General features: G+C 45.4%; 2 protein-coding genes across 19 annotated transcripts in view; one reads left to right on the forward strand and one right to left on the reverse strand.

Annotated features, from left to right (window-relative positions):
• Window positions 1–6,751, forward strand: part of Fbxo34 (F-box protein 34) — a 131,343-nt gene extending 124,592 nt beyond the window's left edge. For 12 of the 18 annotated variants that reach the window (XM_076544867.1, XM_076544858.1, XM_076544857.1 and 9 more), the window contains one exon: window positions 3,968–6,751. In XM_076544867.1, the coding sequence (XP_076400982.1) occupies window positions 3,978–6,128 (2,151 nt within the window). In that variant the 5' untranslated portion in view covers window positions 3,968–3,977 and the 3' untranslated portion in view covers window positions 6,129–6,751. Of the gene's footprint in view, window positions 1–336; window positions 477–3,967 lie in introns of all 18 variants that reach the window. The other 6 variants (XM_076544855.1, XM_076544860.1, XM_076544859.1 and 3 more) reach the window with 2 other exon arrangements.
• An 8,128-nt stretch (window positions 6,752–14,879) lies between these two features.
• On the reverse strand, window positions 14,880–51,449 carry Atg14 (autophagy related 14). The gene is made up of 10 exons (XM_006987500.4): window positions 51,202–51,449; window positions 37,394–37,456; window positions 35,700–35,742; window positions 30,883–30,964; window positions 26,392–26,629; window positions 23,894–24,123; window positions 22,001–22,118; window positions 20,372–20,462; window positions 20,209–20,294; window positions 14,880–17,238 (listed from the first exon to the last, which is right to left on the reverse strand). Exons 1-10 carry the CDS (start codon window positions 51,420–51,422, stop codon window positions 16,932–16,934), a joined length of 1,479 nt encoding a protein of 492 aa, XP_006987562.3. The 5' UTR covers window positions 51,423–51,449; the 3' UTR covers window positions 14,880–16,931.
• Between the last annotated feature and the right edge of the window lie 20,440 nt (window positions 51,450–71,889).

Consider the following 71,889-nt stretch of genomic DNA (forward strand, 5'->3'; position numbering starts at 1 on the left):
CCCTCACAGCCGAGCTTCCAAAAGGTCCTCTGATAGAATTCTCTGCTTCCCATCACAGCTCCTCACAGCGGGTTAATTACCGACCACTTACTTACTTTTCAACATGTGCACCGTGTGTTGTTCCAGACTCTGGTAGTGACTAGTCTCGTTTTTGTTGGTTTGGGTTTTTTGAGATAGTCTGGGGGGTGAGAGCATGCACTCGTGCATCCAGTTCTTCACCCTCTAGTTCAAATAGAGATTGAACAACTAGTTTCAATCTCTAATTGAAATCCCTCAGTGGCAGCCGGCTTCCTCCTTTCCTCTAGTCTACCTGACTTCTTATCTACTGTTTTACAGGCTCTCGAGCCGCACAGTTCTGAGAAACCCAACTTCCCTCTGCCTTCCCTTCTGCAGACCTGGCCCGCCATCTGCTGCCATCCAGAGAGGAGCCATTCTTCATGGAGAGTTAGTTGCCAAAGCCATAGGACGGACCCTTGGTACTTCTCCTCTGTCCTCTAATCGTAATGAAATTCGAATCTTGCTGGTTTACATCCCATCTCCCTACTGTTGGTGCCTTAGCTCAGACTCTGCTTACCTGCATTTCCCCAAAACGTCTTCTTTTGAGCCTCTTAGGACTCTGTATGTTTTCTCTCAAGGCTTTAGCTTAAAAAGTCAGGGCCTCGCACCTTTCCTGGAGCTCGCTCTGTAGACCAGGCTGGCCTTGAACTCACAAAGACCCTCCTGCCTCTGCCTCCCGAGTGCTGGGATTAAAGGCGGCGCAAAGCTACACAGAGAAACCCTGTCTCGAAAAACCAAAAAAAAAAAATAAAGAAAGAAAGAAAGAAAGAAAGAAAAGTCAGGGCCTCTAAACCCATTTCCCCTCAAGCTCTGCTGGTGGCCTCACCTCCAGAATGCCCACTCCTCCTCTCTTCTTCTTCCCTCCTGGACTCTCACAGTACCCATACCACCCCACAGAGTGGTATGTACCTCACAGTACCTCACATGCCGTTGCAATTGTTTAGTTTTCTGTCTCTCTGCAGCAGTGACCGTGTCTTACAGTTGTGCAAGTATCCAGTCCTGAGTGGCTGGTAGTGCTAAGTAGGGTAGCTATTCACGTGAGTGAGTTCTGCAGCTGTTGTTGTATGGATCTTGTTGCTTTAAAATTGGTTGGTGATGTGATCAGCATTCATCTTTCTGGTCCCATCCTAACAGTTCTATAAAGAAGCAGGACAAACAGGAGGGCAAGCTGCTAGATGGCCTGGCATGGACTCTAGTGCTCTGTCTCGTAACCACCGGCAGTGCAACAGAGATGAAATGGTTGATAACCTGGCAGTTGTGCTAGGGATGCTGAGGACTTCTTTTAGTGACCTGGTGTAGGGACCAGGGAGGAGGAACCTAAGTGACTCCGTTTCTGGCTTGCTAGTGTGGGTACCTGAGGTTGTCTGTCATCAACTTAGTAGTGTTGGGTTTTGCGGTTCTTACTCACATCCAGGTGAGCAGGTCTACCTGACAACAAACAGTAGGCCACAGGAAATGGCAAGATGGAGAGTCATCCATGTGTGGGAACTAATTAGAGTTAGGAATGGTCATCTAGACATCACCTAAAAGGAATCATGGTCTGTAAACAGAATGAACCTTGAGGAGTTCTGATGTCAAGAGTCAGGAAAGAAAGCAGACCTGGAAGGTACTGTTGAAAACCTGAGCAGCTGAGGCTAAAGGCCTGGGCAGTAACAAGGCCCTCACTTACTGTTTCCGGGAGAGAGAAAGAAGTCCATCTTTATTTACCCAGCTTAGGGTAGATGCATGCGCACACACTTTCCTCTGCTTCCTGTCACACAGTTCTCCTCACTCCTGTAGCTCCCCTGCCGAAGTCAAAGCCCCACCAACAGCTTTTGTTAGAAGATGTGGCAGTCACCAAAGTCCCTTCCAACTTTAGTGTAAGATTTAACACAGAACTTGGGCCCAGTCCTGGGGAACTGATGGATGGGCCCTTCTGATGTGTAGGTGCTATATAGTTTTGCATTTCATTACAAGAGAGGAGGGCTTGATTATAGCAGACTTTGTTTAAAACAGAGGCATGTAGCCCACGCTGGTCTCAGAATCACTGTGTAGCTGAGGGTGCCCACAATGGACACTGTCCTCACACCATCTCAGTCCTCAACCTCCTGTCTCTGTCTCTACATACGGTGGCTGCTGGGGTTGTAGGCACGTGCCAGCATGCCTAGCTAAGTAGAGCAAACTTTGAAAATAGAATTTTGTAGCTCAGTGATGGAGTACTTACCTAGCACAGATAATGCCTGGCATGGACAAGGTTCTAATTAAGTAATGAAGAAACTGGCAGCCATAGAAACCTAGCTGGAACTTTCCACTGTGCTTGTCTCTAGAGTGGGATGGCGGTGGGCAAAGTGCTACCATCTGTTTTTATTTTTTGTAACAGATGCTCTGGTACCCTGCATTATATCCTTAATTCACCACCAGTTTCAACCAAAACTCAGATGTTTGTGGTCAGAGTCTTACCAGAACCTAGTTTTTGTCTCAGAACTGTTAGGTCCACCAAGGGAAGGGGGAAAGTTGACACTCTTCCTGAGTCTTTGACCGAAGCGATCATCTCCACTCGAATCATCTCCTTGCGCAGGTCTGCGAGTGTGGCCTCACTCCTTGTCACAGACCTGTGACCTCAGAGCTTTATGTTGGTTGGTAGGATTTTTTTTTCAGGAGACCAGACATCTCTAGAAAACACACTTTCTTCAATCCTAGGGAGTTTTTGTGGCAAGGGCTAGGGTAGGTGTCATTGGGCTATTTAGTATTTCAATCCTTCAGCTAGCATATCTACACAGACCCAGAGAGGAAACACCTTGCCCGGATTGTATTCCCCGTCTAGCTACTCATGATAGCAGAGACCAGGACACAGGACAGTGTCCAGTAATCATCTTTGTCTCATTTCCGAAATGCCTTCATCCTTACCCCCTGGCCAGGAAAGAAAGAAAGGCACCATGGCTTTTGTTTTGTTTGTCTGGACTAGTTGGATGTTTTCAGAATTAGTGACGAATATGGGCTCCATGTTTTATTTAAGATAGCTACAGCTGTGACACTTAGATCTGACACTTGTCTTAGTCAAAAGGACAGTAAGGATGGACAGTTCAGATAATTCACATCTGTAGATTCTATAGATGAAGCCCACTGCAAACAAGTGAAAAGTCATAGACAGCAGAATAGCTAACACTCTGGGAAGGGTTGAGGAAATAATTATTTTTACATGCAGCCAATAAACTGCAAGTTGTGATGACCTAGAAAGATAACAATTAAAAATATACTAGGGGCTAAAAGTTGCTGCCACACCTTTAATCCCAGCACTTTGGAAGGCAGACAGATCTTTTGGGAGTTTCAGAACAGCCAGGATTACAAACTGAGACACTCTCAGAACAAACAAAAAAAAAACACCACCACACAAACAATCTACTAGGATTGGGTGTGGTATGCATACCTGTTGTCCCAGCATTGAGGGGAGCTGAGTCAGGAGGATCACAAGTTTGAAACCAGCATGAGCTATGTGATGAGAGACTAGTTATGGGGAAGCAGAGGTGGTGGTGCTGGGGTGCTGGGATTGTAACTCAGCTGGTAGGGTACTTGCTTAGTATCTACAAAGTCCTGGGTTCAATCCCCAACACTGCATGTAATCTTGCGATTATGAGGCAGGAGAATTAGAAAGTCCTGGTCCAGCCTGGTCTCCATGAAACCCTGTCTCCTAAAAACAAGATGAAATGAATAATCTTGGGGTCAGGGGAGTTCTTTAGTCCTCCTACCTCTGTGCCTAGATGCGATAAGGAAGCAGTCTCAGTACATCAACTCACTTAAAGGATTCATTTATGGTAACTATTAGCCCTAACAAGCTGAACTGTGACTTTTGGTAAAGACTTTAAAAGTTGGGAAAACAAATTTCTCTTGCTAGAAGCTGCACCTAAGTCAGTTCTGTTCTCTCCTGTTCCAGGGCATCTGTTATGCACCTTAAGCCATACTGGAAACTCCAAAAGAGAGAGCACCCTCTCGAAGTCAGCAAGGACACCCTGCTGCGAACGCCTGTGAGCCACCCAAACTCTGTCAGTGATGAAAAGGGCAAAGCTAACTACATGAAACCAACTGTCTTTCCTTCAGCCTCCCTTGGCAAAGCAACATCTAGAAAACCTTTTGGGATCCTTTCTCCAAATGTTCTGTGCAGTATGAGTGGGAAGAGGCCTGTGGAGAACAGCTTGAATGTGAAAGCCAAAAAGAATGTGCCGTCTGCAACAGTCCACCAGAGTGAAGAAGAAGGGCTGCCTGGGAGCTGGGCTATCGTCAAGCCTGGGAACACGAAGGAGAAGATTGCATTCTTTGCAGCCCACCAGTGCAGCAGTAGGATGATAGGGCCTATGAAGATCAAGAGCTCCTGGGATATCGATGGGAGAGCCACTAAAAGAAGGAAAAAGTCAGGGGATCTTAAGAGAGCCAAGGTGCACCTAGAAAGGATGAGAGAAATCAACGGCCAGTGCTACCAGCCGGAGCCCTTCGCATGTGGCATCGAGCACTGTTCTGTGCATTATGTCAGTGACAGTGGGGATGGTGTCTATACGGGGCGGCCTCTGTCGGTGATACAGATGGTTGCCTTCCTTGAGCAGAGGGCCACTGCTCTGCTAGCTAGCTGTGCAAAAACCTGCACAAATTCGCCTGCTATTGTGAAGATCACTGGCCAGTCCCGAGGTGTGCCACCTGCACCTGAGCCCTGCTCTGCTCCAGGAACCTGTGAAGAACCCACGGGAAGAGGGAATCCCGAGGCTGGCAGGCCACAGAGCGAGCCAGTCCGTGTCCTTGACATGGTGGCCAGGCTGGAGTCCGAGTGTCTAAAGCACCAGGGCCAGCGGGAACCTGGGACCCTGTCACGGAGTAACAGCTTCCGTCGGCACGTCGGCAGGGTGCTGCTCACCAGTGGTGCTCAGGCCAGTGACGCAAAGGAAAAAGGCACCGAGGACGCCGGCGACGATGACGCCCCCGACATCGAGGGACACCCCATGCAGTCACTGTCTGTGGGTGAAGGACCCTCCACTGCTGACTGTTGTTCTGGGAGTGACCAGGCCTGGGATGGTACGTCTCCGGGCTGTCCCTCACTGCCAGCAGGTGTGAGCTTTCATGTGGACAGTGCAGAATTAGAGCCAGGTCAGCACACAGCTGTGAAAAACTGCAGCAGGCACGACATAGAAATGACAGGTGAATTTGAAGAATTGCCCTTTTCTTCTCACACCTGTCTCCAAGCCCCCGAATTGCCCACACCTGCTGTCAACTGTATGAGTAGAGCCCTTGTTCCACTCGGGAGCCACAGTCCTGACCAGAGAAAGGAGCCTGTGTGCATCAGCATCACTGTGTGCACAGTAGAGAAAGCCCAGCCTTCTGCTCTAGACCCCCTTGAAGAGCCTCTTCCAGGGATGCTGTTTTTCCTGTCACCGGGACAGGACCAGCAAGAGTGCTCCCAGTTGGACGAACACACAACACAGGAGGCTTCGGAGGCCAGTAAGCCTCAAGATGCTGGTGAGGGCCACCGTGTCTGTGAGGAGAAAGAGGTTTCTGTGGAGCCGCCTGTCCCGGCAGCCTCTCTGGTGGACAGTACGCTACCAGTGCTTGAGGCATCCAGTTGGAAGAAGCAGGTGTCTCAGGACTTCCTGGAGACCAGGTTTAAAATCCAGCAACTTCTGGAGCCTCAGCAATACATGGTATGCCTGCCTCACCACATCATGGTTAAAATCTTCAGGTTACTCCCCACCAGGAGTTTAGCAGTTCTTAAATGTACCTGCCGCTATTTCAAGTTCATCATCGAATACTACAACATCAGGCCAGCAGATTCTCGGTGGGTTCGAGACCCACGCTATCGAGAAGACCCCTGCAAGCAGTGCAAGAAAAAGTATGTGAAAGGGGATGTGTCCCTGTGCCGGTGGCACCCCAAGCCCTACTGCCAGGCCTTGCCTTACGGGCCTGGGTACTGGATGTGCTGCCACCGGTCTCAGAAGGCCTTTCCCGGCTGTAAGCTGGGCCTCCATGACAATCACTGGTTACCTGCCTGCCACAGCTTCAATCGGGCACTCCATAAGAAGTCCCGAGGGGGCGAGCCGGAAGAGGAGTACTGAAGTCCAGGCGAGAGGCCATAGGCCTGTGAAACACCCAGTCAACCCTGAGACCCCGACTCCTCCCCGTCAGGAGTCTGCTCAGATGAGACTGCCGTCGCTGGGCAGTTTTTCAACTCTGACTTTACCAACTGTACATGAGATGCGTTCCATGGTTCGTGTCGTGGTGCCTCACATCTAACCCTGTCAGCCGGGAAGAACTCTGCCTGTTTGCCTCCATCAAGGACATTCAGAGGTCACCAGGTAGTCTCCACAAAGGGATCTGAAGTGTTCCAGTACTGGCTCTGTACTTGAGTGGAAAAGAAAGCAAAACCTCTGAGAATTATGCCTAAAACAGAAAATTGGGCACCTTACCTTACACCTTGTATGCTTGATCCTGTGAGAATGTTTGCAGATGGATTTTATGCCCTGTGGTGTTTACAGTGTATATAATGGTTGTGTTTTCATGGGGCTGTGAAAGTGCACATTAAACCTGAGCGCCTTTACCTGGAGATGAGTGCATTGGCCCCTCTGTAAATAATGTGATGAAAATCCAATATTGTATATTATGGCAGTTGACTAAACATAATCAACACAGAATAAGACAGTATCATATAATAGTCAGATTAAAACATTGTCCATCCTTTTGTCTGGTTAAAAAAAAATTTTTTTTTAAAAAAATACTTCAATAAAGAATGCGCATTTTAAATGGGGCCTGAGTTTACAAAGATTTGGAGGGTGGGGGTGGGATATAATCTTTAAAGATTTTATGCGTAAATGTGGGCGGTACTGGGAATCTGAAAGTGTGCTGGAAACCAAATCTGGGTCCTCTGCAAGAGCAACTAGTTTTCTTAACTGCTGAGCCATTGTAACCCAAAGATGTATTTTGTGTGTGCATGGGTTGCCTTTTGAGGGCCGGCACCGGAGGAGGCCTGAGGCAGCCGAGCTGCACCATGGAGCTTGAGGTCCATGCAGTGTGAGCCAACAGACTGAACCCGAGTATTCCACCCCAGGCATCTCTCCAGCTCCTGAATGGGAGGGGTTTTAAGGTCCTTATGAATTGAGCTGTAATAACAAACAACAGAAACCCCACAACCAAAGTTTGATGTGTGCTCACCAGATGCCTAAAGAGGCCGAGAGAGGGCATCAGATCCCCTGGAACTGGAGTTAGAGTGGGTTGTGAGCCCACGTGTAGGTGCTGGGAATCAAACCCAGGTCCTCTGGTAGAACATCCAGTGCTCTTACCTGTGGTGGCATTCTCCAGACCCCTGGTTAAGGTCCTTCTAAAGTTTTGTTTGGAAGCTGTTTGTGGTGGTTCACGCCTGTAATCCCAGAACTCTGGGGACAAGGCCAGAACACTGCTGAGCTTGAGGCATCCATGGGCTAAAAGAGATTTCAAGCACACCCTAAAAATGTTATCTGAAAGAAGGGAGGGTAGCTTTTAACTTGTCTGTCCAGTACGTGTCATATTCCCTGTATAGCAAGCAGTGTTCAGGGGATTCTCACAACCTGTCCATCGTTGTCACTTAGAAGCCACTGAGAATCTCTTCAGGCTTGTGGCCAGCTGTCTGATGCTTAGTAAAGCTGAGGAGTCCTGAGCTCCCAAAAGTTGGGGTTTGGAAAAAAAATCCAAAGACTAGGTTGGTCTGAAATAAACCGCACGCACGCAGGCACGCACCAAAAACTTGTTATTAATGGAAGTTGCAGGCAGGGAGGACAGACGACAGCTGCGGGTGAGTGATGGGAAAGAAAGGGCAGTGGAGACCTTTAAGAAGATACAGATTTGACCAGGACTCGCAGGGCACTGAGGGCAGGATGACATCGACCTGTGTTGAGCAGGGGGGCATGAGGGTAGAGCGGCTCCCAAACGAGAATTAGCTTTGATTTTAAGATTTAAAATTGTGTGTGTGTGTGTGTACATACATACAAGTGCATTTGTCTTTGTAAGCCAGAAGATGTCTGATCCCCTGCATCTGGAATTACAAGCAGTTACTATGTGAGTGTTGGGAGCCAAACTTGGGTCAGTGGCTCCTAACTGCTGAGCCATCTCTCTTGTTTGGGTTTTTTTTATCCTTAGCCATAACTGCTAAGGGTGGGCTGAAACTGCAAAGTGACTCCATGCCAGGGAGGCCACCCCTGACAAATGGGCCATGCTATGCTGGCCTGCAGACTCAGGCTGAGAACAGCTTGTCTCCAAGACATCTGCTCTTGGTTTGTGCCAAACTGGCAATCAGGGTCCAGTAAGCTTGTGTTATTTAATTCCTCACAATGTGAGATTAAAGGAGATAACACCCAGGATGACAAGGGTGTAACATACCCCATGCACTCACTGTGTGTTCAACCAGTGCTGCTGGCCATGGCTCTCCCTCATGGGTACACGGGGTAAATAGCTGGGTTTTCATGAGTCAGCATTTCTGACCTGGTTATCACATGCTACACAGCTGTGTGTGGGGTGGGGCTGGGCTGACCGAGAGCAGGGGCACAGGGTGGCCCCATGCTACTTGGCATTACCTCAGAAATAGATGGCCCGATTTGACCTGTGGCAGGACAGAGTTCCCAGTGCTGAAAAGAGGCTTTTGCTGGTGCTATCAGAAGGCACCCATGCTGGTCTCTACTCCAGAATGTAACGCTGCTTTTTGAGAAAGACTATGTTGCCCCCTAGTGTTGAATGTAGAAATAACCCACTCTTTGACTTTGCTTTTAAGATTCTCTGGATAGATGTTTTGCCTGCATGTATGTTTGTGTACTGCCTGCACGCAGTTCTGTGGAGGCCAAAAGAGGGCAATATGTCCCCTAAAGTGGGGGTTACAGACAGTTGAGAGCTCTCCTGTAGGTGCTGGGAACTGAACTCCAGTCCTCTGGAAAAGCAGCCAATATTAAGCCCCCAGGAAAGTACTCATGTCAGCTCGGGTGTCCCTTCCTGCATCACTAAAGAAAGGATCACGACATAGACATTGCAGGGCCTCCCCGTCCTACCCAGCCGAGGAAACTGCACTGGCAGCCCCTCCAGGAGGCACTGCCACCCTCCTAGGGCTTCTCCCACTTCAGCGTTTGACACGCTCTTGCTACCAGTTGGGGAAGGGACAAAGAGAATGCATTCGTGTTTGGTAGCAGACAATTTGTAATCCCAGCACTTGGGATCACCTATTTGAGGCCATCCTGGGCTACGTAGTGAGACTCTTAACAAAATCCCAAACATAATATGCTTGTTGCTGTCTGTCCTGGGCTCTGCTGGCTCCACCCCAGCATCTGCCGGCACTCGGTCCTGTCTCCTGTCGGGTGCCCCAACATGGCCCTCTGTATCCCTTTGTGTAGTTCCCTGGCCTTGGGGTAGCTGGTTTCAGCTTCTACCTTCAGTGCCTCTTGTGGTACACACTTACTTCATGTTTGCAACCAGCGTTTGGTCAGCACGCTCTCTATGGGTGAGCCAAATTCCCAACCCTTTCCACATTTTTTTTTTTTTGAGACATGGTCTCACATAGCCCAGGACATCCTTACATTTATGATCCTCCTGCCCCAGCCTTCTGAGTGGCTGGGGTAACAGGCATGTACCATCAGACCTGGCTTCCTAGTGCCAACTCAATGTGACAGGTGCTGGCAAGTATGGACAACACTGGCTCATTCCATAAATTTCTATGGAAACCCGAAGAGAATTGAAAGATCTCTGCCTCTGGACATAGCTGATCCCAGGAAACTGCTTGTATAGAGAAATTCCTACAGGAGCTATGGCTGTCTTGTTCTGGACCCCACTGTACAGATGCTGCCAGCAGCTCCCAAACAGCAGGCTGTGGGCAGGTACTCCTGGCCTGACCGTGGGGTTCCCTTAGGCTTTGTCTAATGTGTACTTTTGGTGTCTGATTTGTTGCATTTAATTTTGAGATGGATTCCAAGTTGCTCAGGTTGACCATAACTTGTTCTGACTCAGCCTCTTCAGTGCTGGAGGAGCACCATGCCTGCTCCCTCTTCTCCCCACCCCCTTTTTTTCCACAGGACAGGGTTTCTCTGTGTAGTCCTGGCTGTCTGGAACTCGGTCTGTAGAGCAGGCTGGCTTCGAACTCAGAGATCCTCCCCCTCTGGAGTGCTGAGACTGAAACTGTGCACCACCACTGCCCTGTCCGCCTGACTTTATAAAGACAGGGTCTCCTAATGGAACTTGGAATACTCCTCTCTCCTTCCAAGTGCTGACATTACAGGGTTGTACCATCATACCGAGCTCAAACTATTTTAGGTTGGGTTTGTGAAAATCAAGAAGGCCCTTGAATGTTCTCACTTTGAAATGATAAGCACATGCGAAGTAGGTTCTCAAGTGAGCACTGAGGGGAAGTAGCATGTGCCCAAATGAAAATTTGGTGCCTCCCCCTTGGCTGAAGGCAGCTAGTAACAGTGCATAGCATGTAACATCAGCCAGGCAAGGCTAGCTGCTGCAGCTGGTGGTGAGCGGTATGCAGACAGCAGGACTCAGAGCAGCAGCAGTGGGTATACAATCTGCTGTGCCCTTCACATGACCTCCCTCCTTTCTCTTCTGCACACACTGAACCACAAAATCAGAGTCTCTGACCTGACAATGGTCTCTTATGGAGTACGTTGATGTTCTTTTAAAAAGAAAATCAGTGGCTGGATCCAATGAGAAATTGGGAAGTTGTATTTAATCCAATTTGTCCCTGCTACATTGTCTGCATAGCTGGGCCTAGTTTGGTAGGAATGGAGCCAAGCCTGGCCCACCCAGCCTGCCTCATCCTGGGCTGCTGACCTTCAGTCTGCCCTCCCTCTCCAGCCCTCTCTGAGCAGCCTGAGTGGCTGCAGGGAGGGTAGTTATTGGCTCTGCGTTGGCCTTATTTTCCCTCCCAAGCAGAGACAGGAGGCTGGCTACCCCAGGGTTCAAACTGGGACCTGTGGCATGAATGACCTTTTCCATGACCAGCAGTAGTATTGGCCCTGGCCTTCTTGAACCTGCTAAGCAGATTCTGAAAAAACAAAAACAAAAAAACAACACACAAAAAACCTGCACTTGGAAAATGAGCAAGTTCATGTGTAATTTATAAGGTGTGGATATAGGGGTGTGCCATCCCCAGTATTTGCCAAACCCAGGGCAAAGACAGAAAACTTACCTTCAGCCATCCACTACCACCTCTGCCCCCTTTCTGTCCTCTGCACAGATGTACACCTTCAGACTTCAGGGTTTGTTTTGTTGAGACTCACTAGTAGCCCTGGCTGTCCTGGAACTCACTATGTACTGACTACCAGGTGTCTTAGTTAGGGTTTCTATTTTGGTGAAGAGACACCATGAACACAGGAACTCTTATAAAGGAAAAACATTTAATTAGGGTGGCTTACATTTTCAGAGGTTCAGCCTATTATCCTCATGGAGTGACATGGTGACAAGCAGGCAGACATGGTGCTGGAGAAGTAGCCGAGTGTCCTACTTCTTGGCTTGCAGGCAACAGGAGGTGGTCTGTCTCATTGGGAGTACCTTGAACATATGCGACCTCAAACCCCGCCTCCACAGTAACACACTTCCTCCAACCAGGCCACACCTAACCATGCCACTCCCTTTGTGGACCACTTTCTTTCAAACCATTACATCAGGCTAACCTCAACTCAGATACAGCTGCCTCTGCCTTTGCTTCCCAGTGCTAGGAATAAAGGTCAAACACCTAGCCAAAGACTTAATGGCCTTATCTGTGGAGGACAAAGCTCAAGGCTCGTCCTTAAACTGTAGAATCAACTTCCTGGGAGTCCCCAGGAGTCCAAGGTGGCAGCGCTGCTTCACAAGGTGTGCGTGACAGAACCAAGGGCTGTGTGTCGTGATGGGTCTGAGGGCCCACAGGCCTGGGAAGGACTGGAAGAAACATGGGATGAAGCAGGAAGACATCAAAAGGTGATACAGCCAATCAGCCTCCTGGCCACTGAGCAGGAAGGATTGAGCCTGGAAGGGCAAGGGGAGATAACCCAAGAAAGCCCTTGGCAGGATACGGGAAGCAGGTGCAGTCACTGTATCAGTCAGACTTTCCCCAACGTAAAGCCCCTTAAAGGCTACTTCAGAATCTCCTCCTCTGTGCCTGGGAAGAAGGAACCTATTGCCTAAATCCTGATGCTCTTCCAGAGGCTCTTAGTGCTTAAATATTCCAATTTCAGAGCAGAATAACTTTAGTGAGACCATGAGCAAACCACTGCATTAAGTTCTATTTCCTCTTGACCATGCAACTCTACTCCAATGCTCTTTTCTGTTTGTTTGTTTTCGAGACAGGGTTTCTCTGTGTACTTTGAAGCCTGTCCTGGATCTCGCTCTGTAGACCAGGCTGGCCTTGAACTCACAGAGATCCACCTGGCTCTGCCTCCCGAGTGCTGGGTTTAAAGGAGTGCACCACCACCACTGCCCAGCCTACATCAGTGATGTGTAGGAAGGAAGGCTGTGATTTAGTGGGCCCAAGGGAGTGCCCCAGATGCAGAATTTCTAGCAAGTTCCCAGGTGATACTGATTTTGCAACTACAGGCTCACACCAGTAGAAAGGGAGAATGTTAGAGTAAGCATCTTGGGCATGCCCAGTGCAGCGGATGATCTCTGCTGTTAGAGTCTTTCTCTAAGGTCATCAAGGAGTCAGAACTCTCTTATGCCAGCAGCAGCAGCAGCACCCACCAGAAAGCGTATTTCCCTGTCACCACTAGATCACCTCCTCCTCAACTGCAGATCAGATGCCATGCCTGTCACTGTTGACACCTCCTGACTACTGCTGCCAAACCAGTGAGCAATTATCCAAACAGAGAGCTAGGATGCACATACTTGTTTATACCTGCAGAAATGTCTTCAGAACTTAGGAAATGCACTACTAAACAAGTGCAGGGGGAGAGGAGAGAGGTGGCTCAGTTGCATGGTCAAGAGGACCTGGGTTCAATTCCCAGGCCATCGGGCGTCTGATCGTGCCAGAATTAAAAAAAAAAAAAAAAAAAAAAAAAAAAAAAAAAAACAAGTACAGGAAAGTACTTTCCTCAACATCTGGCTGTCCTCGGAAGTCATAATAAATGCTACAACCCCATCTCCAAGGCGAGGTGGGTATGGAATGTTGAGGTGGTTCTGGGAGCATCAACACTTCAGACAAGAGTCTTGACTGAAGAGTTTTCTCTCAACCCGCCCCAGCCCACTGTCATCACCGACCTTGAACCTCCAGTCAATTTCTTGGCTTTTGAAAAAAAGATTTATAGCTTGGGCATAGTAGCTGATGCCTTTAATCCCAGCACTCAGGAGGCAGGGGTGGGTGGATCTCTGTGAGTTTGAGGTTAGCCTGGTCTACATAGCAAGTTTCAGGCCAGCCAGAGCTTTGTAGTGAGAGACTGCTTCAAAAACAAAACAGCGATTTATAAGACTTATTTGTATGTGTATTAATGCTTTGCCTGCATATATGTATTTGTAGCACACGAATCTCCGGTGCCCACAGAAGCCAGAAGGCAGCAGTGGATCCCCTGGAACTAGAGTTAGGATGGTTGTGAGCCACCAGAGGGGTGCTGGGAACTGAATTAAGGTCCTCTGCAAGGGCAGCCAGCACTCTTAACCTCTAAGCCATCTTTTCAGGTTAACTTCTTGCATTTTAAGTCCATTAAAGTTTCCATCAGACCCTCTCTCACATCCCAGCCTCTTGTACTCCTTTCTACAAACACACAGTGACAACATGTTATTGTGGGTCTTGCTGAATCACCATTTGAACTCTTCAAGAAGTTTGTCCCAGGTTGCCGAGGTGGACCAGGGGGTGAAAGCACTGGGTACCACATCTGCAGACCTGAGTTCCATCACTGGGACACAGCAGAGTGAGAAAAGACTCACATGAGTTGTTTGACATCATACGTGTGCACACAAAGTGATTTTCATAATGAAGTGTGCCACCCAGGTGGCTTTTGGTGTTTATAGAAAATTTTGTTTCATCCATTTAACTCTATGGGTGAAAACCCCTTTCCAGGCTCTTTTCTCACCAGATGCTTGATTGGGGGGGGGGCAGCACAACTGAGGTGCTCAGAGGTCACGCCCAAGCCCAGGTTCAGACTTCTGTCACACTTTATTGAAGCGTTCCCCACCTACTGGGAAGTCTCCGTTTCTTCCCGTCTGCCTCACTTCCTGCCCCAGACAAATGTGACCGTGGATGAAACACCTTCCTTCCTTCCTTTACATTACAGAGAAACCTGCTTCTGGCTTCTAACTAGGAAAACGGAAAGGCAGGAACTCGGAAGCCCAACCCCTCTTCGAAGAGCCTTCCTTCCATCCCAGGGAAAGCAATGAATGGGCATGACTAACCATTCAGCATCCTTCCTAAGGGCCCAACCTGTCCCACCTCAGTCACTTACCCCTCCACTTCTAGGTGGCTCTTCCACACTCCCCCGGAAGCTACTGGTGCCCATCTGAGAGATTAAATACAAAACGATTTCCAAAGCTAGCAGACTCATTTTGGCTTGGGAAGTCCCTCTAACATCTGAGTGAGCAGGTTCCATGCGGGCATCTCAGAGGCCCACTCCTTTCCCAGGCCAAGCCTCAAGGTTATGGCCATCAAGAAAAAACAGGTCTTCAGAGAATGAAATGCGTGACACCTACTTTCTTGTCTGCCAAAGATGGGCCATCATGACTAAAGGCACCATAATCAGTAATTTTAAAAACAAATTTCTTACCAAGCAAAACATTCTTTAAGCGTTCCTCTTTAATTTCCAAGAAGCACTCCAGGGTTAGTCTGCACTCTTGTTAACGTCAATGTAGCAGAAACAAACGGTAACTGGGAAAAGGCACACAGAGCCGAGTACTGTTAAAGGATTTATTGCAGGAATACAATAAAAGTTGAGAGGAATCTGTGTGACTTCCCTGATGTGGAAGTCTCAGCTGCAGCGAGGGTTCGGATGCTCAATTCTTTCCAGAGCACCCCGCCTCCTCGCCCAGCGCTGTCCGGACCACGGTGACTTACTGCCTCTCCGGTAAGTCACACAGGTGGCAAGCTTTCCTTGGTTCTATTCAATTACATAAAAATGTCCTTTATAAGACCATTTAAGCAGCCTACGCGGTACTCTGAGTTTCTATTAGTATTACCTTTTGTCAATAAATCATTTTAAAATGGAAAACATGACCAACTTCTATGGCTTTTGGTTTAAAAAAATACCAGCTCCATTTCTTCAGAAAGCTGTTTACATATGGTTCTTGCACCTACAGGGAAGGTTTTAATAAGCAGCAAAGAGTATGGGGAAACAGTGGTTGAAATGTGTATTTAAGAATATTTACAACAGGTGGATCCAGTGCAAAATAATGAAACTCAAAGGATTTCAGCAGCCTGGGGCAATCATTTCCTGTGACGTAAAGTGACCGAAGTGCCTCTATCTGATACTAAAAACAAAATACCATCAACCCTACACTTCCTGCCTGCTTTGTTAACCGCTGTAGACAGGAGTCCGTGATGTCTGCACTTTCTGAAGCTTCCTCTCAAGCTCATGGTTTCTTTTTCACCTGGTATCTGTTCATTCTACCAGACTCAGTCTGCAAATTCTAGAAGTCGATGGCAAAATGCAAGCCCAACAATTATGAAGCTGAGCAGGACAGACTTCAGTCAAATGAAGGCCTGCAAGAGGGGAGCCGTCTCCTCCCCAGGTGGAGATCTAGAGCTGGAGACCATGGGGCTCCTGGTAGGGATCCAATCCTTTTTACAAGTCTACCAACAGCAAGAGCTCTGTAGCACCTAAGTCTGCAAAGTATCAACCATACCGGTGAGCAGAAGCTAGGGGGCAGCGAACCGCTGAAGGACTTGCCTGAGGTACACACCATCGCCCCAGGCACTGTACGGCACTGCCGCCCCCACCTCGGAGGGCGCTTTTCACAGGACTTCTGTGGTCTGTTACATAGGCCTTCTTTCTTTTTCGAAGTTATTAAAAATAAGAAAGAACTACTTACAAATTTGAACATAATGCCTCTCGTTATAGTTTTCTGTAAGATTGTCATGAAAATGGTCTCTTGGAGGAAATTCCTTGAGCACTTCCTGGGACTGCTGCATGTTGTTCCACACTCTGCACAAGGTGCTGCCTCCAGAGCCAAGGAGACACCAGGAACAAGCAGGAGGCGTTTCCCCGGAACACCTCCCCACCAAGAAACTGGACAGCAAGAGGATGAGCACTTCATCAAGTGTTCAAACTGTGCCCAGGCAGCATTTAGCTCACACAGGGAATGATAAAGGGGAAAAGTACCACTTTAAAGTGAGTATAGTACAGAGAACTCCAATGACTTACACAAGAATGAACTCATTTCCCCTCCGAATACAAGGAAACTGTCTGGACATCTCCAAACATCACAGCTAGGACTCCCCCATCCGTCATGTGGGTCTGTAGACTAAAGACCGCAGTTTCTTTGGTGTGTGGTAGAAAATCAGGAATGTGATGCATGATGACGACGACGATAGCAAAAAGCTTTCACCACCTCCCCTCCCGAGACGACTGTCTCCCCCGTAAGACCAAAGCTGTGGCTGGCAAGTCTCTCAAAAAGATGACAGACAAAACAAACTCAGCTTTTGTCTTCCATTCCTTACCACCAAGAAACACTTCCTTGTGATCTCACAAAGTCTAGAACTTAGTGTCGGGAAGACTCGGCATCCCAGGAACCAGCACACTGTGGGGTCGAGGGGGCTCAGACCAGGGGCCAGGAGGCCACAGGCTCAGGGCTGGCAGAGGTCCTGAGCACGTCAATCACCATCACAGGCCCCCTGACAGGCAGGCACACGTGCTTGTCCTAATGCTAGGTTAGCCCCTCTGATAACTACATAGACAAGGTTGTTCGAGTGCAGTGGGAAAGATTTCACACGTCCTGGTCTACACTCACTAGCGGTGTCCAGTATATGCTTTGAACCAGGAGGTCACCGAGGCCGCGGCGGACGAGATCATCCCACCAGCACTGCTGCTGGCTATGGGTGGAGATGCCTGGGTGCTCTGGCTCTGGGAAACTTCCACTGGCTGGGAAGGGATGTCACAGAATCGGGGGCTCGGCAGGTTCTCCCAGTCTGTGCCCAGGTCAGTCTCCTCATCGCTTACACGCTCGTCTCCACTCATATCTGATTCTCCAGCAACTCCAGGGTCCACAAATTCCATGGACTCCTCAAGGTCTGCTCGCACTTCAAAGGGTCCTGACCTGTGTGGACATAGACGGGCTGTATAAGCACAATCTCCCATCCCAAGATCATCTGAGTTGGGCATTACGGGGCATGGGAGAGGAAAGCGACTCACCCTGCTGCATTTCTTTATTCTGTGTGTGTGAGAGACAGAAGTGAGCATTCATGTGGAAGCCGCAATACAACTTTCAGGAGTGATTCTCTCCTCCTACCTTTCTTTTAGAACTTGTGTATACTAGGAAAGCTGGTCCACAGCTTCTAGGCGATTCTTCTGTCAGCCTCCCATCTCAGACTACAGATGTGTGCTACTTCACCCAGCTGCCTTTCTCCGTGGGTTTCAGGGACTGAACTTGGGTCTCATTGCTTGTACAGCAAACACTGGAACCCACTGGACTGAGCCACCCCCCAGCCCATGTCTTTACTCTTGATGGAGGATTTTTTTTTTTTGTTTTTTTTGTTTTTTGTTTTTTTCGAGACAGGGTTTCTTGTGTAGCTTTGCGCCTTTCCTGGAACTCACTTGGTAGCCCAGGCTGGCCTTGAACTCACAGAGATCCGCCTGCCTCTGCCTCCCGAGTGCTGGAATTAAAGGCGTGCGCCACCACCGCCCGGCTAGGATTTTTTTTTTTTAACATAACACATTTCTTCCAGGCAAGCAATTTGAATCCTTTATCTTTCTACTAGGTTGCTTTTCCCTTACTGACTGAAAGACAGACAGACCTACTCTAGATTTGGATTTGCTCTCTATTATAGATGTTGCAAATGTTTATTGTTTGTCTCTTTGTTTAAGACATAGGCCTTACTAGAGTCAGTTAGCTCCCACATAGTAATGTGTGGGGCTCCCTTCACTTATTGAGTTTTAAGGTATGGCTTGGTTAAAATTTCACTCACTACCCTATGAGTATAGACTAGTCTTTTCTCTTAGGTCTCTTATACATCATTTAAAAACAGGACCTTTTATTTCTGGAACTTGTTTTTATATATAGAATATGATAGAAAACCAACTTTTTCCTCATTTAATGCCAACTAGCCCAACACTGCTGACTATGATCATCTAATTCAGCAGGCTGCTGAAACACAGTCCTGCAGGTCTATGATCTGCCTCATGACTCATTCTCTTTTCTAATTCCCATGCATACTATTTATATGCTAACAGCAGCTTTCTTAATTGGGGGGGGTAGTATCTGAGACAAGATCTTACTATGTAGCCCCAAGCTGGCCTCAAAGTCACAGGCCTTCTGCCTCAGTTTCCCAAATACTGAAATTAAACAAACTTTTTTGTTTTGTTTTTGTTTTTGTTTTTGAGACAGGGTTTCTCTGTATAGCTTTGTGTCTTTCCTGGATCTCACTCTGTAGTCCAGGCTGGCCTTGAACTCAGAGATCTGCCTACCTCTGCCTCCTGAGTGCTGGGATTAAAGGTTAAATAAACTTTTTTTTATTTTTTGTTTATATTACTGGGGGTGGGCATGCCATAGCAAGCATGTGGAAGTCACAGCACAATTTGTGGGAGTCATTTCTTTCCTTCCACCATGTGGGGCAGGGAAATCCAAATCAGGTTAAGTCCTTTATCCCTTTACCTACTGAGCTATCTCACTGCCCGCCCCTGCCCCTCCCAAAAAAGCCACATTTTTAAAAATTAACTTCATGTGCCCTGTTTGGAAAGGGCCCTTGTTATTCTTACTCTGCCCTGGCTGCCAATGCTCCAGCAGGGTGAACTTTGGAGTCAGTTTGTCAAAACTCTGAAATGCCTGCTGGAATTCTCCACCAGGCCTCCTTTGGGGAAGAAATGGCACATCCTTAGCTGAGAAAGGGATGAAGGAGTTCACTGCCTCAGACCTGCTTCCTACAGACTACTCCTTAGCCAAGAGGCCACTCAAGAAATGTGTGTCGGGCTGGAGAGATGGCTCAGCCGTTAAAGGCTAGGCTCACAACCAAAAATATAAGAGTTTGATTCCCAGCACCCACAGCTGTCTCTCCAGGCACCAAAAAAAAAAAAAAAGAAATGTGTGTCAAATAAAACCTGACTGTTTTCTTTCCACAGATGCTCCCCAACTTGAAAGCTGAAAATATTTAATAAGTCAAAAATGCAAATAACTTTTAACTATGCACATGCTAGGCTCATGCATACACTTGCCCCTTTTGAGTTGCTCAGGCTTGCCTCAATTTGTGGTCCTCTTGCCTCAGCTCCTGAGTAGCTGTATCCAGGCATTTGCCACCTCAGTCAGCTCAAACACTCTGATACACCATAGCAACAAACACCAACATTTAGTGTGGTCCAACTTTAACACACTCAGAGTGCTTACATTAGCCTACAGTTGAGCAAAATCACCTAGCAAAAGCCCCTTTTCCAAGGTATAGACACATCAGCTCTATCCCAGCTCTACAAAAACATGCACATTCTCATGAGAGTAAAGACAATGGGTAAGAGCCTAGAGCAGGTTACAGAAGATGAGCCTCGAGAAGTTCATGCTCTTTTGGGCTGGGTGCCTGAAAGTTATCTAGAGACCATGGGGGAGAGGGGTGTTCACTGTTACTGATTTCTGTCTTTAAGCAGATGAACTTCAAGGCAGCTCACTCTACGGACTTCCAATACTTGTAACAAACAGTGATCACACTGACCGGGTGAGGACACAGCATCCGCAAGCACAAAGGAAAACACACAAGAGACCACACAGCTGCCAGAGGCGAGTTAGAAAAGAAACACACGAGCTTCAAGAGAAGCACAAGGTGGTGGCCAGGGCATCTGAGCCCCTCTACTACATGTCACATGCTAAATGTACTCTACCGCAAGTTTCTCCAGGAGATGGTTGCAAAAGGAGAGCACAAGGACTCGTGATCAGCTGTTTCTTCTGCACAATACTGTACAACTCTGTCCTTGCCGGAGAATTCAGGACTCGGGGAACACCAGATACTAGGCCAGTGTGCATCCTGGTTCTACTTAAAAGCAGCCACTGAGGAACAATGCTCAGAGAAAAGTCGCACATACAACTTACCTGCCTAGGTGCTCGGAATGTGGGCTGACCAGATGCATTAAGTTCCTGAGGGTATGCAGTGGTTGTAACTGATCCAAATTCACATGCTAGAAAAAGCAAAGGCTTGATTAGTACTTTCAACACACAGCGACTTCAAAATGAGTTCAAAGCCCAGGGCTTGTACCTGAGAGGAACAAAGGTAGAGGATGTTTGCATTCAGTCTCTTCACTGCACGAGTCAGTTTCTGTTTGCTGAGGTTTTCTCCACAGAACTCACTGTAAATAAGACAAGGATACGACTTCTAAGATTGGTCTCCAAGACAGTCTATTTTAAAACGTTCCTTCCGAAGGGTATGTGTCAAGTGCAGTTCAGCACCAGCACAGCACATTCCTCCTTAGTAAACTGCCTGGAACGGACACCCCCTAAGCACTGAACTCCCTAAGCACTGGGCTACGGCCCTTATGGGGAGCAGCACCCGTCATCTCGTCACCTGCAGCTGCAGGTCCCTGGGTGACTGAGCAACTCCGCCTCAGGAGCTCACGACACACAAGCAGGAATGTTACGGAAGGGACACACGGGGCACGTGAAGCACCAACAGGGCTGTGGAGGAGGAAAATCCACCACCACCCACTCCGTGCACAGCAACACTGGAGACTTCCTAGGGCCCCATGTGCGCCCCTCCTAATCCCCACTGCCTTCTCTGCCTGCAGCTTTGTTCCTTAGCATCCCACCCACCAGCCACGGCTGGTTCCTTTCCTACTATGGCCCGAGTTAGGGATATAGCTCAGAGGAAGAGCACTGGACCATCTGGGTCCAATTCCCTATGACAGAAAAAAACAAAAACCGAGGGGAAAGATAACCCATGCCCCTCCTGCCGTCACTGATCTCCATCAGCACTAATCACCATGGTCAAGTCCAGCTGTTAATTATTTGAGCACATGTCCAAAGCCCAGCAACCAGATACTGAGGCAAGAGGAGCCTCAGGCCATACCAGCCTGGGCTACACGAGACCTTGCTTAAAAACAAACAAACAAACAAACCCCTTAAGCATAGCCTGCTTCTGTCCAGTGGTAAATGCATGGTAACTGGAGGGTGGGAGCTCTAAACGGGAAGTGGACAGACTGTGTCTTTACAAATTTAAACATGAAGCTGGGCAGTGGTGGCACGCGCCTTGAATCCCAGACAGAGGCAGGTGGATCTCTGTGATTTCAAGGCCAGCCTGGTCTACAAATTGAGTTCTAAGACACCCAGAGCTGTTACACAGAGAAACACAGTCTCAAAAAACAAAAAAGAAAAAAGAATTTAAACATGAGGCCGGGCAGTGGGTGGCACACCCCTTGGACCTCAGCACTTGGGAGGCAGAAGCAGATGGATCTCTGTTTGAGGACAGCCTGGAAAGAGAGTTCCAGGATGGCGAGGACTAAGTCACAGAGAAGCCCTGTCTGGAAAAAATACAAAAAAAAAAAAAAAAAAAAAAAAAAAAAAAAAAACCCACAACACAATAGTAGTAATAATGTAAGCATGAGGTTTTCATAAGAATGGAACAACCCCCACCCCACCACAATTCACTCAGCTCCTGTGCACGGGATCTGCAGCATCCTCCCTGCATCCCCTGGTCCTTTGGTTATTTCCCCAAGAACCAGATGGAGTCTCCGTCGTCGCCTCAGATTCATGCATGACTGTAACACAATGAACCGGCAACATCTTCTGAAAACAATGTTAATATTTCTGCCAAGCCTTCTCTTAGCTAGTGTAAAGGCACACCAGGAACTCAAGAAATGGCTGACGAAGTATTGCCACCTTGATCACTTGCCTGTTGCACAGTTTTTTGGGCAGATTGACATCCAATATGTGAGAGACGATGTTGACCAGCTGAGTAGCATAGCCCAGTGCAGCACTGATGGTGTAGGCAGGGTTGTTATGCTCCATGTCTGGGGATGGACACAGAAGTCACACACAGCACCTCCACATCAGTAAAAACAGCAGAACTGAGACTTTTCACTTAGGGTTTTATAGGGACATTACTGATACCAGGTTTCACTCTCACGGCATGGCCAGACACAAACAGTTCTAAAGAAGCCAAGCATAAATGGATTAAAGTCCAGACTGACTGGGCCTGGCAATGTATCACCTAACAATTAATGACCAAATTAGCTCACTGTGGTGACTCCTATCTGTTAATGCCAACACTGGGAGGCTGAGGCAGGAGAATCAGAAGTCTGAGGCCAGCCTGAGCTACATGAGATCCTTCCCCAAAAACCAAGAGCTAGCGGGGGATCAGGAGGCTGGAGAGATGGCTCAGAGGCTCAGAGCGCTTGTTGCTCTTCCAGAGGCCCCGAGTTCAGCTCCCAGCACCAGTACTGAGTGGCTCTGTACAACTGTATGGAATTCCAGCTTCAGGGTGATCAGAAACCCTCTTCTGGCCCCCACACTCCGTACATACATTCACACAGACACATAGGTACACATAGTTAAAAACTAAAATAAATCTTTAAAACACACAAGGGTGAGGCTATAGCCTAACATGCAAATGCCCTGGGCTTGATCTCCAGTAACGTCCAACTCAAACGTCACCTCCTCAGAAAAGCCTTTCCTTTTGTTGTTGTTTTGTTTTTCAAACAGGGTTTCTCTGTGTAGCTCTGGCTGTCCTGGAGCTCCCTCTGTAGACTAGGCTAGCCTCAAACCCAGAGGTGCATCTGCCTTTGCCTCCTGTGTGCTGGGATTAAAGGTGTGCTAAAGTACAACGTAGAAAGGCCTTTCTTGACTAAAGGTAGTCAAAGGTTGTCCCTTCCTTTGTACCTCTGCCCTACCCCAAATCTCCTGGCTGTTCTCTTAGCACCCACTCAGGGTATGGCCCCTTCACCACTTCCTTATAGCCTGCCATGTTAGTTTTAATAAGCAACTTAACACACCTAGAGTCTCCAGTAATGTCCAACTCAAAATATGTGCTGAATGAGTAATGGACCATTCTTCTCCACCCAAGACAAACTGTAGGGCATTTCAGCTTCCATTTAGTACTCCAATAGTTCAAAGCTAGACACTAAAGCCAAAACGCAAAAGGCAGCAAGATGCACTTGTATAAACAGGAGTTTCCCTTCTTCTTCCCTCCCTTCCTTCCTATCTAAGGAGATAGATAGGGTTTTGCTATACGGCCCAAGCTGGCCTTGACAATCCTCATGACTCACCCCTCCAAATACTAGGATAACAGGCATGAAATACCAGAGTTGGTCTAATTATGTCTTTTTATATGAATTAAGTAATATTAACCTCAAAGATGAAATGTCATCAATCTATCAAGTGATGAATATATAAAATGAAGACAGCCAAACAATGGAAAACTATTCAGCCATAAAAAGCAATGGAGTACTAATATATGCTATGACATGAACTTGTAAAAGGCCAAGTGAAAGAAAGCAAGCGTAAGCGTGCGCGCGCGCGCACACACACACACACACACACTTTTTCACTCCTAAGCTGTCTAGGCTAGCCCATCCACTGGTAGAAAGCACACTGGCTGCGCTGCCTAGAGCTGGGGACGAGGGGAAGGGAACGACCGTAGACACCTGCAGAGCACGCAGCTTTCATCTGGGATGGAAACACGCTTGCAGACAGCTGTGCATGCACTACCCCCAGCTGTGCACTGTGCCGCACGCAGCACTGTCCACGCTGTCACGTCACCCATTTCAAAGACTATCTGGCCCCTCACCAGGCCCCTGGGTCGTCCTCTTCTCTTCTACCCAGTTGTAGTAGGCGGAGTAGTCCCCGTTGTTCGGGAGGCTGATCCAAGGGCCTGTAATGCTAATGCTGGTGTCACCGTTGTGGTCATCACACACCCATCTTCCGGAGAGGTAAGTTGTCCTCCGGGCCTCAGCAAGCTTGCTCACCATGCTGGAGGTCATGGTACTGTCACTCTCCGAAGACACGTCTGCAGGGTCTCTGCAGACCAACAAGCAAGATTAGAGAGGAAATGCCGAAGCCACCTGAGTTTTAAAGAAGCAACAGTGTACACCTAACACACATCAAGAAAAGGTACCAGCAGGCACAAGCACAGAAGGCAGGTTTCCCTCATGTCTTGTCCAGCCATACACATGTGTACACTGTCACGAGAAACACACGGTCACAGGTGTGGAACTGTGTGAACAGCAGAGTGCACTCATACAAATGAAGACCACATCGCGACATGGCACAGTATCATGGGACTACGTGGTCTTGCTGACCGAAAGTCATTATGTGCCACATGAATACATGTGTACATGTTTTCTTTTTAAAAAATTTCAACCTTATGGAAAAGTTACAAGAGTTTTAAAGTTTTATCCAGATTACCAATTCTGGAAAATGTAATGATCAAAATTAGGAAGCCTAGATTCAATCCTCATACTGAAAAACAAACAAAATACAACAAGGAAGGAATTAGTCTGTTATCTTTTTCTGTTTGGTTTTTGAGTCAGGGTCTCATGTCTCTCAGGCTGGCCTTGAATTTGCTGTGCTACAGAGGCTGGTCTTGAACTCCTAAAGTTATAGGTGTATGCTGTCACACACGTCCAGCTACTGTGGTACAGAAATCAGGTCATTTACAGTACCCCTAACTCATCTCCAGAGCCGATTCAATTCTGTGGTTGTAGTCCAGGATGCAAATCCAGAATAACGTGTTGTGCTCAGGTAACTGCTGATCGATCAGGATGTAATGCTGGCACGAAGCTTCTGTTCCACCAACTTCCAAGGCCTGACCAGTTGTCTTTATGCAAATGTTTAGTAACTGAATTTTTCTCCACTGATCCAAAATACTTACCAACCTTGTATCTGGACTTTCTATCAGCGCTGAGGGATTGAACCGAGGGCCTCTTACTTGCTGCCTAAGGGCTCTACCACTGCGTTACATCCCTGAAACAGGGTCTCCTTAAGTTAACAAGGTAGCCTTAATGTGCAGTCTACCTATAAACCTCTCAAGTATCTGGGGTCACACAGGTCTATGCCAGCAGGCATAGCTTTACCACCTCCTACTAGACACAAATTACTTGGCAAGATCAGGGAGGAAATGGGTTTTCAACCTTGAAGCAAAACTCAGACCTTGAAGTTTTTAGGAAGCCAAATCTGGCAACACACCAAAGTCCAGACTGAGGGAGAAGCAAGAAAGAATGGTTACTAGTCACCAACTGTCAGTCCAGGCAGAGCCCGAGAGCCAGGAGATAAGAGGGCCTCACTCAGGTCAAGTGGCCCGGGGGTAAGAGAGCACAGGAGCTTCTTGTGGTGGTTTCTACACCCATCAGTCAGTACCTGCATCTACAGACTACCGAGAGATGGAGGAGGAGGCTGGAGTGTGTACTCTATCTACAGACTACTGAGAGATGGAGTAGACCAGAGTGTGCACTCTGTCTACAGACTACTGAGAGATGGAGGAGGAGGCTAGAGTGTGCACTCTGGTCTCTAGCTCCCCCACCTTCCCTTTTTGGTAGTGCTAGAGATTGAATCTACTAGGGGCTCATGCTGGGCAAGAGCCGAGCTACAGCCCAGCCCTCTTTTTTAGATTGAAATGGGATCTCAGTTAAGTTACCCAGGCTGCCCTTCAACTTGCGATCCTCCTGGCTACATCCCGGTGATTAGGATTACAGTTTCAGCCACTGGGCCCTGGTGAAAAGGGCCTTTTCAAAAGCACCTCAGACGGCTGTGATAAATGGTGAGGTGAGGATCCACCATCCCCTCTACCCATTCCCTGAGAGTCCCTACGTACTAAAATCACAGTGCTGACTCGGCAGAGCAACAAACGCCCACTGCCAGGAAAGGCTAGGTCAGCACGTAAGTCTAAGTGCTGGGTGTGTTCTTACATCCAAGTTCACACTCTAAACAGACAATTTTCAACCTTCAGTGAACAGACAAGGCAATCAGGTTTGTGGGCTCACGAGTGTGTCTCACACACACGCAACTAGTAAATGGCCTGGCTGGCACTGTGATGACATGACCAAACAGATGGTCTTCCAGCATGAGTGTGAGTCAGCCCGTAACCTGGAAGCTTTGTGACAGAACGCAGGCTGCCCTACCCCTTGTCCTGGCTGCCTCCCTGGCTTTACTGTTTGCTGAGGAAGATAAGAATCCAATGTCAATACCAGGAAAACTAGGACCCTAGCACGGGGCCCAGTAAATTAAGTGCTGACATACTGGAAAAAACAGTCCTCAGAACCTGGTCCCCATGCCAAAGCCTTCCCGTACCTCACAGAAGTCTTCACTTCGTCCATTGGGAAGATGATGGAGGTGAGCTCTAGGATGTGGGATCTTCGCAGACGCGCCAGCCGGTCGTAATGACCCTTCAAGTCAATGGTTTTCTTCTCCACCAGGTCCCCAAGCTTGCGGTTGTGCCGCTGAATCTTCTCCTTCTTCTCTTGGTGCCGCTGTGCTCGGCTGTAAAGCTTCTGGTTCTTTTCCTTGTTTTTGAGAAGGCCTTCAGAATCTAGCAATGAATCACATGCCTCGGTGAGCCCGGCAGGCCGCCACACAGCACTGCTTCCCTTCTCACTGTATACTCAGGGTAAAGCCCGAGGGATACTTCACTACGGGCCATCCTGGAGAGAGCCTGGGGGCTATGGAGTCTGAGGCTTGCCAGGCTCGTCGTACTGAAGTCAAACTTCATTTGAGTCACAAAAACAAACTGCACTCTAAGATAGACATCTAGGAACCACATTTTCAAGTTCAAAACCAAGCTCAGGACCTTCCGGGAACACCATCTCTGGACACATGTGAAGCCAAGTTCTCTCCTTCACTAATACCTATCACCTGTGTGATGCCTCAGCAACCACCCTACAGTGACCCCATTAGCTAGTCTACAATCTACTTACCCTTTCTTTCCACTCTCACTCGTTTCTAATTAACTCTCACTTAAATGCTGCCCATCTCCTGAGTGGCACAACTTCAACCTATCTGCCCCCTCTCTCCTTCTCTCACCCTTCCTGGGGTGGTGTTTGTGTGTGTGTGTGTGTGTGTGTGTGTGTGTGTTCGTTCCTCTTGTCTCAGCCTGCTGAATGCTGAGATTACAGATATGTGTCACCACGCATGGCCCTTGCACAATCTTTATAAACTACAGCCAGTGCCTGACATTCTCAAACACAAACCAAACGTTTTAACCTCCAAACTGGCAACGCCCCTGTTCCCTTTTACCCTACTACGTTCAGTGCCTCCATCCTTCAGACCCTCTTAGATGGACCCACTTATCGTTAGTGACTGGACAAATGAACACTGAATGAATCCTGCAAACGCCCATCCCCCACGGCCGTTCAAAATGCTATCTATCTGGGACTGTGCCTTAGTTGCTCCTACTTTTCCCATTTTCCAGTATTTCGTTATTATTGTTTTTATTACTTTTCCATTATTTCCATTATTGTTCTCACTGGCAAGGTTCTGCCCATAAATGCTTCCCAGACCTGTTTCTCACAACCTGGACTCCGTGTTTGACTTCTAAAGCATACAGTTCTTAGTTCTTCACACCAGGCCCAGTGAAGCCTCGCTGCCTCCTAACCAGGCTGTAACAGACACCCGATGAGCAGAGCACCTGTGGACACGAGCTGCTCCTCTCTCGGGACCTAAGCACGGGCTTAGCACAGGCAGGAGCTTCCACAGTTTCCCATCCCCTCTCGGAAACGCCTCTTTCTCAAGCCAGCTCCACCTAGATGTCTTGGTAAACCACTCTGGGGCTTAGTTTTACTTACTTTCACTCCTCCATGTCCATGATTTCTACTGACCCTTGAAGTACTTACAAGAACCTGTCTAGCTGTGGTCCTGAGTCAGACTTCTTTTTTGGACAGTTTAAACTCATTACCTTCCCCCAGCACAGAGGACAGGATGTTCAGGCATCCCATCAGCAGCCAGTGCTGCAGGAACTCGGGGCTCCCTCATCTCCCTGTGGTGTCTTCCCTAAAACATCAAAGCACTCGATGCTATTTCTAATCAACTCTGCAGCCAGATCAAGCCCAGCTTCAAGTGCACATAACCAGCTCTCCTGGCCATGCGGTTCAATGTATCTGCACATTCTGCATGGTGAACCCTTAACTCCAAGGCTTTGGAGAAGCAAGCTGCCAGGTGCTACAGCTTCTAGTCTGTGCCCTTTCCTGGGCACACGGGGTGTATTTCAACAACACAGCAGAAAGAAAGAAAAAGGTTACTGGGCAGCAACCTCTTCGTCTGTGAGCTTGGGTTCATGAATCACGTCTAGAGTTTGTGAACTCCTTTAAAATAGCTTGCAAGGCAGTGCACAGGCTTCAGAGGGCTGGCACCAAGACTGCAGCCACCGTCCATCAAGCAGCAGTTTTCAATTCTGGCGGGCATCAGAGCCACGCCCCCAGAGCAGCCCAAAGTGGGGTCCATGGATTAGAGCTGACAGCAGTGTGGAAATCTACAGTAAGTGTAGACAAACTTTTCTCAACAAAGCAATATGATGTAGCTGTAAGCCTAGGGTGGATCCTAGACTTCTCTGGCCCCCAATTTCCAAATGATCATGAGGTCACTTTCATAATGTGTTACAGTCCACTGCTTTATGACATGTTTTTGTTTTAAAGTTTAGAAACCTGTTAGAATGAGCTGATTAAAATTTTATGCATGTACATGTTCAGCATACTGTACAGCATCAGAAGGTTGGGACACCTGCCTGAGCATCATGGGAGGCTGCTGGGCAAATGTCGAGTCAATGTTAAGTAACTATTTCTGGTGCTGCTGCTGAACCCAAGACCTGGAGAATGCAAGCAAAAGTCGGGGCTTCCTTCTCCCTGAAGATCCATACCTATATATCATGCTACCTGCTGCTCTAGCTGTCCAGCCCATCCAATACCACACAAGCACTTCATGAGAGTAAGGACCTTCTAAGGAAGCTCTGATACTATCACATACCACTATAAAGTAACTAGTCTAAATGAGAAGGGATTCATAGACATGATGGGGACTCTAAACTTTATAGACTAGTTATGGTAGTTTGAACGAGAATGGCCCCATAGGCTCATTATGTTTGAATATTTGGTTTCCAGTTGGTAGAAATATTTAGGAAGGATTAGGAGGTGTGGCTCAGGGGCTGGCTTTGAGGCTTAAAAAGCTTCCTGCCATTCCCACTGAACTTTCTGCTTCCTGCTTGCATGCCTTTGTTCCGCCATCATGGACATTAACCCTCTGGAACCATAAGCCTAATTAAATGTGTTCTTTTATAAGCTGTCTTGGTATTGTGTTTATCACAGCAACAAAAAAGTAACTAAGACACTAATCTTGAGAAATAAATGTTTCTAAGGATATGATTTCTTAGAGGGCATAAAATTTAACATTCACCTATGATAACATATACAGCATTTTTCTATAATGTGAAACCAGTAGATTTTATATACATTAATTCACTACAGGGCAAAAGCTATGGTTTCATGTTCCTGCAAGAGTTACTGAATATTACAAGGGAGTCCCAAGTCAGACTCTGCCCTTCCTGTCCACTCCTGCAAAACAGTAAATGTGCCCCAAGGCTTACTTTTCATGGTGTTGGGGATTAAGTCAAGAGCTGAAGGCTGCAAAGCACTAAAGTGAACCACATTCCCAGCCCTTCCTTTTCAGACCGAGACAGTAAGTTACTGAAGACTTCTGCAAAAACCCCTTCCTCTACATCATACTGAGAAAAGCAAGCAAGCGGAGGCCTTGCTTCCCTGTACAGACAACCTAATGAGGAGAGAGGGGGCTAGTGAATCTCAGGCCAACCTGGGCTACACAGAGCAACGCCCTTTCTCAATAAAGAAATAAATCTGAAGAATTAAATGCTCTAAAACCACAACTATTTTGTTTTTGTTTTTTCAGACAGGGTCTCACTCTGAAGCCCTGGCTGTCCTATAACTTGATGTGTAAACCAGGCTGGACTCAAGAGATCTGCCTCTGCCAGAGTGCTGGGATTAAAGGTGTATATCACCACACGCAGCCTTAAAATCCAGAACATTTTGAGTGCTGATATGATGCTACAATTTTAATTCTACACTTGACTTGTCATCAAAGTCAAAATGCAGGCACACTAAAAATACTGTATGAAATTACCTCCAAGACACATGTATAAGGTACATGTGAAAAATGAATTTCATGTTTAGAGGGTCTCAACATTACAATATCTCATTTTACACACACACACACACACACACACACACTTCAAAATGGAAAGAAATCTGAAATCCAAAAAGGCATTTCAAATTAGGGATTTGATATTTTCAACCCACTGTAAACTCTTCAAAGTCACTGATAGCCTGTGATGGTCAATACAGCCAATTTGACAGGATCAAGTATCACAGAGGACAAACCTCTGGTTATGTTTGTCAGAGAGTTTCCAGACTAGGTTAACTGAAGTGGGGACCACCTTGAGTGTGGGCAGCACGATTTCTTGGGTTGAAGAACTGAACAGAGAGAGAGCATGCTAAGGATCGGCACTCGTGTCTTTTCTCCCCGACTGGATGCCATGTGCCCCAAGCCTCAGGCGCCTGCGGCCATGACTTCCCTGCCTGGGCAGACTGTAGCCTCCAACCGTGAGCCACATAAACCCTTCCTTCTTTAAAGGAGGTGCTTCTGTTTGGTGTTCAGTCAGAGCAATGAGAAAATTAACCAACTCCCGTCCCATCCCTACCTCTTCCATTACCCCTCCAGCTCATTGACTCTATGAAACTCACTCAGACCTCTCCCTGGGGCTGAGGGAGGGGAAGTACTTACTTTTCTTCATTTCTTCATTTCCTTTACAGATTGTTTGTCTCAGCTGTTCAATCCTCATCTTGCATGACATTATTTTCCATCTCTTAAAAAATATGCAGCAAATGTCACAAACGTTAGTCGCATGGGATTATCTACTGGGAATTCCTGCTTAGTTTCAGTCTATCTTAGGAGACAGTGAAGAAAACACTATCCTAACTACATTTGTTGTAACTGTTTGTACCTATGGTGGATTACAAAGGGAAGTATTTTTCTGGTAAAATACAGTAGCTGCTGGGAAATTAACAAGAAAGAAATCGATTCAGTTCTTTCCCATGTGTTAGAGCACAGAGGAAAATGCCTCTAACCTTTCCCTACAAGTACATAGTTACCCACCAGCCTGGCTAAGCTGGTGAGATGGTATACAAGTAGGATCTTAGCACTCGGGAGGGTAGATTCAAGGTTCAGGATTTCAAGGCCACCCTGGTCTACATAAGGCCCTGTTTCAAACCCACGAAAATACAATTATAATACATGACATAAAGATTCATTTCCCCATACTATCCACATACCATGGCTAGTGGAGACTGCACAGACAGTAGACTCAGACAGAGTGTCTGTGTTATCACAAAAAGACCAACTGAGTTCCACTCTCTGTGCTGGCTCCTGAGGTATATTGCAAATCAAATTTCCTGAGATGATTAGGCAAATTCCACGAACCGTGAAGCTGTCTCTTTACATTAGCAGGAACAGTACAGTCAGGTACAGTTTTTCCCTAGTGAATAAAGCATCAAAGCTTATAGGACCTCTGCCTGGTTTGAATGAGAAATTGCTGTGGATATCTGTATGCTGTGAATGTGTTGCTCTGATTGGTTAATAAATAAAACACCGATTGGCCAGTAGCCAGGCAGGAAGTATAGGCGGGACAAAGAGAGAAGAGAATTCTGGGAACAGGAGGGCTGAGTCAGGAGACGCTGCCAGCCACTGCCGTGAGAAGCAACATGTAAAGATACCAGTGAGCCACGAGCCACGTGGCAAGGTACAGATTAATAGAAATGGGTTAATTTAAGATATAAGAACTATATAGCAAGAAGCCTGAACCATTAGGCCAAACAGTTTAAATAATATAAGCGTCTGTGTGTTTATCTGGGTCTGAGTGGCTGCGGGCCCAGGTGGGACTGGAGATAATTCCAGCTACAAGAAATGGCCCCCATAGGTTCAGTGTTTGAACATCTGGTCCCCAGTTGGTGGAACTATTTGGAAAGATTAGATGTGGCCTTGTTGGGGGAGGTGTGTCATTGAAGGCAGGATTAGAGGTTTCAAATGCTTCCCAGAACCAACACCCCCACACACACCCTGCCTCATGGTTGTGGATCAAGATGTGAACTCTCAGCTGTTCCTTCTATCCCCACAATGGACTCTTGATGCTCTGAAACATTAAACCAAATTAAGTGCTTTCTTTCATAAGTTGCCTTGGTCATGGTGTTTTGTCACAGCAATCGCAATTATTTTCTATTGTCTTCCTATGTGTGAGTAATTAAAAGTCTAAAATAAAGTATTTACAGTGTTAACATTTATATAAGTAGTCCAATGACACAAGATACAGATCAGTGGCAGGGTTTTGTTTTAATTTTCATTTATTTTTAAATATTGGTGGCACGTGGGGCTGGGGGGAAGCAATGGACCACAGAAATCAGAGGACAACTCATGTAGCACAGATCCTCTCCTCACTTTTATGTGGATTCTGATGTGGAACTCATGAGGGTCATGACTTGTGCAGCAAGTCCTTTACCTGCTGGGCTATCTTGCCCACTCCACTGGTCTTAACATGCCCTCGCCCCCAATCCTCAAGCAGCTGGCCTGATAGAAAGCTGGAATGGCCTTTTGAAGGCACAGTTACAGGGCCAATGATGTGGCAGCAGCTTGGAGGGCTGGGGCAGGTTCTCCAGAAAGTGGTATGTGCTTTGAATCAGCTTCCAATATACAGCACAGTTTTTCCCACAGCCAGGATCCAGGGTCCAGGAATCAAGCAGTGGAAAGGGAATGGTTCCTCTCTCACTCCTAATGACCAAAGTTTTGCTTCCTGTTCCCATGAACTTAGGTTCTGCTGGCCTAGAAATTTTGGTTCCAGAATGGGGAGTGCCCCTGCCAGGAGACACAACAAACATTCCACTGAACTGGAAGCTCGGAATTCTCCCTGGCCACCTTGGGCTTCTGATGCCCTTAATCCAACAGGCTAAGAGAAAGGAATAACAGTGTTAGGAGGGGTGATTGATCCAGATTCCAAAGGGGAAACTGGATTGCTTCTCCACAGTGGAGGTGCAAGAGATCCTTTAGGTTCTATCTTGGTGCTACCATGTCCTATGATTGAAGTCAATGAGAAACTACAACAATTCAATCCAAGTAAGTCACAGACCCTAAGGAATGAAGGTGTGGGTAACTCTCCAGGAAAAGAGCCAAGACCTGCTGAGGTGCTTGCTGAGGGTGGAGGAAATACAGAATGGGTAGTAGAGGAAGGTAGTCATAAATACTGGTTAAGGCCACTTGACTAGTTGCAATAATGTGGGTTATAACTGAAATGTGTGTTTCTGTTGTATTTTGTTAAGAACATGCTTGTACAGATATTTTCTTTCCTTGGTTTCTGTATCATGTAATGTAACATCAATTGAGATGTATCAGTGCTTATCATATTTAAGTTATGAGATACTAAAAGAATGTCCCTCAAGTGACACTGCCATCTATTCTAAAATATATAACATGTTTGCAGTTGTGTGGGGGCTATTTATATCATGTTAGGATAATTATGACCTGGCTATTGTTTTCAATCAGAAATTAAGTAGGACAAAAGCAGATACGATGGTGTGTCAAGATGACAAGGGGTGGTGGACTTATGATGGCTATTCTTGGCTATCAACTTGACTCCATCTGGAATTAACTCAAAAACCAAGCAGCTGGGCATATATGTGAGGGATATTTAGTTAATAGTTAACTAGATTATCTGAGGTTAGAAGACCTATCCTAAATCTGGGCCCGACCTCATGGCAGCCTATAAGAAGGATATGGAAAAATGCTTTTGCTTTTTGCCTGCTTGCCCTCATTCTCACTGGCAAGTTCATCTACCCTGATGCTGAGACATTCTTTCACTGACTTTAGCGCCTACTTCTTTGGGATTCTAACATATACTGAAGACCAGCTGACACATCCAGCTTCCTGGACTGAGCAACTACTAGATTCTTGGACCTTCTGTGGGCAAACAGCCGCTGTTGGACTAGTTGTACCACAGCCTGTAAGCCACTAATAAGTTTCCCTTCTACATACATGCATATGTATATGTATATTTGTTCTATCATTTCTGTTCCTTTAGAGAACCTTAACACACCTGCTCCTATTTTTATCTTGAGAGAACTATCCTATTATATAATCCAGCCTGGCCTTGAACTCATGATCCTCCTGCCTTAGCCTCTCTGATGTACATCTCTAAGTTAGGCTGTGGATTCTATAGAAAAGTGTGTATGTTATAAGGATTTTTAAAGATTCTTCATTGAACATCTTAATTATAATATTCACAGCATGAGACACTTCCATCATAAATATTCTTTAAGTGTCATAAAAATTATACATGATACTTTATCCTTTGAAAAACTTAGGACAGAGCAGATAAAAGGAAATGTGACTGTTACATGGAGTCTGTCCTCCTCGTCAGGGACAAGCTCTTCCTTTATAAGGCTGAGTCAGCCCAGAGCCTTGTGAATGCTCAACCCACAGTCCTCCGCCAGAATACCCACAGTGCTAATGCCAGACCACCATGTATCCTTTGTAGAGTATATTTAAAATACACACACAAAGGAATGATATTCCCTTGCCTTTTTTTCATTAAAAATTTCATCTCAGACATAGTTTCTTTTGGACACATGTATACTAATCACATTTTTAAATTTATATCATTAAAAATCAAACTGCCACACTAATTGGACACAATTACGGGATTTGCCACGATACCTCAATACATGAATACCAAAGCATCTTCACAGGCCATGGATTCTTCTCAGCTCCTGAACCTAGAGCATTCATTTATTAACTTTGCAGTGGTGCTACAGTTTGCTACCCATACCTCTCTGTGTCTGTATATATTTCTTAGCAGAAACTTGCTGAGCACACAAGTCCTCTGGAAGTACCAGACTACCCCCAAGTCAAGTGTATTGCTGCCAACAGGGAATGAAGGTGTCAGAGTCCTGTCAAAGTCCTTAATTTACACGTTTGTGTTCCTCTTCTCAGTTCAGGAGTTAATTTTATTTAATTACAAGACTTTTAAATTAGTTTACTATGCTAAATACTTTCTTCTGTGGCTTCTAAAGGTCCTACCAACACCGAATTATGTAAGTCCACTACTATATTCTTTTGTGTTTTAAGCTGCAAGAAGCCCCAGCTGGCTTCATGTCCCAATCCTCCTATCTTCAGCTCAAGTATAGGATTCCAGGCACACATCACCACACCCAGCTCTTCCTGATTCTTTAGTATTTTACATGTAATCATTAACTTATCTGCACAGGTGTTTATTGTGAGTAATTTCTGCAAAATGGACAATCTATCTGGTTCTGTATTACTATGCCAAGAGCAAACTTGCATAATTATCCTTTATGATGGTTATATAATTTAATCGCCTATCCTATTTGGTATATCTCCATGTAATAGTTTAGAAGGCTACACTACAAATATACTTAAACACCCGACTGTCAAATGTGATGAAAAGCTAAGTCAAATAATCATAAGTTCTACCTTAACGTAGAAACATGCAGCCTCGCGTATGAAGACCATTAGCTTAAACGCTTGTTGGAACTTACCAACTGATCTGTTAGCCGTTTCCCTTCCATCGCTTTTAGTACTCTGTAGGGAAAGAGACAGGGTGAAGATTTGAAGAAAAATCTTACAAAGCTCAAAAGATACAAATCAATCTTTAAAAAGTTATTATGTTCATGGTGTTTTGCCTCCATGTGTATGCCTGGTGCCTGAGAAAGCCCAAAAAGGATGTCAGATCAATCTCCTAAAACTGGAGTTACAGCCGCTTGGGAGCTGCCATGTGGGTGCTGGGAACCAGAGGCCTCTGGAAGAGCAGCCAGGGCTCCTAAAATCTGAGCCGTCTCTCCCCTCTCCCTCTCCCTTCTGTTTTCAATACTGGCTGTTGCTATGTGCCCAGGCCAGCCTGGAATGCACCCTTCTGACTATAGGTGCACACTGCCTGGCTAATGGATCAACTATTTAAGGTGGGTGCTTGGAAAAACCTGGAAATATCAAAGTGGGTCTTAAATTATTTTACAAATTCTTTATTCCTTACAATTGTTCACTTCTTTCTTTTTTACCTGTAACATTACCAAGAGCTTTGGTCCTCAGACATAATCAGTAATCTCTATGAGTCATAATCAATAATAATGACAGCCACAAAATAATTCATAATCTTAAAACACAATGATTTGTTCTCAAAGAAAGGGCAAAGACAATGCCTCTGCATAATTTGTCCCAGGAATGAAGTACTCTGGGAAAAAAAGATTCTGTGATATGCTATGGGAAGTCTTTCTGTATGCTCAGAATATGTGTTGCTACCACTGCCTAATAAATAAAGCTGTTTTGGTCTATGGCAAGAATGCTTACAGCCAGGCAGGAAATCCAAGAGAGATAGAGAAGAAAGGTGGAGTCAGAGGGGACACCAGCTGCCACCCAAGGAGCAACAAGATGCCATCAGACTGGTAACACCACAGCTACATGGCAACATATAGATTAACAGAAATGGGTTAATTTAAGATGAAAGAGCTAGCAAGAAGCCTGAGCCACAGGCCATACAGTTTGTAATTAATATAAGCCTCTGGCTGTGGGACTGGACACAGGACAACTTCTGTCTACGATGCTAGAATAAGCTAGAGAAACTGCTGGGTCAAATATACTCAGGCAGGCTTTTAAGAAGCACGTTTGTTCTTAGGAGGAAATCACTGTGGAAATCACTGGCACAGGTATCAGTTGTCTTCACCCGTAAAGGTATTTCCATATTGGTCTGGTTTGGGAAGGATTGGCAGAGGGCCTCAAGTGATGGGCAAGGCGTGTAGGGAGAAGAGAAGCCCTTAAAGGCTGAGCCATCTCTCCAGCCCTCATAAAATTTTTCTTTTGTTTTCAATATTGGCGGTGGGGTCCTATGGGAACCACCTCTGTAAACGCTAACTTGGGTCTCACAAAGCTGAGCAGGACCAAGGGAGCAACTCCTCTGTCCAAACACCGAGTCACTGCTGTGGGAAAGACTCCAGGTCTTGGGCCAAGATTTTCTAGAAACTTGATAGTCTCTCCTGCTTCGCTTCTCTCAGACACTCTCCCTCCTTTCCCCACACTTTCAAAGTCTGATGCTCCACCCACTGAGTTATCAGGGTGTTTCCCAACACTTCAAAACATAGTCTGCTAAATGAGCTGGCAATTCACATATCTGCACACCACAGCAACAGATTAAACTAAGTGGCTAGAGACAGCCTCTACAAATTAAAGTATAAAAACTCACTCTTTCTGAAATTCTTCTTGCTTGCTCTTAAGCTGGCTTAGCCTTTCCTTCTTGTCAATAAACCTGTAAGAAAAAAAAATCCTGGTTTATTTACATCCCACTGGCAAGTTTAATGAGATGCCTACTGATTCCTGAGCTGATCACTTCTGCAAACTCCTGTGGAAAATACCCAAATCGTGAAAATAAACACTTCCACAATAGTGTGCACACACCTGGGTTTGTTTGTTTGTTTGTTTGAGATACAGCTTCTCTGTAACAGTCCTGGCTGTCCTCAAACTCAGATGTACCTGCCTCTGCCTCCTGAGTGCTGGGATTAAAGGTGTGCGCCACCACTGCCCAGTGTTCCCTTCCTTTTTTAATAGAATATGAAATTATAAATGTCCCCTCTCAGCATCATTTCAGTTGCAGCCCACAATTTCTGATAAGGTGTATTTTTATTATCGTTTAGTTTGAAACTTCTTTGCCCCATCATTATTTATTAGTTTATTTGTTTTGTTATTGGTTTTTTTTTTTTTTTTTTTTTTTTGAGAGACAGGGTTTCTCTGTGTAGCTTTGCGCCTTTCCTGGGACTCCCTTGGTAGCCCAGGCTGGCCTCGAATTCACAGAGATCCGCCTGGCTCTGCCTCCCAAGTGCTGGGATTAAAGGCGCGCGTCACCACCGCCCAGCACCCCATTTTTATTTAGAAATGTCAACATGGTTTCCATATTTGTAGCCATTTTTAGGTAGCCTCTTACTACTGTGTTCTTTGTTTGGTCAGTTTTTGAGACAGGATGTCACACATAGCCCTGATTGGCCTGGAACTCACAACAGAGCTCCATCTGCCTCTGTCTCCCAAGTGCTGGGATTAAGTCTTATTACTATTTTAAAATTTAATATTGTTATAGTCACAGACTATACTCCATGAGATTTCAAGATCTATATTTGTTCTGTCTGTGAAAGTTCCATGTACATCTGAAAGAATGTTTCTACAGTCATTGGGTACAATGTATATAACTGTCAGCGAGTTGACAGTGGCTGATAATATCCCTCAGATCTTCTTGATCTGTGTTGTTCAGTATGGTGGCCACCCGACACACGCAGCTGCTGGACACCTGTGGCTTGTTATGCAATTAGGATTTGAGGATGACAGTATGGCTAACATCATGCAAACAATTAGGAAATGAGCAAATAGCAGCTAACATAACTCTCTCTAAAATACTATTTCTATAGCACTCATGTTTAACACATACTAGGTATTTACCTCTAAATGGACAGGATAACATGATCCAATCATGACCTTATGTAGGACTGAAAATGTACAACATACACTAAACAAATAAGCGAACGCAGTAACTTTATACATGACAAGTTAAATACTCCTCACAATAGCCCCATCACTATAGACACCTCACTGGACAGCACTACTGTGTCCAGTAATAATGGTGGCAACTGCATGGAGCAGTTCAGAAACCACACCCATGAGACTCAGCAATTAAGCAGACATTTACCACAAGCCTGCAACACAGAACAAGCATCCTCCAGAGTTCTGAGAACTGCTGTATGCTATTCTACAGCACGTGTGTCCTCATGCTTCCCCTGCCTTGCAGGGGACAGGAAGATACACATGGTAGTGCATGCCTGTAATCCTATATTCAGGAGACTGAGGCGGGAGGATCATGAGCTCCAACCTAGCTTGGACTAGAAGGTAAGATTTGGGGAGGGGAGACTGAGACTAGAGTGGAATTTACTTTGACCTCAACAGAGGCAACAGTAACTTATATTCAAACTCCCAAGGCCCTCAAATGAGACAGAAAGCTGGCATAGAGGATAAAAATCTTGCTTTCATGAGCTATAAAAGTGAGATAGCAGACAGATCTAACCAGAAAGTCGATATTATGCTGGTTGAGTCTCAAGGCCTTCTTGGAAAACGTAATGGGAAAAAAACAACCACTCCAACGACAAAACCTTAGCATACAGATGACAGCAGGAATAACGAACCAAAGATAACAATAAGAAGCCAATCTGATACCTTATGAATTATGTTATCTTTCATGAAAGGAATTCAAAATAGGTGGTGCTAGAAGAACAAAGCAGGCAGCTGTGCCAACGCATTAGGGGCAGATAGGAAGGACTATGGCTGCTTGGCACTTGCTCATCCGTACACTCATTCATTCTCCACATCCTCTCCATTGCTCAAAGATATGGATGTATGCCACCATCCTGTGCTTTCTCAATATGGTTTCCAAGAAAGAAGTGAAAGGAAAAACAATCACCACACTCAATGAAATCGGAATGGTTTCTCTTTTATCTTAAAGCAGGGTGTGGGAGGGTGGATGCATATTTTATGCATTGTTTTGCAAGTTGGCTAGTGTCACAGATGATCTTGTTATCTCTTCCCATTGCAAACATACCAAGATCTATCACATTCTTCATTACTGCCTAGCATAAAGCTGCTCACACAGCCCTTACTGAGGGAAACACTGCTGCTCCCAAAGGCTCACTACTACCAGTACCAGGACAGATGCACACCACAGTGCAGTCTTTACATACTTTTTATTTTCTGAGAAATTCTTACAAATGAGACAAGATGCTAGTCAAAGAATATTCATATGCAAAATTTCCTCTAGAACATTTCACAAATGTGTCACCCCTCTAAGAGCAGATGATGGGGCCATCTGACTCCCCGAGTTCTGAACATGTGTCTTTGCAATCCTCTTGGCCGGTTTACCTGCCTGTACTTCACTGTCAAAGGCTGGGCATCTTCAGAGCCAGCCGGCGTCGTGTTCTTCTGCTACTCTCTGTCAACACCCTTCATCCATTTTCTATCATCTTTTTCCTTTAAAGATAATTACCACAGAATTAGGTATTGTTCTTTTACTCATGGTGAAATCATGCTTTTCTTCCTCTGTTTTCTTACTGCTTGTGAAAACTCTGTCATACTCTTTTGTTGTTGTTTAATGACTCAAGCTGTGTTGTTTTCTAAAATGAATCTGCCAGTGAACTTTGTCTTCCCTCCCAAGTTAAAAATGCCTATTTTTTGAGACAAAGTCTCACTGAATAGCCCTGGCTTGACTTGAACTCACTATGTGGTCCAAGCTCTGAACTCAAAGAAATCCATCTGTTTCTGTCTCCTGAGTGCTGGGATTACAGGTGTGGGCTACCACACTTGGTATAAAAGTGACTTCAAAGCCAAGTGTGGTAGCATAGGCCTATATTCTCAGACTCAGATATTTATTACATTCCTCCTTACTTATACTTTAGAGTATATGCCTTTAAAAGAAATTACTCCTTTCAATTGACTGGTGTTTCTTAAATGCTTCCACAATTTTGTGACTTTTTCCCACTAAAATGTGTGTCTTACTGCTGTGAAGAGACACCATGACCAAGGTAACTCATAAAAGAAAAAGCATTTAATTGGGGACTTGCTTACAGTTTCAGAGGCTTACTCAGTCCAAGAACACCATAGTGGCACGCAAGAAGGCATGATACTGGAGAAGGAGCTGAGAGCTACGTCCTGATTCTCAGGTAGCAGGCAGAGAAAGACACTGTCATGGGATTTTAAGACCTTAAAGCCCACCTCTAGTGACACACCTCCTCCAACAAGGCCACACCTCCTAATCCTACCCTGACAGCTCCTCACCTGGGAACTAAGCATGCAAATACAGGAGCATATGGGGGCCAGTCTCATTCAAACCACAACAATCCTTCAAATCAACCGTCAGGTAGGAGAGGGTGTTCACATAGAACTCAGTGTGGCATGTGGTCACGCCAGCTCTGAACTCCAGAAACTTCCTGAGTGCGATGCCCTTCTACACTGAGAATGAGGATGACTGAAAAATAGCTGTTAGGGGAGGGCAGACATTACAGGCAAAGGAAATTACGCTACGTGAAAAATTACTGTCCCATGCCAATGCTAAACTTTTAACCAACGAGGCAGCCAGCTAAGACAGGACCATAACTGCTGTAAGGGGCACTGATTAGGACAAGCTCCTAACTCCACTGATCACCAGTCGCAATCGTGGGCAAGTGAGTACATCTACCCTCATGTCAGACCAGTCACATAAATCTGTCCCATGTTTCCAGAGAAACCACAGACTCCATGATCTACCTGTATTGTTAATTCGGTGCTAGGGACAATTAGTAGTGAGCAACACTGAGCACTTACTGTGTTCTAGGCCAAGTACATTAAGAAAATGACAAGTCCTTCAATCTGCCCCGAGTCCTTGTCCTCATCCTGGGGCTAAACTTAGACTCTAGGATTACCACAACACAGAAGTCTCAGATATTCAACTGACAAACATTGTATTTATTTGTTTTCCTCAAAGGGGCAAAAGACTGTAACCTTTTGAACAAGCAACTGACAGCCTGAAAAATATTTAAATCTCTCAACCAGTTAATTTGGTGCAAAGAACTAAGGAACCAAACTAGAAATGAGTAAAGATTTACATCTGAAGATTCAACTATAGTCAGTTATAGTAGCAAAATGTTAGGAACAATTTTAATGTCCAGTAGGAAGTTTAAATGATAACATGCTACCATAAATACTAATTTTTTTTTGTTTGTTTTTTCGACAGGGTTTCTCTGTGTAGTTTTGCTGCCTGTCCTGGATCTTACTCTGTAGACCAGGGTGGCTTTGAACTCACAGAGATCCGCCTGGCTCTGGCTCACGAGTGCTGGGATTAAAGGCGTGTGCCACCACCGACACCACCATCACCATCACCACCACCACCACCACCACCACCACCACCACCACCACCACCACCACCACCACCACCACCACCACACACTCTTCTAGAAGAGCACACCGGATCCCCAGAACTGGAATTACAGGCAGTTTGTGACTCATCATGTAGTGCTGGGTCCTAAGCAAGAGCAGCCCTAATCATTGCCCTTTGGCACCAGGGGGAAAACATAAACTATTCAATAATTAAAATTTCTCATGCTTCCCTTTTGAGGTTGACGCACACCATACACACACTCACATAATTCCTCCAAATTCCTTAGCTTCTTTGAGCAATCACACTCTCTAGGTTCCTTAAACTGGGGCAAGAGGAGTGAGAGTTATCGCTTTCTGGTCAACGGGAAGGAACTTTCCTCATCCCTAATTTCAACACACGTGGTAGAGACCTTCATGACAACTTTCGGCTCCAGAAATAAGTCAGTGAGACATCTCAGGCAAGTCAGAGAGCAGATCAACCTCTGGCGTATTACCAAAGCTTTGCTGAGAAGGGAGGGGCACAATAAGGCTAATTACACACTTAGAGACAGCTAAAGAACTAAATGTTTCTTTTTAAAATTATTTTAATTTTTTCTTCTTTCTTTTTTTAAATGCATATGGCTGTTTTGCCTGCATGTATGTCTGTATACCCTGTGCATGCAGTCCCCAGGGAAATCCAGCAGAGGGCCTCTGGAACTGGAGCTAGGTTGTGAACTACCATGTGGTGCTGGAAATCAAGCCTGGATCTTCTAGAAGAGCAACCAATGCTCATCATAACCAATGAGCGATCTCTCCAGCCCCTCAAACTAAATATTTCTTAAACTGTGATCTAACATGGTAACAGTTAAATGATTACTAGCCATCAAAATTTCTTTTAATTTTTTGTTTCTTCTTTCATGTTGGAAATGGAACCCAGAGCCTCATAATTACCTAGCACACACTACATAGTGAGTTAAGCCCTAGCCCTTCTCACTTGAAGTCAAGACAAGAGGGGACAGAATGTGCAAAAGGCAAGGTCTTATTGGGAAGGTTCTGTCCCTCTACAACAGAACATCACAGAGGAAATAGTAGTCAGCACAACAGAGCAGAGCAGTGCTTGGTGCCATCACTCACAGATGAGGGGACACTTCTGCAGTACCTGCCCAGAGGACAAAAGAGAAACCCAAAGCATCATGCTCAGACACTGCACACATCGTCATCGGAATGGGTGATTCCACATCTCCTTTCAAATTAGACCGAAGTACAGAATCACATGGAGACTCAGGAATCATAGAACTGTGGTGAGGCACTCCTCACACTTACTGCTTCTGCAAACACAGAAGCAGTAAGTTAAGTCACTTCCCTCAGCTTACTCTGAATTAAGATATCCATTGGTAAATAAGATAGAAAAAGTAATTAATATTTCATGCATTAATATGACAGTTATTAAGTACAAAAAAATTAAGATCTGCAAAACAGCATGTGTTGTGTGGTCTCACTTTGGCATGAAAAGTAAAATATTAAAGACTATACCTCACAAAAGTAGCCCTGTTGTGGGGCTGCGAGAGTTATATATCAATGTTTCAGCTCAAGAGCTTATATGTTCAAATGTTGTATTTACAGTTAATTTTCTTTTTTTAAAGGTGTCCATTCATGTGTAATGATTCAAAAGACTTCAATGCTGCCTCCTCTTGTGTGTGAGAGCAGGCTATCATGGAGTTATCTCCAGGTGGAGGACCCAGGAAGTGATCTTCCCAGACCCAGGTCACAGTGCTCACTGCAGGCAGCTCAGCCTCACGGCACTCCCAAGCATGGTGCAAGAAGACTTCGATTACTAGCAGCACCGAGGTGTTCAGCGGTGAGATTCCAGACTACACTGGAGCTGGGTGCTCTCACCTGGCTCCAAGCAGGAGGAGACCAACACTGTCTAAAACACCCACTAAAGTCTCCGACAGTCCTGTAGTCTTGACCCCTAAAGCACTGTCTCCTCTCTGGCAATTTCTAAAGGGAAAACCTCACCCTCAGAGCTATGCCAGCACTGCTCTGCCATCCCCAGGGAAGCACTAAACGTCCTAATGGCTTCACCACATCAACTCAGAACCTTCCTATCAACAGCAAACTGCAAGCCCCAGGACTGGCTTAAAAAATCAGTTTATTTTCCATGAACTGTTAAATGCCACTGGTGCTTTAAAGAGACTCGATTATGACAGGCTTCAAAAACAGTGCAGAAATCTTGGCAGTTAAAGAGAATGTTGGGCCTGGGGAGTACTGGACTATGGCAAAGGAGCAGCTGGAGGTAAGAGGAGCCCTGCTCACCAGGAATCTTCACACAGTGGCAGGCAGACAAGCCAGAGGTGCTGGCTCTTCAGGCTTGACGCCAACCTTTGCATAACTCATTAAAATGCATATGGTCCTTTTAGATACATCTGAAATCTATCTAATAAAGTCAAAGGTTTTTCTTTCCTGTTTTACACGCCCATGTACACACAGGAAACATAGTTCAGATGTGGAAGTGAACTAGAGAAACAGTACAGCCCAGGATCAAGTCAGCCACCAACTCTGAGCCTCCATTTCCTCATCTTTCAAACAAGTTCATAATTTGAGAGGGTGTAATAGGGGGAAAATGTGGTAATAAATGAAAAAGCCTTTTATACGTTCTAAAAGGTGTCATGATACTTACTGAAAACAAAAGATGTGTTCTCTTAGCCAATCTGTATCTGTTGATGGAATACATTAAAAAACTGTGTGGGCTAGGAACTGAGGGATTCTGGAAGGACATCCATGCAATAGAAAGATCGATAAACTTGCTTCAGCTGTCTGTAGTACTGCCCTCTCAAGACAAAAGAGATCTTTTCCCATTATAAACAAGTAACTTGTTAAGTTTTCTTGTAACTGAATCTCTAATACTGACTGCATTTATCTACATCCAACAACAACAACAACAACAACAAAACGTTAGCAGGGCCAGAAGAGCTATTTCAGAGGTTAAAAGCCCTAGCTGCTCTTCCGATGACCTGGGTTTGAGTCCCAGCAACCCATACAGTTGCTCACAATCTTCATTACTCCAGCTCTGGGGCATCTGACACCTTTTTCTGACTTGAGGTCAGCAGGCATGCACATGGTGCAGAAAACATTGCAAAAAATTATAATATTTAAAGAAAAATCTTAGCAAACACAGACTCCTTCCTGCCAGCCAGTCATCTCACACCCCAGAAACTATTTCCACAGGACAGAGATAGATGGACAACCAAGAAGATACTGGTGAAAGAACAGAGGTATCTAAATGCATTTTGGGCATGACTTTCCCTTGAAGTCTATGGTAACATCTCAACTTTTCCTCACCCTTTAATCCAGCTCAATTTGGATAGTCCCTGTATTTCTGCTTCTGAACAAAAAATGCAACCATGTATTTCTAAGTTATCAATGAAGGTAACACAGCATCATTCCTAAAAATGTACTTCTAAAGCCTCACCATATGGCCAGAAAACAGGTCTTTCTCTACTCCCCACTAGGACACCACTGCCTCCTAACCTAGCAGGCAGACCCCAACTGCCCAGATCACATTCCCACCCCCAGTTGATCTACTGAAAAACAATCAACAAGTGCTTCCCAGATTTGAGGGAAAAGATTACTCAACCTGTCAGTTTTCTATTGCATAACAGTGCTATTTTGGGAGTTAGATAAGCACATAATCCAGAAAAATTAGGCCCCTGTTAAAAAAGCATAAACACCCAGCAGCACAAGATGCAGAGAAGACTTTGCTGGGAGAAGTGCTTCCTATCACAGGAGTGATAAAGAAGATACATGGTCCTCTTCATTCCTTATGGAAATGTGCAAGCTAAAGGGTGGGTGAAAAGACAGAGACTAAAACAGGTGTTGCATTAGACAGACAAGGCAGAGGTGAGCCCAACAGTATCCTAGACAATAAAAAAGGAATGTTTGCATGTCTGTCAAAGTCACACCATCTCCAATAGTATCTAAAGACATGTTAGCTGGGTTTGATGGTTAATGCATATAACCTCAGAATCTCAGTACTTGGCAGGCTAAGACAGGGAGTAGTGTGGCTACATAGTTCCAGGTCATCTCCATGAGACCAAAACAAAATGACACATATTTCTTTTTTCTGGAGCTGAGGACTGAACCCAGGGCTTCTGCTTGCTAGGCAAGCGCTCTACCACTGAGCTAAATCCCCAACTCCCACATATTTCTTTCAAATGACCTAATTATTGTGAGATTTACAACTTTATTATCTAATTTTCCCTAATTGCCAAACTGCTAACCCCCCACATATTCAGCTGGTCTAGGTTAAACAAGGGCTTAACTGTACTATGAGGGCTTAACTGTACCAGCTTTTATTTCAAGTGGATCCAGTCAGCGAGAGGCTTTTCATGAAGTTCAAAAGAAAAGGAGACTAAAGGCAGGCGCAGAATACAGATTTACAGATAATGAAGACAGTAGCACAAGTAACCTTTACTCTAGGTTTGAGGCCTGCTACAATCAGTCAAATCCTGGAGAACAGGCCAGTCTTTCTCCTCAACAACTTGCCAGGGTAGCTGATACATGTACTGGAATCCAACAAGAATACCTAAACGGCACCTGGCTACCAGGACAGTGGTTCTGGCTCTCCAGAGTCTTTCATCCTGTTAGACACTGAGTAATGATCTGGAAACAGGAACACTGACAAACTGCTTCTGAAGGCACAGAGCTCAAGAGAGGGAAGGGTGAGAGTGAAGGGAAGCTGGCCAATAGACCACTGTGGCAGTCCTGTAAAGGATAAGGGAGTGAGGCACTTGCTCTTCATTATTCTGCTTATTCAGGAAAAGAAATCCACTATAAACACACCCCTCTTCAGAAAACTCAATACTCAGAGTTAGCCAAGAATTTCTATGTACGACTGTGCTGGCTAGTTTGCAATGCTAGGGATCAAAGGAAGGCTTTGCACGTACCAGGCAAACATTCTACCACACAGCCACATTTCCAGAACTGTTTTAAAAAATGGTATCACCTTGGCCATGCCTATGTGCTACACCCTGCCACTGAGCTGATGATATGACGGAACAAGAAGTTGCACCTAGCCGGGCAGTGGTGGTGCACACCTTTAGTCCCAGCACCTCAGGAGGCAGAGGCAGGTGGATCTCTGTATGTTCGAGGCCAGCCTGGTGTACACAGTGAGTTCCAGGACAGCCAAGGCTACACAGAGAAACCCTGTCTTGAAAAAGCAAACAAAAAACTCCAACCCCCCTCCACCCCCGCCCCCCCCAAAAAAAAAAACAAAGAAGAAGCTGTGCCTTCATGGAAAGCATTTTGGGTGCTGGCATTTTACTCAAATAACATTACACATGGAGGAGGCATTACATCACCACAACATGCACCAAGCTAGCAAATGGGTTGGTGGAAGTGAGAGCCTTGCAGAGGATCAGGATGTGACATTTAACTACAGAGGTGATTGCTCTAGATGTCCACCAAGACATAACGAAAACACAGTACATATACAATAGTGAGATTTTATTTGGTCATAAATAAAATTTATCAGGAAAATGGATGGAATATAGTATTAAACAAGGTAACATTGTCACAGAAAGACAAATACTGCATAATCTCACTCATATGCATATCCTAGCTTCTGGGGTGTGTGTGTGTCTAACTGTGGGCTAAGACCAGAAAACTAGAAAGGAGCTCATAGGGTAGGGCAAAAAGAGGCTTTAGGAAAAGGAGTGGCAGATAACCAAACATGACAAATGTGGAAAGAATATTGATAGAAGAAAGGTTCAAGGGGGAGGGAACAGGAACATGGGAAAGGAAAGAGAAAGAAAAACTAAGTATGTATGAAAATGCTGTAAGAGGGTTGGGCATGGTGGTGCACACCTTCAGTCCTAAAACTTGGGAGACAGAAGCAGGCAGATCTCTATGTTTACCACCAGCCTGGTCTAATAGTGAATTCCTGACCAGCCAAGGGCTATCTATGTAGTGAGAGCCTGACTGAAAAAGGAAAGAAAATGCTAAGGAAACCTATTACTTTGTGTGCTGATTTAAAAATTCAGAGGCAAAAGACAAGGTGCCTATTAACAGGGAAAAAAAAAATGTTCAAATGGAGAACAATAAAGGGATATGTCTGGATGTGAAATTTGAGGAGGCTCATGACTATGGAGCAACCATGGCCTGAGTCTATTTTTTAGCGCTTATTACATGCTAGACATCACACTAAGTACTTTAAAAGCATGTTCTAAAAATCACTCCCAGAAATCTATGAAGTATGATACTCAACCATTTTCAAAATGAAATAAGCTTCAAAGAAATGTGCTCAAAATCATATAGCAAGTTGTGGAACTTGAATTCAATTCAAGACAGCATGAATCCTAAGCTCATCTTTTTAACTCAACCTTATAGCCAAAGTTAGAGATCCACACAGTATCCAGATCACGTGGTGATTCACATGCCAAGGCAACAGATTAGATTTTATTTTAAATGCAGTGGAAAGCAAGAGAAGGGTTTTAAGCAACAGACTGACATGGAGCTTGCTTACTTTTTTAGAGGTGAAAAGCAGGGGTGGTCATGTCTGTATAAAAGGAAGGATTACACATGACTACACAGACCTGGTGACGACCTGTAAGCAGACAGAAAGACAGGCTTTCGTGTTGGACTGAATTAGACTGGCTGCTGGTGGTGACTTAGATGCTAAGGCGTGAAAGAAAAAAGCAAAAACCAAGACAACTCCCTGATTTTTTACTTCAGTAACCAGTGGGTCATGAGAGATGATGCAGAAGTGGTCTGTAGGAATAGACTGAAAGAGGGCTAGATTCACCGAATTCTTAAATCTGCTATGTGAGGATACAATTGTGTACAAAAAATACACAATACTCCCTCAGAGTCTACACCTGAGGGGATCAGACAACCAGTAAGTTATTAAATGGTGATACAACAATAAAGCACATTAAGTAGAAATGAGGTCATTAGTTGAAGGGTCCAAAAGAATCTTCAATGTATAAGCAGAGGTCTGAAGGAAACAGGAGGCAGCCACGAAGATTACTACAAAAGTTCTTGACAGTCTGTGTGCAACTGCAAAGGCTCTGAGGTGGAAGTGTGCTTGGACTGTCAAAGAAGCCAAGAAGGTATAGCCTAACAGCTAAGGGAGAAAATAATGAGAGATTAGTTCAAGGCAATTATGTGCAGGACTTTGGCTCAAGATTGCAGCTTTCACTTTGAGTAAAACAAAACCAACAGAAGATCTGAACCGAAGAATGGAGTGGCATTACTCCTGTTATATGTAAATCACACTACCAAGAAGGGTTCAGGAAGCAACAATCCTCCAGTGGATTAGACTGTATAATGATGAAAGGCTCAGACTGAGGACAGGCTTTGAACACTCAAAATTTGTTGATGGATTAGATATGGTGCTTTACTGAGAACTGGAAGGATTTTTTTTTTCTTTTTTGACCTGAATAAAGGAAGGATGGTATTGCAATTTACTGTACTGAGATGTGAACAAAATTTATGTGAAATTAGGAGTTCAGATTGTCATGTTAAAATAGAGATAACTAAACCGGGTGGTGGTGGTACACGCCTTTAATCCCAGCACTAGGGAGGCAGAGCCAGAAGGATCTCTGTGAGTTCAAGGCCAGCCTGGTCTACAGAGCAAGATCCAGGACAGGCACCAAAGTTACACAGAGAAACCCTGTCTCTGGAAAAAAAAAATAGAAGTAACTATTACAAACTTAAATACAGGTGAGGAAGGGGAAAAAATTAAATACAGATGTTGAGCAGCATGCTGTGTTCTGGAATTTGGAGGTCTGGGTCGGAGATCTAAGACTGGCTTCAGCATCTAGATGGTATTAAAATTACAAGAATAAACCTAGGAAAGTGTAGATGCTAAATACTTGATGAGCTTCAACAACTAGACATTCCCATGTTTCCTTGTAACAGAACTGGTTTAATTTCTAGAGCTATCACTTAGGACAGCAGTCCAAAGTCTAAAATCATCAAGCTCATCCATAAAACAGCACTGAACTAAAAAGATTTTGTTACACCAATTATCTTCAGAAGAAAAAGAAAGGAGCCCCATCCATGATCACAGAAATACTGGGAACTCAAAACATTCCCCAATCTACATGGTATATAGTTTAGCAGCTAAATGCATAGGAATATGGATTCAGGATGTTTGGGTTTTAGTTCTGTGTGGCTTCAGGGCAAGGCTCTTACTATATGTACAAGTCTCCTCAGTAGTCAGTTAGGGATAACTTGTGTGGTTGCTGTAAAGGAATAAATTCTTCAACTTTAATGTTAAAAAAATTACCTGTCTTATTCGGACATAGGGGCACATGCCTTTAATCTCATCACTTGGGAGGCAGAGTCAGGCAGATCGCTTCGAGCTAGGCTGGTCTATATTTGTGAATTCCAGAACAGCCAAAGCTATATAGTGAGACACTCTCAAAAACAAACAAACCAAACAAAAATTCTGTTTTACTATCATCAAAACTCATTGTTGAAACAAAAGTTAGGAGACAAAGACTCTAAGTGTTCATTTTTCAATTTTCTTAATTCAGAAGACAAAATATTTTACTAAACTTTTAACTAAAGGCCTGCAACTCAAAACACATTCCCAAATCCCCAGTGACATAAAATCATCTTTAAGGTTACAGAAGATGAGGCAACCTCCTAGTCCTCGTTCACACATTAGAGCTAGCTAACAAGGTCCAGCTGTGACCCAGACAACCAGGACCCACTCCCTCCTAACCAATTAAGTTCTCTACCGGTTCCTTCCATAGAAAAGTCTAGACGTCTGAAGACGGGAAAAGGTTAAACCAAGCTTCTGAATGGCAGTACAGCAAAGAACTAGGATTCCTCTACATAGCAGCAGAGACTTCTCCAGAAAGACACTATTTCCTTTTCCTTAGTACCCAAGAGGGCCGTGGAGAAACTCTCTGGTGGGTGATGGAGAACAGCGCGCTTCGCTCACCTGGCTCCCACCCCCACCCTACCCAGTGGCAACAAAGCGCCGGCGCAGAACAGCCACACTCTCCTTCCACAGTCGCCGGACTCCAGGGCCGGGACTGGGGTGTCCAGGCTCCAGCCTCTGGGCGCTGAAGCAGAGGAAACAGAGAGGCAGAAACAATAGGGCTGTGGCGGCCGCCGTACCTCTCCTTGTCGCGGCCGTCGAAATAGACGAAATCACCGCTCTGGACGCACTTGGCGCAAGTCAACCGCCGGCGAGTGGTGTTACACAGCGGACACCGCTCGACCGCCACGTACAACCCCTCGGCGTCGTCCACCGAGTCCACCAGGTCCCGAGCTAGCGCCCGCGGCCCGAAGCCAGGAGCCTCGGGCGTCCAGGATCCCTTCCCACTGGGAGACGCCATGATGGTCTGAGCGCAGGGCCAGTCACGTGGGATTTTGTTTTCATCCAGGTGCATCCTGGGCGCGGGGGCGGGGCCTAGGGGCCGGGGCGGAGTCTAGAGGCTGGGGCGGGGGTCTAGAGGGCAGGGGCGGGGCCCAGCGGCCCAGGGACCGGACCCGGAGGCAGACTGTCGGGGACGCGCGATCCCCGGGTCTTCCTCCGTGCCCTCCGAGGCGGCTGCGCAGTTCGGCCCGCTGAGTGGAGCTGTGCAACGCCAGTTACGTTAAGCAAAGTGTAGTAATGGATGTCCCAAGCATGCTCTGTAAAAGGCGCGGGAACACAAGAAGGGAATTCATTTCATTCACTATGATTACTTTAGGTTTTTGGCTAAAACTACAAGGAGCAAAGTTGAGAGAGAGAGTTGGATCTTGGAACTAGCTGAAGTTTGACTCACCTTCCTCCTTAATAGCTGTGGGATTTGAAGAAAATCCCTTAACACCTCTGCCTGACTTTGTCCAGGCTCGTGGATGTAATTGCTGTACCTCCATAACCCCGGAGGGTTAATCAAAAGCTTCTCATAGCAGCCGAACACTTTACATATCAGTGAAAACCAAACTGAAGATGCAAATCAAAGCTGTATGTTTTTAAAAACTGGTTTTAGTAGATAATGTCGTCTATGTAGCCCACACTTCCCTGGAGTCCCAATCCTGCTGTGGCGGCCTCCTGAGCAAAGGGATTATGGGCATGTAACATCAGCGCAGCCCGGAAACTGTATTCTAATAGGCCTTGTCATTCCCTACCCGCTGGGCCATGCTCTAACAGAATTTGAGCCATTATTTAGGATTCACTCCGAGTTTCTTCAGAGAGAGGAGGTTTCTATCAGAGTGTTGGGTGTGCCTCTAAACCAGAGGGGAACAGAGAAGTGAGGCTGTAGGTCCAGCTGGACCAATGATTTCAAGGATAGCTTCAGCAGGCTGTCCACTGAGGAAAGCTCTGAATTCTCTCCAGCTGGGCTTTCTCCCCCAGGTCACACATCCCAGCACTCAGAGCTGCCTCCTAAGCACCAGGTGATGTTTTCCTCATACTCCACTGTGGGACTGAAGTCTGCCTAGAGCCTGAATCACATGAGTCCCTTACCTGTCCTTCCCATGCTGGTCATCAAATGTTGGTGACAACAACCAGCTACATCTTTGGTCTGAACTCTTTGGTCCTTCTCCAGGGTCTGTTTAAATACAACTAGGTAGGATTAGAAAAATAGTAAATAAAAATAAAAAAATAAAATCCCCTATATCGTTTTCCAAATAGCCTTCCCTAAACTTGAATGGTTCCTGAAAGTTTAAGACTTTAAAACAAATACTTTTATATGGTCATTTCAAGGTTTGGGATATTTCATTGGCTCTCCCAAGGCGATCTTCACAATATATGTTACCAAATGGTTGGCATGCTGTCTCTTCTAGATTTCAAAAGGAAAAATATTATGCATGATTTCTACTGAGAGCTGTGATATTACAGATAGTATCCAGATATGCAGTTACTTGGAATTTCTGTATTCCTGTCTTCAGAGAACACTTTTTAATGCATTCCATGTTTAAAAATAAAGCATTGATTTAATGCCTCAATCTTGCAAGGCCTGAAATATTTCAAATTCTGAAATAAGTTTGTTTGTTCTTTTTTTTTTTTTAAAATAATACATGAGTCATTTTGAGCAAGAAATTTCCATTTTTTCAGTTTGGTTGTTCACACAGAACCACACGTGTGCTTTGGGCTACACAGCAGACCCTGTTTCAGAAACATGGCACAACCCCCCCCCACACACACACACACAATCCTATTAGCATAATAACAGAAAAGAACAGACGATGGTGGCCGATAGAAAACATGGGTGACTACCACTGTAATGTGAGGAAGAAACCCACTCTTTCTGTACTGTGCACATATCCAAACCACAATGATTCGAGGAGCCCAGTGATATACTCAAGCTTTCTTAAAACCTTTTAGAATAGTACACAGGTTTTCAAATGCTTCTTAGATCTCAGGACGATCTTTGGCACCTCCAAGGAAACCTCCAAGAACAGTGCCAACATTTTCTTAATGCTAAAAGATCATGTCATGTTCAATTACTGTTGGTTTTTGTTTGTTTGTTTGTTTGTTTTGTTTTGTTTTGGGGGATGGTCTAGCTGAGGAGCCCAGGGTGGACACAGACTAGGTGCATGTGTGTCTGCTTCCCAGTGCTGGGATTCTGAGGATGTGCCACCAGGCCCAGTGGGTGAGGAGAAATTGGTATCGCCTTTCATAAGGGCGCTTGCTCTCTGTCTGACAAAGAGAGAGCACCAACTCTCCTACCAGCTCTATGGTGAAAGAGCCAATATCAGGCCAGGGCTTCCTCTGCAGGAGATCCAGGAAAGAGGAATCTTTGCAGAGATACTTTATGAGCAAATCCAGAAATGTCCCATCTACACTCTTATCTGCACAGAGAAAAGCTCACAATAATGTCCCTAGGCTTATGACATCTTGTCATGACTGCAGAGGTTTGTTTGGTTTTGTTGTTGTTGTTTTTAATGAAGTTTAAAAACAAATTCTGATAGTCCAGTTAAGTTCCTTGAACTTTATCCTAACACTTTGACTATGAAGTGTGGAATATACCTCAGTATTGTGTGTTAGTCTCTTTGGCAGAGAACAATATGTTGCTCCTAGTAGGAGCTTTCACACAAATGTTCTTTTCTTACATAGTGAATTGCCTGTGGGGTAGCATGGAAACTTCATCTTCATACTTTTTGGCTAAATACGAGGAGGGCTGCTGTCACGGGCTCTCAGATCATCATTACAACTGCAGCACCCCTCTGCGCATCAAAGCCAACTGGATTTACTGGGTTAAATTTAACACTAGCCTAGTTGGAAGGCTGGGCTGGGTATGAAAATAATTTGGGGGCTAGAGAAATGGTTCAGAGGTTAAGAACGCTGGCTGCTCTTCCAGAGGTTCTGAGTTCAATTCTCAGCAACCACACGGTGGCTCACAACCATCTGTAATGAGACCTGGTGCCCTCTCCTGGCCTGCAGGCATACATGCAGGCAGAACATTGTATACATATTAAATTAAATAAATCTTGAAAGAAAGAAAGTAGTCTTTAAAAAAAAAAAATGAAATAGGATGGGAAAAACCAAACTGCATCTGGGTCTAGTCTCCCTACATTAACAAAGATTATAATTCTGAGATGTTATTTTACAGCTATTTTTAAAGTAACAGCTAAAATTAGAGTGCCTATTGTGTTTCAGATTCAATACTAAGAACTTTCTAGGTTTTCTCTCATTTATATTCATAATAAGACTAACAAGTTCATTGTTGTCTTTATTTAATACCTAAGAAATTAAGTGTTTAGCTTCCAACGTTACCAGAACTTGGTAAAGATAGAATATAAAACCGTTAGTTAAATTTACACTGATATACTTAATTTTTCTCTTACAAAATCCTTTGAAAAGTAGGAGTGACTAGAGTTGAAGAGCTGAGGATGCAGCTCTGTTGGTAGAGTGCTTGCCCAGTGCACATGAAGCCCTGGGTTCGATTCTCAAGAAGAGACCAGCCTTGGTGGTGCGCACCTGTAATCCCAGAACTCTGGAGGTGGAGACAGGAAAATAGAAAATTCAAGGTCATCCTTGGCTGCATAGAAAGTTGGAAGCCAGTTTGGAATACGTGAGATCCAATCTCAAAGCAAAAAAACAGGACTCTGATGTGGCACATGCCTACAATCCCAGCGCTTGGAAGACTGAGGCAGGAGGATTTTTGATTTTTTGAGACAGGGTTTCTCCATGTAGTTTTGGTGCCTGTCCTGGATCTTGCTCTGTTGACCAGGCTGGCCTCGAACTCACAAAGATCCTCCTGGCTCTGCCTCCCAAGTGCTGGGATTAAAGGCGTGCACCACCACTGCCTGGCATGGAAGAGTCCAAGTTTAAGAACACCCTAAGATACATAGCTAGGTCCTATTTCAATACAAAATCATTAACCCATCACAGAGAAGATAATATGTTATTATGCAGGCTCTTGTCAAGATTCAGGAATGTATCAAGCCACCTAAAATATAGAAAACAATATACACAATGACAGGTGCTCTGAAGATGAAGGGAAAATTTGTTTCATCAAGTTCCTGCCTTCACAGTCCTTCTCAATGTGTGGTCCCAGGACAGCTCATTGGTAAATGATGCTAAGGCACTTGAGACCAGCCAGCCTATCACATTGACATGGCATTAAATGACGGGCTCCTCCTACTGAACCTATGCGCCTTCTTCTCCAACTTTCCTTTCCCCATTAAGCTGGTAAAGAAACTGGACTGGGCCCCATGCAAGACAACCTCTTGTGGGGGTGGGCTACTCCAAAAGGTCACGGATACCTTATCTTAAATCAGGAGACTTGCATGTGGACTGTTATTACTGCTAGTCCTTGAAAGTGGCCAAGGGAGATATCTGATTCCAGGGAAAGCCTTTCCTGAGGCTGTTCTCCAAATACCTGGAATGTGTATGTCCAGAGAGTGATCAGTCCACACTGTTAGCCCTTCTCAGGGAAAAATCAATTGGGAAAACTATGAAGGCACACATGATTTTCATAACAGAAGACAGCTGATATATAACAAGCCAAGTAACACCAAAAACTCCTTGGGATTTGGCTTCCTCTGGAGGAATTCCCTGATCCCTCCAGGTAGTGACTTTGCCATAACCAGCTGAGTTCTTATGATATTCCTGTGGCCCGCAGCACAGAGCTGAGCTTCAAGCCCTGCTTTCTTCTCTAAAAGTACAAAACCCTGACAAACCATTAAATGCTGATTGGATTAACCAATCTAAATCCTATAAGCCAACAAAGCCAATGAACACGGCATGCTTGCCCTTGGCGAGACACCACAGGGAACAGATTTTTATTAAGCTTCGGGGCAAGCTGGGTTTTTTGGATAAAAAGAAACTGTCAATGGAAAACAGACAAGTATCATCATTTAGGGAAAAAAAGTATTTCCAACAAGGCATGGTGACACAGACCTGTAATCCCAGCATTTGGGAGGCTGAGGCAGGAGAATTCCAAGTTCAAGTGTAGCCTGGGCTATCTAGTGAGACCTTGTCAAAAAAAAAAAAATTTTAGAGCTATGATGACAATTCAAGAAAGCTAATATTCTACTAGGTTGAAATAGGCATCATGAAAAAACATTTGTGAATGATAAGGAAAAATCTAGTTTTAGGATTGTTCAATCATTGCTTTTCAGCACTGAGAATGAATATTTTTATAACGCCAAAATAAAAAGTGAGATAGTTAACCTTCTGAGTTAACAAAGCTTTTAACTAAATTTGTTTTTTAGAGAATGAGGAAATGTATGAGAGAAGAATAAATAAAAAGAAAAAAAAAGGAAATGGGCCAATGTCCTAATCATATGGTGGGAAATAAATGTGAGGATGTAATGGTTGAAAGGACTCTGAGGAATCTCACCTTTGGGTCATGTTCTGCGTTATTGGCGTTCAGAGCTATTTCCCACAGGTCCAATCTACAAGCCAGATTTGCAGTGGAAACTACTTGAGCAAACAAGTCAAATCAGAAAATTATAACACCACAAATAATTTCAACATCAATTTCTTAATGTGTTTCATAGGCTTTGCCTTAGCAACTTGCTAGGGGGAAAATTCTCAGTGTGAAATGTAAAGTAACATGGTCCCGAGTAACTGTAAACCTCACTGTGCTAAAACAACATTTTTTAACATTTCACAACTAAAGTTAAATTTTAAAACATAAAAACACTGTCTTGAAACAGAAACCAAAATCCAAAGGAGTTTGCAAATCAAACGCAATTTTATATCTTTTTGTGTTTACCCAGCCCTAAGTACCATTTTTAACAGTTTCAGCACTCTGGTATAAACAACACAAGCCTTCAAGAATGTGTTTGTTAATCTTGAGCTTCCTCTTAGGGGACCAAGAATCGATGCTTCCTTTTATAGGTAAGCAGACTGTCATTAGTTATAATCCATCAAGAACTTCAAAAGAATGAGGCAATTTGAAATCCTTCTCTCTATACCATTATCTGAAATTAGTTGTCCTGTTTAAAACACAAGCTATTCCCCCAGAAGCATCCCTCACTTTAAAAACAAGCACACTTACTGTAGTTGAGGCACAGTTCCAGAGCATAGTGAAACAGGGTTCGTTGGTGTCATGGCACTATGGATGTCACAGGGCAAGTCGGAGGAGCTTCGATGGAGCCAGCCCTGCGCAGATTGCAAAGGCCATTACCAGGTAGAGGCAGCACAGGCAGGCAGGGCCAGTCTGGTGAGCTGACGAGCCAGGACAGATGCACCTGGCTACACAGGGCAACAGAGACTGGCAGTGATGAGCAGTGAGAAAAAGAATGCTTTTTCTCTCTCCATTTCTCTTTTTCCTTTCCTTTTCTCCCTTCCTTCCTCCCCCTTCCTTTTCTCCCTTCTCATGTAGCTCAGGCTGACCTCCAACTGCGCATCCTCCAGCCTCTGGGTGCTGGCATTACAGGGTTCACTGCCATACCCAGATTCTCAGGTGACGTGTTTCTTATTATACTTATTATGTTCAGGGAGTGTCCACGGACGTGTGCACACTACAGAGTACATGTGATGGCCAAAGGACAATTTCTGAGAGTGGTTTCTCTCTTTCCAGCACATGGAAATAACTCAGGGATCAAACTCAGCTTGTCAGGCTTGGTGGCAAGTGGCTCTACCCACTGAACCATCTCGCCCACCCAGATGTGATATTTCTGTGACTATTTTACACCTTCACGCCCCAGGGAGGTTTTCACCAATAACAGAGAATTTATCTACAGCCACACACAGTACTGTGTTGCTCCACAGTTAGGGTCCAGACGACTCAAGAAGATAATTCAAAAGCAAATATCCAGAGAAGATTTCTCTTTCTTGAAATCGTTGATTCCAATGCCTTGGCTTTCCTAAGAACTTAACTGTGCTGAATGGTTCTATATACAGATACATTTATGTAAGATATTTCAAAATGTACTCGGAGATTTAAAATAATATCTTTCCTACTTGATTCTATCGCTTCAGAGAAGAAACTTTAATTATTCATCCTTGTACCAAGTTCATTTGCTCAATAGATCTTGGTTAATGAAACAATCTACCCTAAGAATGGAGTCTGGGAAACATGTACTAGAAGCAGACAGCTTTAAGCATCTTATTTTCTAATCAGGATAAAGGGAGCCTTTTGACAAAAGTGGAATTTTATGTAATGGTGTGTGATTTAATTTAACAGTGTATGCTAAATGAGACAGCCTGCTGAGTGGCAGTCTGGCAGATCAGTAACCATTGTGTTCATAATTGCACTTAGGCTGCTCGTCCCCCAAAGGTCACAGTTGTAAGCTTCAATTCAATATATCTGTTATCTTCATACGAAGAGCAAGCTAGGATGCATGGAGACACCAGAATGTTGCTCGGACAGAGAGAAAGCCCTGAGAGGAGCCACGAGGATAGGAGAGAGAGCAAACCAGAACTGTGAAGCAGGAAATGTCTGTTGTTCAAACTGTGGTATTTTATTACTGCATCCCAAACTAACTAAAACAGATTATATTTATTTTATTTTATTTATATACTGCCCCCCCGGCCGTGTGTGTGTGTGTGTGTGTGTGTGTGTGTGTGTGTGTGTGTGTCTGAGTCTGTGTCTCTGTGTGTATGTCTGTGTGTGTACACGTGTATGTGTGCCTGCACCTGTGGGTGTCTGAGGAGTCCAGAAGAGGGCATTAGATCCTTTGGAACTGAAATTACAGGTGATTGTTAAGTCTCCATGTGGGTGCTGGGAACCAGAACCCTGTCCTCTGAAAGAGCAGCAAGCACTCTTAACAGCTGAGCTGTCTCTCCAGCCTCTAAAATAGATTTATAATTATGTCACATCTTATATGGGAGGCAGGAGGCTGAGGGGGCTCCCCAAATTCTTCTCCTAGTGAACCAAACGTTTATACATCTCCCAGTTATCACAACCCAAATCCAGGTGCTCTTGGGGTTGGCAGATGTAATTAAAATTCCAAGTCCATTGTTAGAAAAGAGAGTATTCCGGCTGAGCCTGGCCGTTCTGCTGAGCTGCTGCGGAGGAACTGGTTGCCCTTTGGGAGAGAGTTCAGAGTGTGAGGTGACCTCGACACGGGAAGATTCTTCACTGCTGACTTTGAAGATAGATGGGGCCTTGGTACAGGAAAACTGGGTAACTTCCAGGGCCTGAGAGTGGACCACATTTGATAGCTGATAAAGAAATGGGGCATCTCTGCTCTATGGTTACAAGGAATTAAATTTGTCCATCAATAAGGGATGATCTTTTAAGTGGCTTCTTTCTAGAGCTCCTAGAAAGACCAATCTCTAATCTCTCTGTGTTATTGTCTAGTCCACATTAACTGTACAAAATGCTGGGTTTCTGGAGTGGTTTGAAAAAGAATGGCTCCCATAGGCTCATAGATTTGGATGCTTAGGGAGTGTCTCTATTCAGAAGGATTAGGAGGTGTGGCCTGGTTGGAGGAATTCCGTCACTGGGAGAGGGCTTCGAGGGCTCAGAAGCTCAAGCCAGGTCCAGTAGCTCTCTCTTCCTGCTGCCTGTGGATCTAGATGGAGAACTCTTAGCAACTCCTCCAGCACCAGCACTGCCTACATGCCACCATGCTCCCCACCACGATGATCAAGGACTGAACCTGCAAGCCAGCCCCAGTTAAATGCTTTCCTTTACAAGAGTTGGGGTGGTCATGGTGTCTCTTCACAGCAATAGGGCACTGACTAAGACATCTTCATTAACGCATTTTGATACATACATATGATAGTCTTCGATCGCAAAGTAATCCCACATGCCCCTCCCCACCTGCTTTCCTCTCCCTTGCTATCATCTCCTTCCACTTTCCTGTCATTTCTGTTTCCGAGGCTCCGTGCATGACAAGAAACAGGTCAGACTTGTGCTTTTGTTGTACGGCTGACTTCTCCAGGCTTGGTATGACCGCTGCCAACTTGACAGCTTTTCACAAGTCCTCCAGGCTGCAGGTTGGACTCTTCAGGGATGTAGCTGCCCGGAAGTTGCCCAGGAGACCTCCTGGAGAGGTAGCTGCCTTTGAGTCACCCACACTTCTATAAGTAGCCCCTGTAAATGTATTGGTTCAGTAATTGGAACATTTCCCCCCTTGCAGAATCTAATGAGCCCGGTCTGATGCCAATTCTATGCAGTTCCTAGGTCTCTCAGTGCCTTCCCTGTTTGAATAGGGATTTGACAACTAGATTACTAGACTTAATGTGATCATCTCCAGTTCTACATATAAGATGATTTTGTTCTTCTTTGTAGCCAAATGCTGCCCAGTGTGTGTGTGTGTGTGTGTGTGTGTGTGTGTGTGTGTGTGTGTGTGTGTTTCTCTATTGATTATCATTGGCAGGCAACTAGGCTGTTTTAGTTAGTGTTTATATCACTGTAAAGAGACACCATAACCATGGCAACTCTTATAAAGGAAAACATTTCACTGGGGCTGCCTTAAAGTTCAGAGGTTTAGTCCGTTATCATCCTGGCAGGAAGCGTGGTGGCATGCAGGCAGACATGGTGCTGGAGAAGGAGCGAGCTGAGACTTCTACATCTCCATCCACAGGCAGCAGAAGCACCGGTGTACTACACGGAGCATAGCTTCAACAGAGACCTCCAAGCCCACCCTCACAGTGACACACTTCCTCCAACAAAGGCCACATCCACTCCAACTGGCCACTCCTCCTAACAGTACCACTCCCTATTGGGGCCAATTTCTTTCAAACCACCACACAGGCTGATGCTATAACCTGGCTGCTGTGAATACTGCATGAATATGCAGGTATTTCTGTCATCTGGTGCCGCTGTTTCTTCAGGGTCGAGCACAGGAATGCTATAGCTGGATCATGTGTAAAGTCTATTGTTAATTTTCTGAGGACTCCATATTGATTTCCATAGCGACTGAATTAATTTACATTCTCACCAATGATATATAACCCACATCCAAGAATCCTTAGCAGCATTTGTTGCTTGCTTTTCTTTTTAAAAATATTTATTTATTTTATGCGTATGGTGCTCTATCTTCTGCATATACACTTGCGTGCCAGAAGAGGGCATCAGATCCTTTTATAGATGGCTATGAGCCACCCTTTGGTTGCTGGGAATTGAACTCAGGACCTCTGGAAGAGCTGCTGATGCTCTTAACCCCTGAGCCACCTCTCCAGCCCCTGTTGCTTGTTTTTCTAATTATAGCCATTCTGACAAGGTGAGGTGAAATCTCAAGCTAGTTGGATTTTGTTTGCTGTTTGTTTGAGACAGGGTCACACTATGTAGCTCCAGCTGACTTGGAACTTAGTATGTAGACTAGGCTGACATGGAACTCAGAGCAATCCACCTGCCTCTGTTGACTTTAAAGGTATGTGACACCACACCTTTGTGTTTCCCTGATGCTAAGGTGGTCCTTGAACATTTCCTTCTGTGGTTAGAAAGGCCTGTCTTTGATTTTTACCTTTAGCAAGTATCCTAGTTACATTGTCTCAAATCTGGGCTCTATGCAAATGAGAGCTTAAGAGCTGACAGTGTTGTAGATTAATAAATGTAGGGTAATTTGTTGCTTGGCAATGGAAAATGAGTAAATCATGAGTTATGAATAATCTAGGCATTGTGGCCCAGCCTGCAATCCCAGCACTTGGCAAGAGGCAAGAGGATCAATTAAAGGCCAGCCTCAGCTACCTAGCAAATTCAAGACCAGCCTGGGCTACATGATACCCAGTCTCAAAACCCTGAAACAAGCAAAAATACTTATCAGTAATAAGCAGAGACCACTTTGCACTGCTCTGCAGCTCACGTGAGGAAGCAAAGGGATACAATGTGAATGTTAAGCAAATCTGGGCAAAAACTTAGTAAGTGAAGGTCCTTCTGCTTTGATCTTTGTAACTTTTTCTAAGTTTGAAATCATTTCAAAAGAAAAGTTAGGGAGCTGGCTCAGGGGTAAGAGCGTTGGCCACTCTTCCAGAGGACCCAGGTTCAATTACCAGCACCCACATGGCAGCTCACAATTGTCTGTAACTGCAGTTCAGGGTTCCGACACCCTCACATAGACATACGTGCAGGCAAATACCAATGCACATAAAAATAAATAAATCTTAAAAAAGAAAGAAAGAAAAGGTTAGCTACTATCTTTGTGGGTGTTTTGTTGGTGTGTGTGTGTGTGTCTGTGTGTGTGCGCGCGCGCGCGCGCGCGCTGAGTGGGCCAGTAACTTTCAGTTGTTTTGGTGAATAACAGATTATCTAAAACCTTAAGTTGTCTGTTGCTAGGGATGAAGGAGTTCCATGGAATAAGAGCTAGTTGCTAGCATCCTTAGTAGGTTTCATACTCTAGACTAAGTGTCATTAAAGTGTCACAACAAAGCTGGGAGTTAAGTCCTCTCCCCAAACTCTGCAGTGCTGTGGGTGGAACCCAGGGCCTCATGCATGCCAGGCAAGCATTCTGTCACTTAGCTACAACCCGAGCTGGTAAGCATTCTTGTTATTTCCATTCAGTAACTGAGTATACACCCCCCCATTCAGTAACTGAGTACACACACACCCATTCAGTAACTTAGTATACCCCCCATTCAGTGACTGAGTATACCCCCATTCATTGACTGAGTATACCCCCCGTTCAGTAACTGAGTACACACACACCCATTCAGTAACTGAGTACACACACCCCCATTCAGTAACTGAGTATACCCCCCATTCAGTAACTGAGTACACACACACCCATTCAGTGACTGAGTATACCCCCCATTTAGTAACTGAGTATACCCCCCATTCAGTAACTGAGTATGCCCCCCATTCAGTGACTGAGTATACCCCCCATTCAGTAACTGAGTATACCCCGCATTCAATAACTGAGTACACACACCCCCATTCAGTAACTGAGTATACCCCCCACTCAGTAACTGAGTATACCCCCCTATTCAGTAACTGAGTACACACACCCCCATTCAGTAGCTGAGTACACCCCCATTCAGTAACTGAGTATACCTCCATTCAGTAACTGAGTATATACCCCCCCCATTCAGTAACTGAGTATACTGAGCCTGTCCCAGGCTATAATTCCTACTCAAAGCATCTGATACCAGATCCACACTCTCCACACGGTCCATCATCGATGCTCTATGTACACCATTTCAGATTGGTACTGTGCCTTTATCTGGTTTGAATCTAGCTTATTTTTGTTTGAGAATTTATAATACTCTCCTGGTCTCCATTTCCACTTTGCCAGGAAGAAGATGAAAAACAACAACAACAACAGAAAAATAATGAACAATAAGGGAAATATAAACAATAGGGAAACCTTATCCAAGAATTAAAAGTCACTGGTTTTTTAAGCATCTTTCTTATCTTACTTATTTCTGGTTAGTTTATTAATAAACTTTGCTCTTTGATGATTTCATGTCTGCTACAGTGCATCCTGGTTCCTCGCCCGCTTCTACCACCCCTCACCCCCTCCCACCCCTGCCAGCTCTCCTCTTCACCACCCTTCTCCTTCCCATACGGACTAGTTTTGTTTGAGTCCCGGAGAGTTTAACTGGGGCCTGTGTCACCCTGAGTTTGGACTGAACATCAGAGCCCAGTGGACTCCCCGGTGGGTCCACACGTGGGTACTACGCTTCCTCTTCTCCTTGAATCTACTAGTTGCTAATACATCAGCAGTAAGGGGTAGGGCCCAGTGAGCCCCTCCCCACTCCGTAGCTGACTTTCAGGAGAACGGGACTTACGTGGACCCAGTGCTAGTGGGCACCGCTGCCATGAGTCCCCTGCCATGTCATGCTTAGAAGATGGCATGATCAAGCCCTAGCCTCTGGCTCTTAAGTCCATCTACCTCCTCTTCCACTATGTTCCTCCAGTTATGAGGATGTGATATAAACGTCTTGTTTAGAGAGGAGCCCTTGACTGTCCTTTGGCTTCAGCATGTTGTACAGCCATGGGTCTCTGTGTTTACTGCCAGGAGACTTCCCTACTTAAGGCTGTAAGTACGCGGATATAGTCATAGATACTTAGAAGGTGGTTTGATGGTCTGTCAGTTCAGCTAAGCAGAAGTTGTAGGCTTCCCCTAAGGACCAAGAGCTCTGCAGTCATGGATTGGGTGCTGAGTTCACAGTGTCCTGGGTTCCCTCTTGTTGAGTGGGCCATAGATCCAATCAAGGAGTGCTTGGGTGCCCCATGATGGTCACATCACTAATGTATCAATGCACATCTTGCCTGCTGAGTTGATAAATAGTTTGCAGGTTTCACAGTTGGGTAAGACCATCAATTCCTTTATCTTTCTCTCTCTCCTCCCTCCCCCCTCCCTCCCCCCCCCCCTCCCTCCCTCCCTCGCAGTAGCCTGATTGACACCTTCCAACACTGGGAGCCAGCCAGCCTGAACCAAACTGACAGCTCAGTTCTAGTCTGATTCTCAATATCTTGGGTTCAAGGTGAGTGGAATCTTCATCAATAGGGTATTTTAAAAAATGTTTTGAGCCAAGCATGGTAGCACATGCCTTTAATCCCAGCAATTGGGGAATAGGGGCAGGTGGATCTCTGTGAGTTCGAGGTCAGCCTGGTCTCCATAGTGAGCTCCAGGACAGACAGAGCTACACAGTGATACCCTGTCTCAAAATATAAATAATCAATAAAATGAGAAATAAATAAATAAATTTCTAAAGTTTACATACGTTTCTTTTGTCTCCGTGTACATATGTACACTGTGTGTGTGTGTGTCTGGTGCCCATAGAGGCTACAGAATGTTAGAGCCCCTGGAACTGGAGTTACAGGATGGTTGTGAGTCACCATGAGGGTACTGGGAATTGAACCTAGGCCTTCTGGAAGAGCAATCCGTGCTCTTAACCATTGAGCCATCTCTCCAGTCCAGCAACAGTCTGACCAACTGATTCTGGTGGGCAAGAGGAATGGCAAGAGGCTGTATTGTTCTGGGGACCTCTGCGGCCTCCATGATCAATGGCTACTTAGTTATCCCACAGACGGCACTGGCATTTTTCTTTAGTGACCCACTGCTTCAAGGACTGGCTCTTGGAGGTGCAGGCAGGTCCCACCACACCTCGCTATAGATGTTTCTTTTAGGAGAAGTAAACTCTGGAAAATGTGAGGTCTGGAGAGATAGTTCAGAGATAAGGCTTACACTTATCTTCTAAAGGTCACAAGTTCATTTCCCAGCACCCACCTCATCAAAACCTGTCTCTTTAGCTTCCCTTTAAGGAACAGAGAGATGAAATGGCAGTAGAGTGCTTACTGTTCTTCCAGAGGATCTGAGTTCAGATCCCAGTACCCACGTTGGGCTACTTACAACTGCCTGTAACTCCAGGTTCCAGAGAACTGACACCCTCTCCTAGCATCCATGGGTACCTGTATACACATCACACACACACACACACACACACACACACACACACACACACACACACAAATAAATAAATAAAATCTTTAAAAATAGAAAATATGGACCAGGTAAAATGACACATGCCTTTAATTGCAGTACTTGGGAGGTATTAGCAGGCTGATCTCTGTGAATTCAAGGCCAGCCTGGTCTATAGAGTGAATTCCATATTAGTCATTCAGGCTACATAATAAGACCTAGTCTCAATAAATATGGATATGTGTGTGTGTGTGTGTGTGTGTGTGTGTGTCTTTAGTTCATAAATGGAATGTATATGTAAATGATAAATTTAAAATACATTTAAATGGGTCATAGCCCACATTAAATATAATTTCCATATAAATAACTATTGCTTACTTGCAGCTAGTAGTGGTTTGAATGAGAATGGCCTCCAAAGGCTCATATATTTGAACATATGGTCCCCAGTTGGAAGAACTGTTTGTTTGAGAGGAATTAGGAGATGTGGTCTTGTTGGAGCAAGTATGACACTGGAGGTAGGCTTTGAGGTTTCAAATCATTCCCAGTCTCTGTCTGTCTCTGTCTCTGTCTCTGTCTCTGTCTCTGTCTCTGTCTCTCTCTCTCTCTCTCCTTCCTGCTTGTGGATCAGATGTAAGCTCTCAGCTACTGCTGCAGCCCCATGCCTGCCTGCCTGCTGCCATGCTCCCCATTACAATGATCTTGGACTCTAACCCTCTGGAACTATAAGTCCCAGTAAACTCTTTCTTCTAGATGTTCCCTTAGTTGTGGTGTCTTATCACAGCAGCAGAAAAATAACTAATACACAATGAGTTGATATGTTGGAAACATTTAGTCAAATTTACTAATTTCAGTGAAAATTTAAAATTTTGGGGGTGGGTGGGTAGATGGTGCAGTCTGTAAGGTGCTTGTTACACAAGCGTGAGGACTTGAACTCAGTTCCCAATACCAATGTAAAAGACAAGAGTGTCCCTGTCATCCTGGCCCAAGGGAGGTGGGAACAGGAGGAGCACCAGAGTCTGCTGATCAGGCTAGCTGAATCTGGGAGTTGCAGGTTACAGAGAGACTCTGTCTCAAAAAACAATGAAGAGCAGTAGAGGAAAACACTGACATCAACCTCTGGCTTCCAGATGCATACATACTTGCACTAGCACCTCCCCATGAACACACACACACACACACACACACACACACACACACACACACATCACTTCTGGCCTCCAGATGCATGTCCAAATACATACCTGCACCAGCACCTCCCCATGAACACACACACACACACACACACACACACACACACACACACACACACACACACACTCACACTCACACACATGCAAATAAAAACCCTAGATCCAGTAGTTTTTTTTTTTTTTTTTTTCAGCTCCTTAAGCAATAGCTTAAAACTTCTAGGTCCTGGGCACTAGGCCTCAGCCTCTCAAGTACAGTCATATCACTTTTAGGCCTGGGCTCTGGCAAGAAAAATAGAAATGCCTACTTAACAAGTTCAAAATTACAAATAAATAGGAATAAGTTCTGTTATTTTACTGTACCCTGGGGTAACTCACTGACAATCACGGGCATTTCAAAATTCTAAAAGACTGTAAATGTTTCACCAGAAATAAATGATGAATGTTTGAGGTGACGACCATGTTCAATACACTTATTTGATCATTATACAATATATACATGTATCAGAACATCATATGGCTCCCTATAAATCCGAAGAACTGTTCACCAGAAATCAACAACGAAAGAACCCTAGGTAGAACTGCACGGTGAAGGAATGTTGGGAGAGACTGTTTCACTAGGGGGCGCTCCTTCCTCTCCATGGGAGGAAGCGCTCATTTGGGGAGCAAACAGGTATGGGGTTCAGAGCAGAAGTCCAGAGGATGCTTCCTCAAATACATCGGATTAGTGACTGCACTAGTTAATGCAGATATGTCTGTGCACTTTATCCTGGCAGGTTCGGTTTACAGCAGCTGACCCGGAAGTGCTTGTAGAGTGATTGTTGACTGTTAAACGGTGGAGGCTGGTTTGGGGACCTAGGAAGTACCTGAAAACCAAGAATGTGCATGAATGAGGTGAGGCCTCCGAGGCCACGTTAAATAGGACTGTTTTCTTTTCTTTTTCTAATTCATCTATTTATTTTATATCACAGCCGCAGCTCCTCTCCCCCATCCCACCCTCCAATCCCCTCCTCTTCCCTTTCCATCCAGGGAAGGGCAGGTCTCCCATGAGCATCAACAAACACGGCATATCCAGTTGCAGTAAGACTGAGCACCTCTCCACGTATTAAGGCTGGGCAAGGCGACCCAGTATGAGGAGGAGGGCCCCACACTCAGCTAACCTGGGCTCGTGGGGCCACAGAGATGGGACAGTTTTGGATTTGGTGGCAGTTTTGCTTGGGGAAGCCCTGATTTTTCCCTGGGAGGCAACAACATGGCTGTGGTGAAGTCTGCACTGAGCTGTCCGTTTCCAGACAGGGATTTCACAACAAGACTATGGAGGTAGATTCACACATCGCCTGAAGGTGTTTTTGAGATCGAGATTCACCAAATTCTTGTCCTTTCAATAATCGCTTAAGGTCAACTTCCCTGCTGCCTAGGAATCCACGTTTCCCCCTTTTTGGTGACTGGGCAGACCTGGGGCACAGGGAAGGAGCATGTGCTTGGTTTGGCACAGCCTTGGCCCCCTACCCCAGTCCACTGAAAATCCTGAGTCATAAGGGTACCTCCTTCCTCCCTCCAAACCCCACAGCTTTCAGGCAGGACTGTGCAGGTGGATGTGCACACTGGCCATGCAGACTTGATGAATTTGAATTTCTCCAGGAAAATGGCTTGATGTCATGTAAAACTAAAGACAAGAATTAAAATTTCACAAGTCCTGCTTTTTCTTTGGACTATTGCTGTGGTTTTCCTTCTGTGTGAACATCTGCCAGAGAGTTGCTACAATGAAGAAGGCCTTGTTTTGAAAGTGTATTATAACTGGGAAGCGCTATTTGTCAGCATAGTTTTGGCTGCTATGGGTGGAGACACAGCCACATCAATCATCAGATTAAGGTAGGAGAGAGTTGCTATTGCATTGCCCAAGCTCAGCACATCCAGGGAAATCTCATCGCAGACAGCAGCTCTTGCCGGGACTCTGAGTGAGACCTGACTCCCCTGCATGGTCTTCTCCTCCCCTCAGGAATTAGCATAGAACTCCAGTTCTGATAGGCTTAAGTCTTACACTTAGTCCAGAAATCAACTTCTGAGACTGCGGTTGGTGACTCACGTGTGAAGGGTTTATAATGTGGAAACTATGAGGTCATTTTCACTTTTGCAGTTGTGGGGAGGAAAGTCCACATTCCCCATTGTGTAACCCACCTGGCAGGGATGAAGACGCTCTGAAGAGACACTACACCCCTCCCACTTGGCTATCAGACTGGGAAACTAGGCACTCCAGGGAACTGGAATTTCTCCCCTGGAATCTTATGCTGGGAGAAGGAAAAGGCCATGAGGAATTTGTCTCCCAGAAAGATTTCACAACTCGAATAGCAAGAGTTCCATGAGGTGTAGCATGTAGGACAGAGCTCGGCAGGGGTAGATGGTGGTGGGTTCCTGAGGGTGGTCTGGAGGGGTGATGCCAGCCTTCAGTTCAACAGTGAACATCTTTTATAACTCTCTAGAGACATCTGCAGACAACTATTCTCCCTTTGAGAGACAGCTCTCAGACTGCATTTAAGCCTTCACGGAAACTGATATTCCACAATGGGCCACCAAGTTACCACGTGACCTGAGCTGCCCATCATGAGCTGAATATTACATGACCCACCAAGCATAAAAGTAGGACTTGGACAGCAGGAATCTATTAACAAATGGAAGTAGTATATACGTGGTTAGGTCCAAGCAGGTCCTGAAGACACAAGCAAGTTACATGAAGAAGTTGCCCAAATAACCATGGTTTACTTAAACCAAATACCTGGTTTCTATGCCTGCTGCGGTGCCATCTGGTGCCAATCTCATGGGGTGTGCCCTATGATCCGTTGACTGAGGAAGAAAAGACTGGGGCTGGGTTTACTGGTGGCTTTCTATGTTACGCAGGCACCACTCAGAAGTGGACAGCTGCGGCATGACAGTCCCTTTCTGGGACAGCCCTGAAAGATACTGGAGAAGGGAAATCTTCACCGTGTGCAGAGCACATGGTCATACATTTTGTTTGGAAGGACAAATGTCCAGATGTGCAATTGCTTGTGGGCTCATGGGTATGTGGTGATATATTGTGTACCCTAATAAAGCTTGCTTGAGGATCAGAGAAGCAGAGCCAGCCACAGCCAATCTCACCTTGCCAGCTCTGCCAATCCTCTGACTGAAAGCCTCTGAGTCCTCACCCGAAAGGACCTCAGCTGAACTGCCTTAGTTCCTGTTTCCTCATGTCTTAAAGACCTTTCTCCACGCTGCTGTCGATTTCTGGGATTAATGGCCTGTGTGCTTCCCAGTCCTGGGCTTAAAGGTGTGTGCCACCACTGCCTGGATCTGTTTCCAGTGTGGCCTTGAACTCACAAAGATTCAGATGGATCTCTGCCTCCTGGGAGTGATAGGATTAAGGGCATGTGCCACCACTGTCTGGCCTCTATGTCTAATCTAGTGGCTGGCTTTGTCCTCTGATCCCCAGGCAAGTTTATTAGGCTACACAATATATCACTGCGAGCTGTAGCTGATGGATTTGCTGTATGGTCAGGGACTTAGAGAGAGCCCAATTGAAAAAATGATGTGAAAGACATCTGGGGAAGATATATATGGATAGATTTCCAACTCAAACCTCAGCTTGTTTCCACCACAGATTCTTGAGCAATGAAAATCTGTGGGAAAATAACTCGCAAAGCATATTAGCAGGAGGGCCACGGCCTAGCCTATTCTGGCTCAGAATCCTAGCACTCAGGAGGCTGAAGCAGGAGGATTGCACAACATAAGGCTGGTGGTCTAAACTACACAGTGACTTTGAAGCCATCCAGGACTATAGAGTCTGAGTTTGAGGCCAGCCTGGTCTACAGAGTGAGTTCCAGGACAGGCTCCAAAGCTACACGGAGAAACCCTGTCTCAAAAAAAGGGAAAAAAAAAAATCAGACATGGATTCTATTCTTTCCTATCCATTAAAAAAAATTTTTTAGATTTACACACACACACACACACACACACACACACACACACACACACACACACACCAGTGTTTTGCCCGCATATCTGTATGTATATCTACAAGGTGTCTGCCCGGTGTCAGAAAAGGGTACAGGATCCCCTGAAACTGGAGTTACGGATAGTTGTGACCCACCATGTGGGTTCTGAGAGCCGAACCCAAGTCCTCTGGGAAGGCAGCAAATGCTCTTAACCACTGAGCCTTTTCTCCATCCCCACTCTTCTGGCTGTCCTGGATCCCTGCGCAGACCAGGCTGGTCTTGAATTTAGAGATCCGCCTGCCTCTGCCTCCCGAGTGCTGGGATTAAAGGCGTGCGCCACCGCCGCCCTACTTATCCGCTATTTTTTTTTTTTTTAAGTTTCAGTTCTTTAAAAATAAATTTTAATCCCATTTTATTTCATTGGTGGAGGGATATGATGTGTCATGGCTTATACATGTAGGTCAGAGAGAAAAACTTTCAGGAATCTATTTTCTTCCGCCACCACGTGGGGCCCCGATATCGAACTTGCGTCGTTAGGTTTGGGTGCAAGTGCTGATACCCACTGAGGCTTCTCACCCACCCTCAGCCTGATCTTATCTCATCCACTCCATCCTATACCACCCCATTCTGTCCTTTAAACACTTAGAGAAACGTTGAAGGAAATAAGTGGCCGGCTTGACAAGAGTGTAGAGCCCAGAATGTGCTCGGCGGACTCCATCGGCTCACACCCCCAGACCCAGGACCCTGGTTGTTCATCGGTGGAAGAGGTTATCAACTCAACTGCTGGAGCAGGCAGCTGTCTCAGAAGTCAGACTTCAGACACTGGGCTGCAGAGACACGTGGGGGTGGGGTGGGAGGTGGGGCTCTCCAAGGCAGGCCGGTGAGAGGATGGATCGGGATGCCAGAGCTCAAGGAGAGCAGTTACCAGGAGCTGTTTCCCGACTGCCACT

This window comes from Peromyscus maniculatus, chromosome 9, assembly GCF_049852395.1.
Source record: "Peromyscus maniculatus bairdii isolate BWxNUB_F1_BW_parent chromosome 9, HU_Pman_BW_mat_3.1, whole genome shotgun sequence".
NCBI lineage: Eukaryota > Metazoa > Chordata > Mammalia > Rodentia > Cricetidae > Peromyscus > Peromyscus maniculatus.

Bases quoted from the DNA above. Each gene is read 5' to 3' on its own strand.
- Atg14 (XM_006987500.4), bottom strand. From the start codon at position 51,422: ATGGCGTCTCCCAGTGGGAAGGGATCCTGGACGCCCGAGGCTCCTGGC. The intron at 26,630-30,882 runs GTAAGTACTTCC...ATTCATTGCTAG, and splicing joins AAATGAAGAAATGAAGAAAA to ATTCTGAAGGCCTTCTCAAA. The intron at 17,239-20,208 runs GTAAGTTGTATG...ATGTCCACACAG, and splicing joins CATTCCGAGCACCTAGGCAG to GTCAGGACCCTTTGAAGTGC.